At 35.7% G+C, this 72,089-nt stretch overlaps 3 protein-coding genes and 4 pseudogenes across 3 annotated transcripts; 3 read left to right on the plus strand and 4 right to left on the minus strand.

The window, feature by feature from the left end:
* The window catches only part of LOC130860840 (olfactory receptor 52R1-like), a 1,257-nt pseudogene extending 370 nt beyond the window's left edge, over positions 1-887 (plus strand).
* A 6,058-nt stretch (positions 888-6,945) lies between these two features.
* Positions 6,946-9,886, plus strand: LOC130860841 (olfactory receptor 52K2-like). Its single transcript, XM_057749389.1, has 2 exons — positions 6,946-7,871; positions 9,805-9,886. Exons 1-2 carry the CDS (start codon positions 6,946-6,948, stop codon positions 9,884-9,886), a joined length of 1,008 nt encoding a protein of 335 aa, XP_057605372.1.
* A 7,589-nt stretch (positions 9,887-17,475) lies between these two features.
* On the minus strand, positions 17,476-18,418 carry LOC130861421 (olfactory receptor 52E4-like; annotated as a pseudogene).
* A 10,252-nt stretch (positions 18,419-28,670) lies between these two features.
* On the plus strand, positions 28,671-29,618 carry LOC130860842 (olfactory receptor 52E2-like). Its single transcript, XM_057749390.1, has one exon. It carries the CDS (start codon positions 28,671-28,673, stop codon positions 29,616-29,618), a length of 948 nt encoding a protein of 315 aa, XP_057605373.1.
* A 9,143-nt stretch (positions 29,619-38,761) lies between these two features.
* On the minus strand, positions 38,762-39,706 carry LOC130861301 (olfactory receptor 52E4-like). Its single transcript, XM_057750056.1, has one exon. The coding sequence runs from the start codon at positions 39,698-39,700 to the stop codon at positions 38,762-38,764; it is 939 nt and encodes a 312-aa protein (XP_057606039.1). The 5' UTR covers positions 39,701-39,706.
* Positions 39,707-47,753: 8,047 nt separating this feature from the next.
* On the minus strand, positions 47,754-48,691 carry LOC130861545 (olfactory receptor 52E1-like; annotated as a pseudogene).
* A 7,852-nt stretch (positions 48,692-56,543) lies between these two features.
* On the minus strand, positions 56,544-57,479 carry LOC130861542 (olfactory receptor 52J3-like; annotated as a pseudogene).
* Positions 57,480-72,089: the final 14,610 nt, after the last annotated feature.

Consider the following 72,089-nt stretch of genomic DNA (forward strand, 5'->3'; position numbering starts at 1 on the left):
GTTATGTGGCCATTTGTCACCCACTGCGCCACACCACCATTCTCACCCACACTCGCATCACTATAATGGGTATTATTGTGGTGATTCGGGGAGTAGCCTTCTTTTCTCCACACCCCATTCTGCTCAAACAGCTCCCTTACTGCAGAACACAAATCATTGCCCACACCTACTGTGAGTTCATGGCTGTTGTGAAGCTGGCATGTATGGACACAGGGGCCACCAAGAGTTATAACCTCGGTATGGCTTCTATCATTGCCTCATGTGATGCAATGATATCCTATGCCTTCATCCTCCGCTCTGTATTCCACCTGCCATCCTGAGAAGCTAACTTTAAGGCTTTAGGAACATGTGGGTCCCACGTCTGTGGTATTCTTGTCTTCTACTCCACAGCTGGTTTTTCCATTTTCACTCACCGTTTTGGGAAAAATATACCTGCACATATCCATATTTTTATTGAAAATATATACCTTTTGGTGCCCCCCTTTCTCAACCCTATCATATATGGAGTAAGAACCAAGAAAACACGAGAACGTATTCTTAGGACACTAATGGTCAAAGTTATCTGATTGTAGTTGGATCAATAAAAGAGACAGTTCAAGAATAAGTGGAAGTAAAACAGATAATCTAAGAAAAACAGCTAACTGCTCCACTCCCACAAGCTGAATTGCATTTACCAGCTGAAACATCTTTTATTTACTAAATGTCTGTAAATTCCAAAAATTCTCATTCAACAAATAATTTTAGCTTTTTCATTAATAAAATTGGAGAACAGATGGATCTCTTCCCATGCCTTCTGGAGGATAATTACAAATAGAGAATGAACAGTACAAAAGAGTAAAAAGATAAGTAAACTATATATATATATATATATATACATATATATATAAGATTTTTCTAGAGAAGTAAATGATGGACAATATATAGCTGGCAATTTCAAACAATTTGATACATGTATGTGGCTATAATTTCATAGAATAGATATTGAATGTTGTACCTGTTTTCTAATAGAATCAAATAGAATTATTATTGTTTATCCAAGTAAAGGAATAGGACTACTACTATATAAAGATTAAAAATTAGAGTTAGAACTTCCTAGGTGGCGCAGTGGTAAAGAATCCGCCTGCCAATGCAGGGTACAAGGGTTTGAGCCCTGCCCTGGGAAGACTCCATGTGCCGCGGAGCAACTAAGCCCGTGCGCCACAACTATTGAGCCTGTGCTCTAGAGCCCGTGAGCCACAACTACTGAGCCCATGTGCCGCAACAATTGAAGCCCATGCACCTAGGTCCTGTGCTCTACAACAAGAGAAGCCACTACAATGAGGAGCCTGTGCACCACAATGAAGAGTAGGCCCCACTTGCAGCAACTAGAGAAAGCCCGTGTGCAGCAATAAAGACCCAACACAGCCAATAAATAAATTAAATAAATTAATTAATTTAAAAAATTAGTGTTAAGTGAATCTTTCAGAAAGCAAAGACACAAACATGAGTTAGTGTGAAGGCTCTCATTTTAATGTTATGGTTAATCCATTTTTAGAGAAGTTTTGATAGAGGTGTAGTGTATTTTTTTTTTTTAAAGGCAATGTCCTGGAGTCTATTGACTGCTAAAATTGAAGTCATAAATTCCCATTTTCACAGTTGGTAGTCAGTGCCACTAAGTCGTGTGAATTGAGTCAGCCGCGTTCATTAGGTGATATAGAAACCAGTATCAGGACATAAGATCTGAAATTTCTTATTAGCAACAATATTGAAATAATCCTATTTATTTGCCCCATTCTCTTCCTCTTTAGTTCATTGTCACTATTTTTCCAACCCTGATATCCATTCTTCCTTATTTAGGCAAATATAACCTAAGATCTGTGGAGCATTTTTATGCTTTGGATCTGTGAAGACTGTTTTTTGAAATTTATTCTCTGAAACATTTTCCTCCCCTTGCTTTTTAGCCTTAGGAACTCCCACCCATAATTAAACACATGAAGTTAAACATCTCTGGATTCACCAGTACTCAGTTTATAATTCCAACATGGGAGGAGTGTGAAGTTTTCCACTTTGGAGAAATGTAAATATTTGGTCATCTCTTTCTTGACTTCCTAATAGATACCCAAACTGAACATATACTCTTACTCTGGTAGAATTTAGATTTCATGACATTTTTCCTGGTGGTTAAGGATCAGGCTAACTCCAGGCTTTGGAGTTAGACTGCCAGGGTTCAAGTCTGATATCATGTGCCAGGCTATTTTTACTGCTCTTTAATTCCTCTTCACCTCAGTTTCCTGGTATTTAAAAATGAATAGTAATAGAACCTACCTCATATGGTTGTGTAACGATCAAATGAGACTTGTAAAGATCAGTGCAGTGGCACAGAGGAGAGATACGAAATGTTATTTTTATTCTTCCCCCGTGATTATAATTTCCTATGTCCTCCACCTTTTGTTTGTTTAAAATGTTTTAGGGGATACCCATTACATCTTATTTAACATCTCTGCAACTGTGTAATGTTTGTATTTTTGATATTTATATAATGAATGTATTTGATTCTGTTCCCTCTTACCCACATATTGGCTAAATCTAACAACAGCTAGAGAAAAAAAATGTATCTTTTTTATTTTCTGTAATGTATGTTGCTTATTATATTGTATATTGATGAGCTTATTAAAGCGCTGGAGAAGAATATAATGTTATTGGAGTGTAATAGAATAGTTATGAGAATATAGTAACCACCTTTCATTTCTTCTGTTGATATAATAATTGAATAATCCATTCATTTGTAATATGTGTTCAGTAAATGCCTTTTAAAATGGATTACATTTATATCGACTAATTTTAACAATACTCAGATTTATTCTTCCATCATTAATAAATAATTCTCTTCTTCCTCTGTTTTCCTTAAAGCAATTTGCATGAAGAAATCCATAATTAAGTTATTTAGAATCCTTTGTTACCAAATATATTTGGCAAACATTGGAAACTACCTCACTCATCTTCTGTGAGTACAAGTTTCCTGCAGCTTTCTATGATTGCTCAGGGCCTCTTTTCTCTTATTTTATCATATGAATTAAGGAGATGGGATCAAATTAGGGTGCTATAGACTAAAGTGTAAGGACAACAGGCTATATTATGTCTGATGGCACTTACATATTTTCGTGTATGCTATGTTTCCTTCCTCAAATACTTTTTCTGTCATATATCACTGTTATAACCTTCTCACTCCTATTTATGGAACAGCTGCCTGTCAATTGAAAGAAGCTTTCTGACGTTTCTCTTTGTTAATGTATATTTGTATATTAATAACAATCTTCATAAAGATTGATCGATCTCTCTCTCTTAATATCTGCACTCACGTTTTTAGCTCTAGGATGGAATGTAAATAAAGGGCATTTCACTGGTAGCTTCTGTGTATCTGTGTGTATGCGTGTGTGTATTATAATATACATAAAATAAGATTTATCATTTTTACTATTTTCAAGTGTAGAGTTCAAAGGCATTAGTACATCCATATTGCTGTGCATCCAGCACCACCATCCTTCTCCAGAGCTTTCTACCTTCCCCAGTTCAAAGTCCACATACATGAAATATTAGCTCCCCATTCCCTCTTCCCCACATTCTCTGACAACTATCATTCTACTACTGTCTCTATGAATTTGGCGACTCTAGGTTCCTCATATAAGTGGAACCATTCAGTATTTGTCCTTTTGTGACTGGCTATTTCACTTAATATACTATCTTTGAGGTTTACCCGTGTTCTAGCATGTATTTGAATTTCCTTCCTTTTTAATGTTACAATGCTGCTAGGACATTTATGTACAAATATCTGTTCTAGTTCTTGTTTTCACTTCTTTTGAGTATATACCCAAGAGGAATTGTAGCATTGCTGGAGCATATGGTAATTCTGCTGCAAGGCTTCTTCCCACAGCAGCTGCATCATTTTACATTCCTACTAGCTTGCACAAAGTTTCCGATTTTCCCACATCCACACCAACAGTTGTTATTTCCTTTTCTTTCTTTTCTTTCCTCTCTCCCTCCCCTTCTTCTTTCCCTCATTCCATCATTCCTTCCTTCCTTTCTTTTTTTCTTTCATTCTTCCTTTCTTTCTTTTTTATAATAGCCATCCTAATGGATGTGAAGTGATGTCTCATTATGGTTCTGATTTGCATTTCCCTAATGATTAGTGACGTTGAACATCTTTTCATGTGCTTATTGGCCATTTGAAAATATTCTTTGAACAAACCTCTATTCAAGTCCATTGCCCATATTTTGATACAATTATTTTTGCTGTTGAGTTTTAAGAGTTCTTTCTGTATTTTGGAAATTAATTGCTTATCAGATATAAGGTTTGTAGATATTTTATTTGATTTTCTGATTTCCTATTTACTCTGGTGATAGTGTTCTTTGATGCACAAAAGTTTTTATTTTGGTGAAGATCAGTTTCTTTATTTTTACTTTTGTTGCTTTTGTTTTGGTGTCATATCCAAGAAATCACTGTCAAATCCAGAGATATGAGTCTCCCAGTGGAAGGTAAGACATGGAAATCTCCTCCGACAGAATCTGGAGCCATAGAGTAGATGCAGTTGAAGAAAGTGAGAAATAGGGAGGAATATTTTGGCTTTTCCTTCCTCTTCCCTAATATTTTCTTGCCAGTGAACCCTTTGAACAAACTCTCATAAATATAGATGATCTGTGATCCTGGGAAATGTAGCCAGTAAAGTCCACCCCTCCTGAAATATGGAGCAGAAGAGAAGGATGCAGAGGAACATATCTGTAGGAAAGCATATCAAATCCTTGCATAACATCCCAACCAAAACTCAAATAATGATGCTCCTGTACATGGAGATAATGCGTATGCTTTACTTGATCAGACAAGTAAGTTCAGGGAGATGCAGGAATAGGAACATGACTAACTAATGTCCTGGAGCTTTAATTGGTTTTCAACAGTAACTCTGATGCAAGTGCGTTACTTAAGATTATCTGGAGGCATGTGGGGATATTAATGCTTTTACCCCGATTGATTCATAAAATGGTTCCTCTTATCCTCCACTTCTTCTAGCTCTCATCACATAGGTTGTAAAAAAGCATTTAGTTCACTGCACTTGTATGTGCTTTAGGTACAATAAATAAGTATCTCAGTAGACCTGTCGTAGAGAACATCTCCTATTGATTTCTAAGCTCAGAGCTCAGGTGCCATGGAGAACAGAAGACTGAGTCCCTGCAAGAGACCAAATTGTGCTTGGAGACACTTGGAAAGATTAGTGAATCTGCCTACAACATTCTCATGGCTGTATATAGGATATTCCTTGTAGGCCTCTGGTCCCCCAGGATAGGAAATATAAGGGCACCTGCTATAGATGTAGTCAATATTACGCTGAGACGCAGACTGAGAAGTGAGATCATCTGGTTGTAGAGGTAAGATAAAGAAGTTGTAGACAGGAGAGTTGTGACTGAGATGGGAAGGCAAATTCAGTGCTTCCACTAGAAGAGAATACTGGAACCTAGGATGAAGGTTCTAGATTCAGTCCTAAGTAGTGAAGACTTAGGCCATATGGTTGTCTGAAAGATGACTCAACTTCTTATTGACAAAAAAATAATATAGAAGTAGATTAACTTAAATAATTAATCTGATATAATTATTGTTAACCTAGCCTTAGAATTTAGGCCTGAGCTATATTGGTCAAAACTTTATTTTTTTAATGCAATGTTCCTTTATTCAGACTAAACAGATGTCTCATATTATATAAGCTTATCATACATTATTTGAACCAAGGTATTGATTTATTAATTTAAAAATTCAGTATTTTTAGAATACGTTTCCAAAATAATTGTTCAAGCTTCTGAGAGGCATGCTTTATGGTAAGTTGATATCTGGGCGCCAAAAGTTGCATTTAAAAGTTTAGTTGGTATATGTGGAATCTAAAAAAAGGGTACAAATGAACTTATCTGCAAATCAGCAATAGTTACAGATTTAGAAAATAAACTTATGGTTACCAGGGTGGAAAACAGGGGGTGGGATTATTTGGGAGATTGGGATTGACATATACATACTATTATATATAAAATAGATACCTAATAAGGACCTTCTGTATACCACAGGGAACTCTACTCAATACACTGTAAAGGCCTATGTGGGAAAAGAATATTAAAAAGAGTGGATATATGTATATGTATAACAGATTCACTTTGCTGTACACCTAAAACTAATGTAAAATTGTAAATCAACTATACTCCAATAAAATTTTTAAAAAACAAAAAAAATTAAAACATTTTCTGGGAAAGCAAACATCAGAATCAAGTGTATCATATGACTGAAGAATATATCATACACCTTCTGGAAGAGTTTGATTTGATCATTTACAGCAGAGCACAAATATCTAGTAATCTGAATACCCATGTATTCCAGAAACAGTCATTTTCTCTGTTGATTTATCTTTGCAAAATAATGATTTCTTACCATTCAGTTTGGATGATTTTATGAAATCATAAAATTTACTCATATTACCTCAATGACTTACCTTTCAATATAAGATCACTTTTATCCACACTTTTTCATTGCCCTAATTGTTCCTTAGTATTTCCTAAGTCTCCTTTTCCTTGTATCTATAACCCTATCACTGGGAGTGTGGTAAGAGTTGAATATATAAATGCCTGATCTCATCTTTGGTGGTTGGTTGTAATGCTATATGATATTACTAAAATGTATCTAGCCATCTGGACAACACTTCCTGAAAAAAAGGCAAGGAGAAATAGAGAGAAAAAGGGAAAGAAGAGAATACAGTTCCATGTATTTGATGAATTGAAAGATTATATTAGTAAAGAAATCATTCAACAGCTAGTTGTGTGTTATTGGATGTCAACATCTTTCCCAGTACATAATAATGACAAAAAATTGGTCTTCAGGTTTGTAATCTTTGTGATTTTTACTTTGGATAGGATCATGGAATACCCATTGTTTGAATAATGTTAGGATCCAACAGGACCAATCTTCAACTTACCACCTTCCTACTACTTGGCATTCCAGGACTGGAAGCTGCCCACATATGGATCTCCATTCCCTTCTGTCTGGTGTACCTACTGTCACTGATGGGAAATGTTGCCCTTTTATTAATTGTCAAGACAGATTGCAAGCTGCATGAACCTATGTACCTCTTTCTATGCATGCTCTCAGTCGCTGATCTGATACTTACTTCTTCTACCCTTCCCAAGATACTCAGTCTCTTCTGGTTCAATGACAGAGAGATCTACTTTGAAGCCTGCCTTACTCAAATGTATTTTATCCATTCTCTATCTACTATGGAATCTGGATTTATCTTGGCCATGGCTTTTGACCGCTATGTAGCCATCTGCCACCCACTAAGACATTCCACTATCTTAACACCTGCAGTGATTGTAGGCTTGGGTTTGCTCATTGTCTGCAGAGGAGCTGTACTCCTCAGTCCACACCCCTTCCTACTGCGGTGGCTTTCCTACTGCAAAACTAATGTCATCTCCCATACTTACTGTGAGTTTATGGCCCTGATAAAGCTGGTTTGCTCTGAGACCAAGATTCGTAGAGGCTACAGCCTAATTGTGGCATTCCTGACAGGAGGATTAGATTTCATACTGATCATCTGTTCCTATATCCTTATTCTTCTCACGGTCTTTAATCTGCCATCCAAAGCTGCCCGCGTCAAAACCTTAAATACCTGCATCTCTCATGTATGGGTCATCTTGGTGTTTTATACACCAGCTTTTTTCTCTTTTCTCACTCATAGGTTTGGTCACCACATTGCTCCACATATCCACATTTTTATAGCCAATATATACCTTCTTATTCCACCCATGATGAACCCTATTATTTATGGTGTTAAAACCAAAAGAATCAGGGAGAGATTCTTTAAATTCTTAACAATCAAATGTGCTTAACTTTGCAAGGTTTGTGATGCCCCAGATCATCAACAAAGATAAGGGTTTTATTAAACAGGAAATGTTGAAAATGAAACAGCATTACCTTGAAGTGGAAAACTTTTCAGCTAAATCTTGGATTCATAGGCTAGACAGCATGGTAAGTATATTGATTTCAGTGAGCATTATTAGCAAATACTGAAGATACATAGGAAGTAGAAAAAACTAGAGCAAAACTTTTAATTATTATTTATCTTTCCAAGCTAGTATTTAGTATAGTCTCTGGAACTTATTAAGCCAAAGTCAGTTTATATCAAAATAATTTTAACTTTAATCAAGTCCAATTTATCTTATTTTCTTGTATGGATCGGGTTTTTTGTGTCATATCTAAGAAATTTATTGCCTAACTTTTGGTTATGAAAATTTTCTCCTAAAGATTTTTCCAAAACTTTATGTTGTCTAAGGTGTGAGATTTAGGCTGAGGTGCATCTGTGATAGAGGGATAAAAATCCATTATTCATGATTGTGAATTTCAGCCTAAAATAAGATAATGTACATACCTTAATCCATTAATAATTTTGAACATAATTGAGTCTAAATTCTCCTTTATGTAAACAGTTTTCTAATGTGTACTTTATCCTCCTGAATCAAATATAGTTGAGTTTTTAAAAATAACAGAATACCCAAGTAGTTATATAAATGTAAAGCTAGCAACATATATACTTTGCATAACAACACTAGGTGACACAATAAAGTAATCAGGCCTTGCACCTATGCATAGAATAACTGTGAATATGAAAGTTACAGATACCAGTGAATCCTGGTGTATTCCACTAATTACTAAAATGCCATGAGAAATGTGATTGTTGCTGTTGGGAATGTAATTTTTACAAACGTTGAATAATTTCCGGTAATTATCTTAATAAAACAATATACAATATTCTCTTGAATAGTTACATTTCCAAAATATCAAGTGCATGTTTACTTGTTAAAACTATGCAAAAGTATGTTTTGATTATTAGTAAAGCAAAGTGAAAAATATACATTCAGAACAATAAATACAAGCAAGGTGAAATTCCATATTCTGAACATTATAGATTTTTTTTTAACTACACAATGTCCAGCTGTATATCTGAAATTCCTCTCACATACAGCACATTTTGTAAAGGTGGGAGCTTGGGAGGAATTATTCTATGTATTGCAGGAGGTTTCTTTCTAGTTTATAGTCACTAAATCCAGTAGTGCCTCCAAAATACTATGATAATAACAAAACACAACAAGAAATTTCCAAAATGCCCTCTAAAGATCAGCATCACCTCTGTTAGGAATCACTGATAGAATTATAGTGTTAATTATAGTATCCAAGTCATAGTAAGCACATCACAGATGTTGGCTACTTGTTGCTTTTATAAATGTTGAAAACAGAGTGGATGATATATAATGAGAATGCCCAATGACAGACATTTTTGCTATCTTACCTATTATTAGGCTTGAAATAAAACATATTTCGTTTTTAATAATGAGTAGAAAATCCACATCTTTGAAGGAGTTCTACTCAAGTAGCTAGTTTATGATACAATGGAAAACCCAACTGATTACATTCCAAAGTTGAGTCTGAATAATTCAGTACCAAACCCAAAACATAAACCCATGGAATTAGCTGAAGTAGTTGAAATGCCATGTTCTCTGGGCCCCCGGACATCTGACTTCTCTAAGTCCATATGCTAGTTTTTAACACTACAGTGGATAGCTGCTGGGCTTGAGAAGAGCAGTTCTAGAAATAGTTCTGAACTTTGTGCCCGAGTCTCAAAGGTTTTTGATTATGTTCAGAATGATGCAGTTGAGAAACTTACCTCTCAGTACACAAATAGGCAGGTATGATGTGTGAGGTCCCTTTTAGTCTAAGTCCGGTATGCTTTACCAAAAATCACACCACAAATTTTCTAAGCACACATTACCGCCTATTGTATTGACAAACATTGGTTTTGATTTTATTTTCTCCCATTACGCACCATGAAATTCAAGATGCAATTAAAGAATAGCTCTTAGGTGTAAATGATACAATGTTGTTATCTATCGTTATAAACTATATTTCCTGTTGATACTGTGGCTTTATGACATAGCCATCATAAAAGAGCTTAGTTATTACCAATTTTATTCCTAACTCTCAGAATTAAGGTGACATCTCTGAGGAACTATGTTCTAGGATAAGACTGTTGGAAATAATATGTACCTCTAGGTATATCATAGGGCATTCTGACATGATAATAACCTTTGGAGGAAGTCTGTAAGATATTTGTAAAACAACCTCTCTCAAGTCAAGATCACAGGAATGTTAGGTGGTTCCCTGTGTCTGTACAGAGCCAATACGCTCCACTCCAGAATTCTTAACATGGACAAACTGGAAATTATCCAGGAAATTGTTCGAGATGGTTAGGGATATAGACACCATATCTTAAAAAAAAAAAAAAAAAAATGAAAACAGCCTGCATGTCCTAAGTATGTTTATCTGAAAGAAGAGAGAAGACTAAGAGGAAGCCATTTAGATATCTTCAAATATCTAAAGGTCTAGGATAAGGAGAAACACACCTTTTTCTGTATGGCAGCCAAAGGAAGCCAGTGTATATTTAAGTAGATGTTAAAAGGGCAGAGTTCAAATTTTATAAAGAAAGAAAGGAAGGAAGGAAGGAAGGAAGGAAGAAAGGAAGAAAGAGAAAAAAGAAAGAAAGGAAAAAGTAATTTAACTCCTTTTTTTCCTTTCCTCTTCTTCCCCCCTTCTCCTCTCTCTCCCCTTTCTTCTTTTTCTTTTCTTTCTCCTTTCTTCCCTCCTTTCCTTCCTTCTTTCCTCCCTCCCTCCCTTCCCGCTCCCTTCCTTCCTTCCTTCTTTCTTTCCCTCTCATTAACTGACCAAAAATATCAACCTTCTCTAAGTCTTTGCTGCTTGTATTAGTCTGTGACTGGAACATAACAGTCACTCAAGTCTAGTAAAAAAACAAAGAAGAAATGGGGAGACCCTTCTGCTCTCAGGTTCAGAGATCTTTCCCCTGATCCTTCGATCAGAAAAAGGGTGTATCTTTCATTTTTGGTTGCCTGTACAATCTGCTATATCTATTCTGGGGACTTGATTTCTAATCAGTAGAAGGAAAGGACATAGGGGGAAAAAAATTAACACCTACATGATACAAATCAGTTCTTCAAATTTGACTCTGTTTCAACATACCTTGTTTGCTAATTTTATAATCCTAAGGAAACTGTTTTGTAATTTGCCCAGATTTTAAGTTTAGTCTGTGGGAGAGATTAGCTGTAGTGGGCTTATTGCATTTTGGAAAGACTAGCCTATCTTATTAATACCAGGGTGAGTCAAAAATTATCCACACTCCAGTTATATTAAAACTTCTATAAATTCTACAGCCAGAGTGTGGATAATTTTTGACTCTCCCGAGTATAAAGTTTTAAGTGTAAATATAGTGTAACAGTTGGAGATAAGTCCTATGGAAAAAATAAAGGAAGAGGAATGAAGTGGTGATTGTATTTGGAGAATGGTAAATTTCTACTTCAGGGTGTCAGGAAAAGTATCACTTGGCAAATGGTATGTGAGAAAGTTTTTGAAGACAAAAAAGGTTTAACAAAGCAATCTCTTAAAAAAGTATTTTAGGCAGAGGACATAGGAAGGCAAAAGCACTGAAATTTTCAATGTCCCTGAAGGCTGAAAGAAACAAGGAGGCCAATGTAGTAGAGTGTGATATGCAAAGCAGAACATAGTAGGAGAAAAGTTCAAGGTTATATAAGGTATCCAACACATAAAACACCCAGGTGACATTTTGGCTTTTTATTATGACTAAGAATGACAGTCATTGGGGATTTAAATTAAAATTTTAAAAAAACCTCTTTTTACAACTTTATTGATGTCTGAAATACAACACTGCAAACACATTTAAAGTGTACAATATAATATACTTTGCCATATGTGTTCAACGGTGAGACAGGTACCATAATCAAGATAATAAACATACCTTTTATTAAATTTCCTGCCTATGAAATACATACTACATACTCATAATTTTTCCATGAAATCCATCCTACTTTCCCAAGCAATGACTGCTTATGTCTATGGATTAGGTTGTTTTTGCTTTTTGGATTTTTTTTAGAATTGCTTGTAGATGTAATCATGCAGCATTCTTCCTTTCTTCTGTTATAGGTTTCTTTCACTAAGCATTTTATTTTAAGATTCATCTACATGTGGCATGTATCATCAGTTTATTCCTTTATAATGCTGAATAGAATTATATTATGTGGATATGCTTGAGTTTGTCTATCATCATTTTTTGATAGATATTATATTTTAGTTGGTTCCAATTTTTGAATATTGTCAATAAAGCAGCTCTGAATATCTGTGTACAACACTTTGTGCGACTATAGGCCTACATTTATGGTAGGTAAAATTATCTAGGAGTGATAACGATATTGGGTCATTTGCAGAGACGTGGATGGACCTAGAGTCTATAATACAGAGTAAAGAGAAAAACAAATATTTTATATTAATACATATATGTGAAATCTAGAAAAATGGTACAGATTAACCTATTTTCAGGGCAGGAATAGAAACACAGACATAGAGAATGAATGGATGGACATTGGGGGGTAGGGGGAGTGGGATGAATTGGGAGATCAGGATTGACATGTACACACTAGCATGTGTAAAATAGATAGCTAGTGGAAACCTGCAGTATAGCGCAGGGAGCTCAGCTTGGTGCTCTGTTGTGACCTAGATGGGTGGGATGGGGTGGTGGGAGGAAGGGCCAAGAGGGAGGGGATATATGTATGCAAAAACTGATTCACTTCGTTGTACAGCAGAAACTAACACAACATTATAAAGCAACTATACTCCAATTAAAAAAAAGAGAGAGATTATAGCAAAGTTGCATGATAAGAGACAAATATACAAAAGGTAATCCTTTTCCCATATAACAATGAAAAAGTAGAATTTGAAATGAAAAACAGAATGCAATTTATATTAGAAATTAAAATATATACTTAGGAATAATTCTTAAAATATAGTTATAATATTAATAACAGGAAACCTACAAAACTCTGAAGCAAAATATCAAAGAAACATACTAGTGGAGAAATATCACTTGTTCATAGGTAGGAAGACAATATTGCCCATATGTCAGCTATTCCCAATTTGATGTACAGATTCAATACAATATCAATCAATTTCTCAAGAAGTTACTTGGAGATACCTGAAAACTGATTTTACAGTTTATATAGAGAAGAAAAAATCCCAGAGTATCCAACACAATATTGAAAGAGAAGAACAAAGTTGGAAAACTGACACTACCCACCCTCAAGACTTACTATAAAACTGCAATAATTAAGACAGTCTAGTATTGGTGAAAGAATAGACAAATAGATCAATGGAACAGAGTAGAGAGCCCAGAAATAAATTCTCATTAATACAGGCAACTGATCTTTGATAAAGGAGCAAAAGCAGTAAAGTAAACCAATGGCAGTCTTTTCAATAATGGTGCCAGAACAATTGGACACCCACATGTGAAAAAATGAATCTGGAAGGATTTTACGTCCTTCACAAAAATTAATTCAAAATGGATTTACAGACCCAAATATAAAATGCAAAACTATAAAATTTCTAGAAGATAACATAGGAGAAAACCTTGGCTATGACCTAGATGACCATGGGTATGACAATGACTTTTTAGATCCAACACCTAGGCACAATTGTTAAAAGAATTAATAGATGAGTAGGACTTCATTAAAATTTAAAAATCATACTCTACAAATCATTGTCAAGAGAGAATGAGAGGAAAGCCAAAAACTTGGAGAAAATATTTACAGATAACATATTTATTAAATGACATCCAAAATATGTAAAGACTTCTTAAAACTCAACAGTAACATATACACACTACTGTATATAAAACAGATAACCAATAAGGACCTACTGTATAGCACAGGGAGCTCTACTTAATACTCTGCAATGCCCTATATGGGAAAGGAATCTAAAAAAAAGTGGACACATGTAGAGATATAATGGATTTACTTTGCTGTACACCTGAAACTAACACAGCGTTGTAAATCAACTATACCCCAATAAACATTTTTAGAAAAAGGAAAGATAAAAATGTTGTGATGTAATTTAAAAAGACAAGGAAAAGGAAAAAAAATCCTCAACAATAAAAAATAAACCATCCAACTAAAAATTGAACTGAAGACCTTAACAGACACTTCACCAAAGAAAACAAACACATGGCAAATAAGCATATGTAAAAATACTGCACATCACATGCTGTCAAAGCAATGCAAGTTAAAACAATAATAAGACACTATTACATACCTATTAGAGTATCTGAAATCTGTAATACTAACAACATTAAATCCTAGCAAGGATGTGGCACAACAGAAACTCTCATTTATTGTTGATAGATTGCAAAATTGTATAGCCATTTCAGAAGATATTTTGAAAATTTCTCACAAAACTAAACAAACCGTTTCAACATGATCCAGCAAGCATGCTCTTTGGTATTTAGCCAAAAGAGTTGAAAACTTATATCCACATAAAACCTGCACATAGATGTGTAAAGCAGCTTTATTCATAACTGCCAAAAATTGGAACCAACCAAGATGTCTCTGAGTGAGTGAATGGATAAGTAAACTGTGGTGCATCCAGACAGTGGAATATTATTCATCGTGAAAAAAGAAATGAACTATTAAATCATAAAGAGACTTGGAGGAATCTTAGATGCATATTACTAAGTGAAAAAAGCCTATCTGAAAAGACTACATACTGTGTGATTCCAACTATGTGATGTTCTGGCAAAGGCAAAACTATACAGGCAATAAACATATCAGTGGTTGATAGGGGTTGAGATGGAGGGCAGGGCACAGAGGACTTTTAGGGAAGTGAAAATACTCTGTAAAATACTATAATGATAGATGTATGTCATTATACACTTGTCCAAATTCATTAAATGTACAACATGAAGAGTGAATGCTAAGACAGACTGTGGATGTTAGGTGATTACTATGTCACTGTCAGTTCATCCATGTACCACTCTGATTGGAGCTGTTGACAACTGGGGATGCTGCATGTGTTAAGCAGGAAAGGGATGTATGGGAAATTGTTAAATCTTCCATTTAATTTTGCTGTGAATTCAAAACTACTCTTAAGAATAAAGTCTCTTAAAAAATAGTAGGGTTGACAGGGCTTTGTTATCTGCAGGTGTGAATTTAGAGGTAAGAAGTCATCATTTTCTTTTTCAAAATAATTGTAACACTTACATTTCAAACAGCAATATATGAGAGTACTAGTTACTCCACCTCATAACACATGTTATGATCTGCCTTTTAAATTTTTGGATCTCCTAATAGTGAGCTATTGTATCTCATTGGGACTTTAATTTACATTTTCAAATTACTAATGACATTAAGAATGGTTCATGTGCTTATTTTCAATCTATATATCTTTTGATGGAAAATTCATTAAAATATTTTCCCACTTGTATTCAATGGCTAGTTTTCTTTTTACCTAATTTTAAAACTTCTTTGTGTATACTAGATACAAATCCATTATCAGATATTTAATCTGCAGTCTTTTCTTGTAGTCTCAATTTGTGTTTTCATATTTTTAACTATGCTTTATAAGAGCAGAAACCCTTAAATTATATTAAGTCAGTACATGCATTTTGATTTTGATCTTTAACATAATTTCTCCTAGAGTTTTATAATTTTAGGTTGTATATTTAGGATTATGATCCAAATTTATTTTACTTTATTTTTGTAAAGGATGTAAGGTATAGGTTGAGGTCCATGCTTTTACTTGTACATCTATGCATTCTACATTGAGTAACCTTCGTGTTTTGTTGAAAATCAATTAACCATATATATATATATGTGTGTGTATATATATATATATATGGTCTATATTTGGGCTTCTTCTCCTGAGATATTGATCAATTTGTGTATTTTTATGCTGCTAGCAAACTCATTAATGTAATTACCCCAAATGTATTACATTTTTCTCAAATTTGTTTTGGGTTATTCTATTTACTTTACATATCATATAAATTTAGAATCAGCTTTCCAGTTTCTACAATAAAAAGCCTGTTGGGAATTTGATTGGAATATGATTAAATCTATATAAGTGTTTAGAAATATTCACAATATCAAGACTTTGTATACATGATAATTGTATATCTCTCCATTTATGTATGTCTTTTAAAATTTCTCTCAGCAATGATTATTATTTTTTATTTATGCAGGTCTTATCTATATACGTATTTTGTATAATATATTGATGAATATTTTATATTTAAGCATTTTAAAATGACCTTTTAATTGAATTTCTGATAGGATGTCATTGGTATAAGAAATCAAAGTATTTGAATCTGCTGACGTTGTATCTGCTAAAATTTCTAGACTCATATATTAGCTCTAAAAGCTTTTTTCAGGTTACATAAGGTTTTTCTGCAGGGACCAACCATGTCAGCAGTAAATAGAATTTAATTTTATTTTTAGTGTGTCAATGATTTTTATTTCCTTTTGCTTGCCTAAATGTATTGAGTAGAACCACCAGTACAATAGTGAATACATGATAAGAGCAGAGACCCTTTCTTTTTTTCTTCTTTTTTTTTTTGGCAATAGAGAAAAAATATTCAGTCTTTCATCATTAAGTATGATGTAACTTCTAGTTTTCTTTTTTTATAAACACATATATATGTGTGTATATATATTTTTTCTTCATGCTGTGGAAGAGCACCCTTCTCTTCCTAGTTTCTGAAATTTTTATCAGGAGTTCATAATGGATTTTCTAAAATGCTTTTCTGTATTTAACATGATCGTGTATTATTACTTTTCTTCAAAAGCATAGTGAAATAACATTGATTTTCAAATGCAAAAATTATCCTTGAATTTGTGAGATAAATGCAGCATGGTCATTATAATATATATCATTGAATTCAATTTGCATAATTTTTGTCAATAATTTTTGCAGCTGAGTTTGTGAAAGAATTTGATAACTAATTTTATTTTCATGAATGCATTTCTCTGGTTTTAGTATTATTGTAGAGCTGCCAGCATAGAATAAGTTTTATTGTTTTGGAGACAGAATTGAGGTATACATAACACAGAGACTGCAATAATCCTTTGAGTGAAACTAAGAACTATCATCTAGATGAAAGTAATAGTGACAAAAAAATAGGCAGTTGAAGGACAGATTCCAAAATATTGATGCATGAGTCAAAATATGATGAATTTCATGCAACCAGAATCTTCCTTTTTATCAAAACTGTACATAAATTTTACGGTTGACATGGAGAACATTGTCCTCACATATTTAGAAATTTCCTTACATTTTTTACCTAGTCCCACTCTTCTTCTCTACCTTCAATGACAAAAAGCAGTATAATCTATTAGAAGTTAAAATGGAAATTGTATAACGGAACCATTGAGTGTGAGCTTAAAGGACTCTAATAAAGGCTGAAGTAATGCATTAGTGGCCTTTATATTAATCTCAATTTTGGGCACCCTGAAAGATGTACAAACTAAAGGTTAGCCTGCAAGAATTTGTCAACTTCTGAATACATTGGGTTACTCTTTCTTGACAAATATTCTCACAACTCGATCCCAAATTTGCTTTGTCCTGACCCCATAACTGAGGATTTAAACAAGGAGGGAAAACCACATACAGGTTGGCCAGAAGGATGTGAATGTAGCAAAGAATATTTCTACCAAATCGGTGGGTCATAAAGGAGAAAAATGCTGGTGTGTGAAAGGCTAAGATGACACAGACATGTGAACCGCTTGTGCTAAGTGCTTTGAGTCTGGCATCCCTGGAAGGAAGGCAGAAAACAGCTCGCAGGATCTGAACATAGGAGAGGGCAATGAGGATCAAGTCAAAGATCAGGGCAGCAATGGTAAATAAGCCATAGATGATGTTGACTCTTATGTTAGCACAGGCAAGACGGGCAATTCCCATATGCTCACAGTAGGTATGAGGAATAATGTAGTGTCCACAGAAAGGCAATCTTTTGAGAAGAGGGCAAAAGGAGATGACAAGGAGGCCTGGCCTCCCCACTACAACAGAAGCCATGATGGCTACCACTTTGTTGGTGAGAATAGTGGAGTACCTCAGTGGATAACAGATGGCGACATAGCGGTCAATTGCTATGGCCAGGAGTACACCAGATTCCATACTGGTGTAGGTGTGAATAAAGAACATTTGGATGAGGCAGGCTTCAAAGCTTACCTTCCTATGGTTGAACCAGAAAATGGCCAGCATTTTGGGTATGGTAGATGTGGAGAGGCCTAGATTGATAAAGGAGAGGAGAGCCAGAAAGTAGAACATGGGTTGATGAAGACTCTGCTCCATCTTGATCACAAACAGGATTGTGACATTCCCCACGAGGGCTATCAAGTAAACAACAAAGAAAGGGAAAGCAATCCAGATGTGGAAAGCTTCCAGACCAGGTATACCCAGCAGAAGGAAGGCAGAAGGATGTGAGGCAGTGTCATTGACAGCGGACATTTTATTGAGGACTCTTGGAAGATGCTCTACTATCTTCTCCAGTATTTCTGGGGAGACGTGAGGGAATATATGGTGGTCGGATGTCACTATATATATATATATATATATATATAATATATTATATATATTAGAATACCAATAGAATTCTTAAGAACATAATGGAAGGGAATTTGAGCAGAATTATCTCTCAAGATGATCAAATTATTGCGTATTCCATTTAATAATCCATGGAGATTATGAAAGTTAGAAACAGACTTCCCTGATGTTACTGTGGTATACTGATTCATGATCATTGTTTAGCTCATTCTTGTTGAAATGCTCCTCTATGTATGCTAGTGTCAATTGAAAATGCTTCCATTAAACAGAACTTGTATAACATAATCAAGTTAACTTGGTTACTTTGTTGAGTATATACATAAGAGAAAACTCACCCAAATGTTATGTAAAAAACTGTAGTAATTAGTGTAGGGAAACTTTGAAAATGATGGTTAAGAAAATTTCCCCGTATGAGGCTTATCTGCCTGTCATAGTTTCCTCTCTCTTGGCTGCACTTTTCCCTTCATTTGCTTTAATGAGACTGTGTTTATGCCTATCCTTTAATAAAACTGTGGTTTTATACATGTTTAATGAATTGAGTATTAGTATTTTTCTAGTTTTACAGACAAAAATTTGTTATTCATCATATAAAAATAGTGCAAAAACATGATCATCTTAATGGAGGTAGAGAAAGTAGTGATAAATTCAGCATCCATGCATAAGAATTAAAAGAAAAAATTTTCAGCAAACTAGGCAAAAAATAAAACTTGTTCAATTAGGTGAAAGGAAACTATGAGAAAACTCCAGCTAATGCCATACTGAATGATGAAACACTGAAAGTTTTGTCCCTAGGATTTGGAGTGAGGCAAGAATGTCAACTAATATTGATTGTATTTAGTATTTTACTGGAGGTTCTAATGGCATCCATATGTCAAGAAAAAGAAGTCAGGCATTGATATTGGAATGAAAGAAGTAAACTTTCCTATTCATAAAAGACATGAAGATTCACAGAAAAATCAAAGTATTAGAGCCAGTCATTTAGCTCAGTAACTTCTCAGGTATAAGAATCAATACTTTTTGTATGTGCCATTAACAAACAATTGGAAATTAAAATTTTAAACTAAAATTTTGTAAAAACTTCCAGTACTACTTACAATGGCATTGGAAACACAGAGTACTTAGCAATAAGCACTTAAAATTATAAAATAGACAAGTATTTTTCCCCATTCAATAGTTTGGCTTTGCATTTTGTCAATGTTTTCCTTTTCTGTGCAAAAGTTTTTAAATGTCCCATTTGTTTATTTTTGCTTTCATTTCTTTTGCCTTAGGAGACATATCCAAGTAATTATTGCTATGATTTATGTCAAAGAGGGTTCTCTTCTAAGAGTTTTAGTCTTTTAGGTATTACAATTTGGTCTTTAATCCATTTTGCATTTACTTTTGTATATGGTGTGAGGAAATGTTCTTATTTCATGTGGGATCTTAGTTCCCTGACTAGGTAGGGATTGAACTCATGTCCCCTGCACTGGAAGGCAGATTCGTTACCACTGGATCACCAAGGAAGTCCCTAATTTCATTCTTTTACATGTAGCTGTCTAGTTAGAGAAATGCGAATCAAAACCATAGTGAAATATCACTTCACACTTGTCAGATTAGCTATCATCAAAAAGTCAACAAATAGCAAATGTTGGCTAGGATGTGGAGAAAATGGAACCCATGTAACACTGTTGGGGTGAATATAAGTTGGTGTAGCAACTATGGAAAACAGTATAGAAGTGCATTGAAAAACTAAAAATAGAACTACCATGTGATCCAGCAACTTCACTCCTAGGTATATACCAAAAAATAGGAGAAAAATTAAAACAGTCATGTGAAAAGATACATGCACCCCAATGTTCATAGCAGTGTTATATACAATAGCCATGAAATCAAAGCAACCCAAGTGCCCATTAGCAGATGAATGTATAAATAAAATGTGGTATATATACACAATGGAATATTACTCAGCCATAAAAACGAATGAAATTCTTCCATTTGCAACCATGTGCATGCCCCTAGAGTGTATTATGCTTAGTGAAATAAGTCAGAGAAAGACAAATGCTCTATGTTATCAACTAGTTGTGGAATATAAAAAAGAAATTAAACAAACAAATGTATGCAAAAAACAGAAACAGACTCACTCATAGATATAGAAAAGAAACTATTGTTACCAGTGGTCAGAGGGAAGCTGGGGTAGGCAAGAGAGGGATATGTAATTAAGGGATATATACTACTATGTGTAAAATAGAAAAGCAACAAGGATATATTGTACAGAACAGGGAAATATAGCCATAATTTTGTACAAACTCAATGTCGTATAATCTAAAAATATTGAATCATAGTGTTGTACACATGAAAGTAATATAATATTGTAAATCAACTATACTTAATTTTTAAAAATTGCTGGAAATTAAGGAGACTTAAAAATTTTAAAGTATAAAACATCCTCGATTAAAAAGACCAAACTGTGTTAAGATGTCAGTTCTTCCTATATTGGGCAATCAATTTAAAACAGTTTTAAATTCAAGCTTATTCTAAAATGATTATAAAAACACCCTAAGTTCCTTGGATAAAGAATAGCAAAACTAAGGGACTTATGTTATATAAAACTATTGTGATCAAGGCTTCACCATTTACACAATGATAGATAAACAGATAAATAGAAAGAAGAGAAATAGACACATTTTACATACTTGTTTACATTTTATAAACTGACTATATAGTAGTTCAATGAAAAGAGGAGAATTTTTTCTACTAATATTGCTGGTGCCTATGAATATTATTGTGAAAAAAACCTTGACTCCTCTTCACACCATATACAAATACTAATCATACTTCAAAAATCGACCTTGATATATTTTTAAAAGCTGAAATCATAACATCTATAGAATCAAGGGAAGGGGGAATAGATTTGCTACCCGGTGGAAAGTAATTGTTTCTAAGATAGGGAACAAAAAAGCAAAAATCATAAGTCATCTGTTACATGTTGTAAAATTTTTAAATTTACTGTTTAAAAGTGAATTTACAGGGCAAAATTTGGGAAATAATATTCACAATTATTATTTCCGAAAAATGAATGTGTCAAGAACATATAAAGGATCACTAGAAAAAGGAAAGAGACCTAAATTGACATGTGGCAATGGAAAATATACAAATGACTTTAAAATTTTCAAAATCTTTAGGCAATAGTAATTAGACATTAAAACTATAAAAATATATTAAAACACATCCACTAGAACAGCCAAAATAAAAAAACATCACAACACCAAATTTTGGCGATAATGTGGAGCTACAGATTCGCTTAGATTATCCACAACAGTTGACTCCCAGGTGCTTACTCAAGACAAAGGAAAGCATGTGTTTACACAAAAACTTGCTTCTTAGCAGCTTTATTCATAATTACCCCAAAGTGGAAAATCACAACTATTCATGTTTATATTATGGAATTCTATTAAGCAACAGAGAGGACTGACTACTTATGGATCTAACAGCATAGATGAATCTAAAAATTATCCTAGTTACCAATTAGTACTAGTTACTAAAGAGTACAAAGTAAATAATTTCATTTAGATGACGTTCTAGAGCATACAAAGACAATAGGTGCTGAAAATTTCTCTTCAGTGGCTGCACAGGGGTTGAGAGCTGTCAGAGACAGACTGGAAATGAACTCCATAAACAAACTGCCTTACATTTAAATATTCTGTTTTGTATGGGTTTTAGATTTTATTTCTGGTTCTCTTTTATTCATACTCATCAGTTTTTATTCACATGGTTACCATCATTGTTTGCAACAAGTTCATAGGTGAATGACATTACTGTGAATAATAAAAAATTTGACGGGAATACACAGTCTCACAGCATGCTAGTATTGTATCCTAGAATGTGCTCTTCCATTAACTCTGAGATTTCCTAAATTTAGTACTTATTTTTCAAATAGGACAGATTTTTATGCCCTACTGAGGATTTCTCAAACATGTTCCTCAACACATTCAACCAAATTTCTAATTACACTATTATTGAATTCAATACTATTTCAGGACACCAGAGGCCTAATCAATTGGGAAAGAACCCATTGAGATGGTCTGCAGGGTTTATTTTTTTCTCCAAATCATGTATGTAAAATGGCTTTTTTTCTCCTTTATTTGACTGATTCTTTATGCTAACAAAGGATCAACTAAATACACTATTCTCAGATTTCAAAACAGCTTTATAAGTTAGATGCGATTATCACACCAGATTTACATGCAAACAAAGCAAAGGTTTAGAGAGTCTAAGCAATTTGTCTCAGATAGCTTATAAACATAACTTTACAATCAGAATTTGAACATGTGTCTTTCTCTCCCAAATTTCCTTTGGGCAATAGTGCTTTTGCTAAGGTATATAAAAGAGTAGGTGGTAATTATAAGTTAGAATAAAAAAATTCTATTCAAAATTGGACAATTATTTAAATCCTATAGATTCATTAAAACTGTAGAAATAATTTTATGCTTTGTAAAACATTCTTGATTTTTACTTTTTTTCTGTCTTACCTTATTTCCAGTAGTGTTCATCACTTTAAAAAAAAGAAATATGTGGACTCTTCAAGGATAAGAAGAAAGACATTGAGAGTTTAGATCATTAATCATCTGGTCTACAATTGGTGGGGGTCTATGGGTGGTCCCAGACCCAGGAAAAGGTGAGGTTGGAAGAAGGAAAGAAAATTCTGAGGATCTGAGTGGAACTTGGCAGCTACAGTAATCAAAATATGCTGACTTTTCTGGGAGTACACAAAGTAAAGGCAACTGAATTTTAAAGAGCTGTTTTTAGCTGGGAAAATGTCTTGGAATTAAGATGTAGAAAATATAACCTGACATTTCCTAAGACCATATCTCAACTCCATTTCCTATTGTGCTGATGCCATCTGATAAGTAGATTTCCACTAAAAACTCACAGTCATTACATGAATGTTAAAGGAAATTACAATGATTTAAAGTTAAATCAAAGAGCATCGTAATTGTGGGAAAAGTATAGACTTTTGAGGTCACTTGGTCAAATCTTCTCTAAGGTCCAGAGGGAAAAGTCAGTCCTTTTATCTGTAATTCTGCCACCATTACGGGACAGTTTACCTGTTTCAACATATTCATTATAGTAGCTCTAATTCAGGGTTATAAATATGTTGCATATATAGCAATAGCAACTCGGTTTGGTGTTCATGGACACTCCCTTTAAATCCAGGCAAACGTAGCTTTATGTCTTCAAACTCCCACTTCTTAATGATCTTAGGAAAATCATTCCCTGAACCTCATTTTATTTATCCGTAGACACTGAGATAATCATAATATTAACTTCATATGGCTTTAGTGCTAATAAAATAAAGCATTGCATACGTAGTGCCTAAAAAATGCCTTGACATTGAGTCCTTTGTAACATTAGCTGGTATAACTTGGCATTATTATAATCCATGGATATGACTCAGTGCTAATTTTTGATTTTCTAATAAAACACAATAGCTTACAGATAGTATAAACATGGTCACTTCTGAGGGAGTATGTTAACTGAGCCCCATCGTTCATTTTAAGTTGAAAGTTAATTCTCTAGTCTAATTAGATTAGGATCTGTGTTTTAAAGCATCTTTATATTATTTCAGGCATACATTTCACTTAGGGAACAAATGACAAAACTTTTAGGACTCCTTTATTGACGTTCATTTTTTTTTAGAACTTTTATTGATACAATTGACATACAATAAACTGCATATATTTAAAGTGTACAATTTGATATTTTTTTTCTTATTAGTAATGTATATATGGCAATCCCAGTCTCCCAATTCATCCTACCCTAGCTCCCCCGCTTTCCCCACCTGGTGTCCATATGTTTGTTCTCTACATCTGTGTCTCTATTTCTGCCTTGCAAACCAGTTGATCTGTACCATTTTGCTATATTCCACATATATGCATTAATATATGATATGTTTTTCTCTTTCTGACTTACTTCACCCTGTATGACAGTCTCTAGGTCCATCCATGTCTCTACAAATGTCCCAATTTTGTTCCTTTTTACAGCTGTGTAATTAACACTCATTTCTGAGAGACTTTCTTCCTGGGATAAATTTACAAATACTTGATTTTCATTCTGAAACATGGAATATGTAAATTAGATTCAACTCCATTAGAACAAAATGGGACTCTATAACTTAATTTCTCATTTTAACACAGTGAAAAACACTGTCATCTTTACAGATTCTGGTTTGTGATCGCAGGTTAATAAACAGAGAGGAAGTATTAATATCCCTATTTTGCAGCTCAGAGTACTAAGGATCTCCCCAAGGCCTTACAACTGGTAAGATACATCAACTATTTCAAAGAGGTCACTCTACTGACTACCACTTAGGTTTCCATGGTTCTGGACTCTGGTCATTCACCCTGCCTCACATCTGTAGTGAAAGTGCACCGTGCAGAGTCTGGGTGTTCCCTCTCTGTAGGGGAGCACATGGCTGTGGTGAAACTGGCTTGTGCTGACATTTCCATCAGTAGTCTTTGGCAGTCATCTTAATTGTGGGACTACTGTGACATTCATTCATTTCTTTGTCTTATGTACGGATACTCCATACTGTCTTCTATCTCCCTTGTAAAGATGCCAGGTTGAAGAGCCTCAGCACTTGTGGGTCCCATGTGTGTGTCATCCTCACTTTCTACATCCCTGCTCTTTTCTCCTTCCTCACCCACCGCTTTAGTAAACACATACCACACAGGTTTATTCATGTAATAAAAATATAAAAACAGTTAACACATCAATTTTTATAAAAAATATAAATTCATAAATTTGTAATTATAATTGAAGTTTATAAAGGGCCTTTTTTTGTTTATTGAACAATATTGTTAAAAACCTCTTTATATGTATATATTTATATATGTGTGTGTGTATGTCTTTGTCAAAAGTCAACTCGTAAAAAGGGCTTTCTTTAATCAATTTAAGGTAATCACTCCAGTCACTCACTAAACTATTATCCTATCCTATTTAATTTCTCTGTAGCATATTATTGAAATGTTAATGATATGAATCCTCTCACTAGTGCATAAGATTCTTGAGAGAAGGCATGGTATTTGTTTTCTCCAATACTGTTTTTCAAAGCATTTAACACAGATACAGTACATAGTAGGCATGTAATAAATATTTACTGAATATCAAACTGTTAAAATCACACACAGAGACACACACAAATGCACATATGCTGTATATGTATTTTGTTTGGAATATATAATATCCCCATACTTTTTATAGGTGTAGGAATTTTTATAAATATGCATGTGTGTGTCTGAATATGTATATATACATATATGTGATTCTGTGTACATATGTATATATTCAGGAAAACATATACATGAATATGTGTGTCTATTTTATGCATACACACACAGAGAGACACACACACATATGGAGAGAGAGACAGAGAGACAGAGAGAACCACATGTGTTAAGACTGACAGTATTTCATGAATCCAGCTTTCTACTTTATTTCTGTGTTGCCTGCTCAGCTAAGTCCGCTATATAACTACATCCTTAATTTTAACTAAACTAGTGTTATCAGAGGCACAGAACGTGAGTAAATACATTGTTTATTTTGTTAATTAATTTTCATTGGCATATAGCTGCTTTACAATGTTGTGTTAATTTCTGCTGTATAGCAAAGTGAATCAGTCATACGTATACATATATTCACTTTTTTTTTTTCATTTCCTTCCCATTTAGGTCACCACAAATCATTGAGTAGAGTTCCCTGTGCTATACAGTAGGTTCTCATTAGTTATCTATTTTATACATAGTGGTGTATATATGTCAATTGCAATCTCCCAGTTCATACCACCCCCCTTCCGCCCTTGGTAAATAAATTTGTCCTCTACAACTCTGACTGTATTTCTGCTTTGCTGTTTCTTTAAAAAAGCTCCTTCAGGGACTTCCCTCGTGGTCCAGTGGTTAAGACTTCACCTTCAATGCAGGGGGTAAGTGTTCAATCCCTGGTTAGGGAGCTAAGATCCTACATGTCTTGGGGCCAAAAAAACAAACAAAAAAAAACATAAAACAGAAGCAATATTGTAACAAACTCAATAAAGATATTAAAAATGGTCCACATCAAAAAATCTTTAAAAAATAAAATTAAAAAAAAAGACAAGATGTTTTTAAAAAAAAAAAAGCTCTTTCAGTCTCACTCAAATCAAATCCTGTTATTAATTCACATCACATGATAGAGAAAATGTGTACTCCCTCAGGCATCATTTACATTTCCCGGAAGGTGAAGAAACATCTGTTGCAAAATCTGAGCCCCTGGGACTGCCCCCAAGTGAGGCTATAAAGCATGCAATCAGCCTTCCACACAGGGGATGATTCAAATCTCCAAGTTCCAAGCTTTGATTCAACACAACACAATTAATGTGGAGGACAGACAACTCATCCATGTTTGCTCAAACCTAATAACTGAGAGAGGCAATGACCAGGGGCCTATAGCAAACTCGTGTGAAGAAGAGCTTCCTAAAGCTGAGGAATAAACATTTTAAATTTCTCTGGATTCTTGAGACTCATTTGTCCTGAAAGTAGACTGAGAGCATGCAGCAGAGGAAGACGGTGCGGTCCCTCTGAAGATAAGTGAGAGACTTCTCTGGACTGCCTCGTTATTGACAAGGTAAATCAGTGTAGCCCCACCATATGAAACTAGCCACTTGTAAGATTAGACCAGGGTGCTCTTGAGGTTTTCCTCAACCATCCTTGAGACGTTTTTGTCTGCAAGTCAACTGGTGCCAACTTTGGAAACAGAAGTGTGTGCAGGTATATTCTCTGGGCTTAAGAATATTTTAAAAGAAGTAATACACTGACCACCAGTTTCACAATGAACATCACTGAGGTGTTGGAATAAACAATTTATGATTTCTTTATGGATTTGCTATCAGTCATGTTAATCTATCCATCAATCCTCATTTGTAAAGCAAAAGTAAATAAGAACATCTGTCCTTATTGCTTCTGAGTTCTCTGTGAGACTCCTTCATGATAAGAGCTGTGGAAAACCTTAAGTATGAGTTTTTCCTTTATTTTGATTTTTTCTTAAAGTAGAACAAAGATGAAGTTTTGAAGTGAAATCAGGGTATATTTTTCTCCTTCTGAAACATGCTGATTGTGTGACTTTGGAGGAATGTTTAGCTTCTATAAAGTATAAGCTTCTTTTTTTATGAATTGAGGATGATAATGAAGACCCCACAAGACTGCATACCAGCTAGCAATCGAGCACCGGCTAATAACTCTTAGCCTTTTCTGTGGTACATGTGTGACCCCAAAATGTAGCAACTGTTATCTATTTTCAAATCATGAGGATTGTTTGATTGATTTAGGGCTCATCAGTCCTTCTTTCCCAAAGTGTAATCTAATTCTCAGGTGTGGTAAGAAGTTTATGTGCCCTATTATCATTTCAATATAAATTTGATGAAAAGGAAGAACAATTTAACGGTTACTCCTTTGGGGACATATTTATATATCACTAGGAAAATATGGACCAATCTGCCTGAGTCACATTTTTCCAGGGATACTAGAAAATCCAGGGAGCATAGATTTTTTGGATGTAGGTGTCATGTTTTTGTTGCTATCTTAGAGCTATTATGCATTTAAGTAATTAGATCCTGTTTCTTTTATGACCAAAAATTCACTTGGGAGACAAATTTCAGAAAGTATTATCATTCAAAGTATGGGAAAGCTTATTATCCCTTCATGGATTGCTTTCACACATATCTATTGAGATTTTACCTCATTGAATTTATCCTAAGACTAATTATTTTGGAGGGGTAGTTTTTAGTGATAGCAATGCTGTACATGTTGCCTCCATTGCTTTGTTAGGATGTGAGGAAACTGCATTATTTATTAGGACTTTTGCTCAGCTTGGCTATCACAGAAAGAGAACACTTAGTATCAGGCAGAATACTCTGGACATTCTGAACCTAAGAAGATAGTCTCTACTCCTAGTAGTCCTTGATGAGATTATTAGCTGACTGTGAGGAATGCAATGTTTCTAATTTCAGAGGCGGTCCATCAAGGAGGATTCAAAATATGAATAAATTTGCTTGGTTGTATTTTTACACTGAGCATTTTATATTTATCAGAGTATACTGCATTTCACAAAGGAGAGAAAGAGAGCAAGAGTATATCTTCATGTGGCCAGAATCACTATGCTTGACTTTAACTCCACTGCATTCACTAATCCCAATACCTTCATCCTGATGGGCATACCTAGTCTAGAAGACTTGCATATTTGGATATCCATCCCTTTCTGCTCAATGTATGTTGTTGCCCTCATGGGAAACATACTCATCCTTTTCATCATCAAAATTGAGACTGTTCTGCATGAACCCATGTTTTATTTTCTCTCCATGTTGGCCATCACAGACCTCATCTTGTCAACCTCCACTCTTCCCAAGATGTTAAGTGTGTTCTGGTTCAACTATCATGAAATCAGCTTCCATGCCTGCCTCACTCAGATGGTTTTCATCCATGCTTTCTCTGGGGTGGAGTCAGGGCTTCTTGTGGCCATGGCGCTTGACCGGTATGTGGCAATCTGCAATCCTCTGAGACACTCATCCACTCTTACCAGTTCTGTGGTGGCTAAGGCTGGCATAGTAGTGCTTCTATGTGGACTAGTGCTAGTGATACCACATCCCTTCCTGGTGAGGATGTGGCCATATTGCCGGAGCAATGTAGTCCCTCACACATACTGTGAGCACATGGCTGTGGTGAAATTGGCTTGTGCTGACATTTCCATCAATAGCCTTTATAGTTTGGCAGTCATTATCTTAATTGTTGGGACAGATGCAACATTCATATCTTTGTCTTATGTACAGATACTCCATACTGTCTTCAGTCTCCCTTCCAAAGATGCCAGGTTGAAGACCCTGAGCACTTGTGGGTCCCATGTTTGTGTCATCCTCATTTTCTACATTCCTGCTCTTTTCTCCTTCCTCAGCCACCGCTTTAGTAAACATACACCATGCCACACACACATCCTGCTGGCCAACATATACTTGTTGGTACCCCCCATGCTGAACCCTATCATTTATGGAGTAAGGACCAAACAGATTCAAGATTGTGTTCTACAATTATTCATGACTAAAATCAGCTGAGAATTCTGGGCCTTTTTGTATTTATCCCCATCCTTCTAAAATTCTTTGCTATAAATTTATTGGATTCCAGCTTCAGCAAGACTAGGAATTAGACTCAATTCTTCCACTTACTCTTTCTGTAAGTGGAAGTTATATACAATTTATCTAACCCAAGCATCTGAAAAACAGATATAACTACTATGTGTATTTAGATGTTCCTGTGTTTGGTACATATATATATATATATATATTTGCAACTGTTATATCTTCTTGGATTGATCCCTTAATTATTATTTTTGCCTCTTGCTATAGTCTTTGTTTTAAAGTCTATTTTTTTCTAAGTATTGCTACCCTGGCATTATTTTGATTTCCATTTGCATGGCATAACTTTTTCATTCTGTGTTTGTCTTTAGATTTGAAGTGAGTCTCTTTCAGGTGGCTATATACAGGTCTTGTTTTTATATCCACTCAGCCACTCTATGTCCTTTGACACATGAGATATATATATATATCGAGAGAGAGAGAGAGATTATTTTCAGTTGCTGATCTCTTAATTTCAAATGAATTATAACAACCCTGCATTTTTACTGTCCTCTCCAACAGTTACTTTTTTTGACATCATATTTTACTACTTCCTATTGGTTTCTGGCATTGGGTCATGAGTCACCTGCCTGCAGAAACCCAGCGGGTCCTGGGCCTAGTGCTGACTTGCTGGTAGGCAGAAGCAGGTTTTGAGGTGGGTGGTTGCAGGGCCTAGTATCAGCCCTGGATCTAGTATCAGTCCTCTGGTGAGTGGTGCTCGATCCTGGGGCAGTTGACTGAGGAGACAGGTATCTCAGAGCTGATGTTGGCCTGCTAGTGGATGAGGCCAGAGCCCAGGGCACCCCAAGGCTAATACTAGCTCACTAGTGGGCAGAGTTGTGTCCCAGGGTTTCTGGCTACAGGGCCCTGGTTGGGGGTGGGGGAATCCTGAAGCTGATATTAGCCAGTTGGTTGGTGGGGCTAGATCCCAGGGCTGCTGCTGAGGGGTCCAAGGTGTCCCAGAGCTGGTGTTGTCCTGCTAGTACGCAAGGCCAGAGCTGGGGGTGTTCCAAGCCTGGGGCTAGCCTGCTGGTAGTTTGGCTGGGTCCTGATAAGGAAAGCTATGGGGCTGCAGTTTTCCTGGGACTGGTGTCTGCCCATTGATAGGCAGAGTCAGGGCCCAAGGGATCTCGGGATTGGTGCTCATATACTAGTGGGTAATGCCAGGTCTTGGTGTTAGTGCTAATCATCTGATAGGTGGAACTGAGGCCAGAGGGTCATGGGGTTAGCGTGGCTTCACTACTGGGCAGAACTGAATCCCAGGGTCTCTGTTGCAGGGCCCTAATGGTCTTGGTGTAATATTGGGCCTGATAGTAGGCGGGACTTGGGCCCAGGGATTCCTAGAGCTGGTACCTGTCCACTCCTTGGCAGACCTGGGTCCCAGGGGTCCTAGAGCTGGTATCAGCCCACCGGTGGGTGGGGCCGAGACCTAGTGCTGGCTAACTGATAGGTGGAACCAGGTCTCAGGGTCTCTGGCTGTAGGGTCCTGGATGTCTCAGGGTTGGTTTGTTGTCCCACTGGTGTGCAGGGCTGGAGCCCTGGGGATTCAAGGGCTAGTGTTTACGAACCAGGTATGGGGGGCCAGGTCCTGTGCCCGCTGGTGGACAGGGCTGCATCCCAGGGCACTTGTGGGCTCAAGAGGTCTGAAGGCAGCCTGCCTGCTGGTGGGAGGGACTGTGTCCCCACCAGGCAAGTTGCTTGGCCTGAGGCCTTCCAGTACTGGTGCCTATGAGCTGTGGATGGGCCTGGGTTTTGTTGCTAATAAGCTAGAGGGAAGAATCCAAAATGGTTCTTGCCAGTGCCCATGTGGTAGAACAAGCTCTGCAAAATGACTAACGCCAGTGTCTGTGCCCCCAGGATGAGCTCCATTTGCTACATGCATCTCCTACCCATCTCTTTGTGGTTCCTTCTGGATATTTTTAGCTGGAGAAGATATTTTATGCTATATTCTGGTCTTTTTCATCAGTAGCTGCTCTGTAAATAGTTACAATGTGCCTATAAGAGGAGGTAAGCTAAGGGTCTTACCACTCTGCCATCTTGGCCTGAACCACTCTTGCCCCCCCACCCCTACCCCACTGCCTACTTTTGGATTTGAGCAGTTTTAATACTGAATTTTAATTTATCTATTGGCTTTTGGTAATATCTATTTTATTTTTTTAGGGATTGTCTAGAGCATGGTTTCCCACCTTCAGCACTATTGCTATTTTTGGCCAGATAGTACTTTGATGTGACGGTTGTCCTGTGTGCAGCAGGATGTTTAGCAGCATCTCTGGTCTATGCCTGCTAGGTGCCAGTAATAATCAACAGTAGTATCTAGAAATTGCCAGTGTCTTATTGAGAACAAAATTGCTCTTGACTGAAAGCCACTGACTTAGAGATTGCAATATACGTATCTAACCTTTCACAGTCTACTTAGAGTTTATATTTTACCACTTCAAGTAAAATGTAAAGAACCTTTCCATTGATTTCAAGAGTTTTTCATATTTTAAATAATTGGATGAAATGTTTTACCTGGCAATCAGGTTGGTCAGATTCAGATCACAAGATCTATCTTGCTTCCTGTGGCAATTGAGTCTAATGGATCTCTGAATCTAATGGTTACTCTGAGTCTGTTCAATGTTTGTGGCACTCATTCTGAGACTTGGAGATAGTTTACATCGCAGTTCGGTTCTTAATGGCTTTGCTGTGTTTTGTTGGGTCTTTCCTATGCATGTGACGCTCAGGAGTAAGCTCATGGCTTGTATTAATCCGTATACAGAATTAAAGGGTTCACTTATCCAGTTCTTTCCATTAGTCTTCTCATATTCTCTAGTTATCAAGAGCCACCTTTCATATCTCAATGATCACAAAGACAAGGTTTCTGGCAGAATTTTAGCTGCATGTATCACCATGTCATCTGAAATTTCATAACTTGGAACTGCTGTTGGAGAAAGGCCAGGTAGGAAGAAAGGAAGGAAAGAAAGAAAGAAAGAAAGAAAGAAAGAAAGAAAGAAAGAAAGAAAGAAAGAAAGAGAGAGGAAGGAAGGAGGGGAGGAAGGAAGGCAGGAGGGACAGGTATGAAGGGAGGGAAGGAGGGAGGAAGAGAGAAGAAAAGGAGGAAGAAAGGAGGGAAGGAGGAAGGAGAGTGAGAGGGAAAGCAAGAGACGCATAAAAAAATGAGTCCCAGCTTCCTCTTCCTCCCTCCCTTCTTCCTTCCTCCCTTCCTCCTTCCTCCCTTCCTTCCTCCCTTGCTTTCCTTCCCTTGAAGCCTTCCCTTCCCTTCCCATCCCATTAACTTGCCACAAAGATCAACCTTCTCTTGCAGTTTTAGCTGCCTGTGTTATTCTGTGACTGGGACATAACAGCCAGTAAGGTCCAGTAGAAAGACAAAGAACAAAAGAGAAAGAGGAGGATCCTCCTCCTGCCTCCACAGCTCAGAGACCTTTCTCCTGATCCTCTGGGCAAGAAAGATAGGATATATCTTGTAGGTTTTGTTGCCTGTACAACCTGCTGTCTCTCTACTGGATGCTTGTCCTCTAATCAATAGAAGGAAAACATAGGAGGATTTTTCTTTTTTTGAAATCTGCATGATACAAGTCACTTCTTCAGATTTTGACTGTGTGTTTCGACTTGCCTGGCTTGCTAACGTTATAGAATCCCAAGGTAAATGTTTTCATACTTTATCCAGATTTTAGTTTTAATCTGTGGGAAATGTTGGATGTAGTGGGCTCATTATATTTGGGCAAGATGGGACTATCTTATTAATATAAAGTTTTAAGTGTAAATATAGTATAACAGCTGGAAATAATTACTATAGAAATAATAAAGGAAGAGAATGGGGGTGGGGATGTTGAGAATGGGGGTGGGGATGTTGTGTATATGGTGAATGGTGTATTTCTCTTTTGGGTTGTCAGGAAAAGAATCACTTAGTAGATGGTATGTGAGGAAATATTTGAAGACAACAAAGCGTTTAAAAAAGCAATTTCTGATAAAAGAGAATTTTAGGCAAAGGAAAAGGAAGGCAGAATCATTCAATTTTTCACTGTCCATGAAATCTGAAAGAAATAAGGAAGCCAATGTAGTTGAGATTAATATGCAAAGTAAAAAACAGTAGGACAAAAAAGCTCGAGGATATTTCAGTTACCCAACATATAGAACATCCAAGTAATACTAATGTCTTTGGCTTATATCATGAGTAAAAATGGCAATCATTGGTGATTTTATTTTTTAATGTTTTAAAATATATATTGATGTCTGACATACAACAAAGTGAGCACATTTAAAATGTACAATCTAATATACTTTGCCATATGTACTGTGAAATAAATGTCAAAATGAAGATAATAAATCTTTTATACCCTTAAATTTCCTACTGTATCTATGAAATACATACCTATTGCCCTTCCCTGAAATCCATCCTGCTTTCCCAAGCAATGACTGCTCATGTTTGTAAATTAGGTGTTTTTCATTTTTGTTTTTTCAGAAGTTTTTGTAGATCTAATCATGCAGTATTCTTCCTTTCTTCTGAAATAGGCTTCTTTTAAAAGCATACTATTTTAAGATTTGTCTACATGTGATATATATCATCAGTTTATTCCTTTGTAATGCTAAACAGAATTCTATTATGTGGATCTGCCCGAGTTTGTCTAACGAATCATTATTGATAGATATTTCAGATGGTTCAAGTTTTTGGATATTGTGAATAAAGCAGCTCTGAATATCTCTGTATAAGGTTTTGTGTGAATATAGGCCTATATTTATTGTAGATAAAATTACCTAGGAGTAGTAAGTGGTTACAGAAAAGTTGCAGGATACAAGATTAATATGCATAAAAGTATTTTCTATTATAATAAGAATAAAAATTGGAATTTGAAATTAAAATACATTAGTAACTAAAAAGTAAGAAATTATGCATAAATATTAAAAGTATATATAATATCTATATGAGGAAAATTACAGTACTATGTAGAAAAACATCAAAGAACAAACAAATGGAGAAACATCACATATTTGTAGGTAGGAAGACTATATTGGCAATATGTCAGCTCTCCCCCAAGGTGCTGTATAGATTCAGTACAATCCTAATTAAAACCCCAGTAAATTAGTTGTGGATGTGAAAAAGTCAATTTTACAGTTTATATGGAGATGCAAAAAACCCAAAGTCCCTAACAAAATATTGAAGGAGAAAAATAAAGTTGAAAAAATAGCACTACTCAGCTTCAAGATTTACTGTAAAACTATGGTAAGACAGTGTAGTATTGGTGAAAGAACAAACAAAAGATCAATGGAGCAGTATGGAGAGCCCAGTAGGCTCACATAAATAGTCAACTAATCTTTGATAAAGGAGCAAAGGCAATACAGTGGAGGAAAGACAGACTTTTCAACAAATGGTGCTGGAACAATTGGGCATCCACATTAAAAAAAATGAATTTAGACACAGATTTTTACCTGCTTCACAAAAATGAACTCAAAATGTACCACAGACCTAAATATAAAATGGAAAACTATAAAATTCCTAGAATATAATATGGGAGAAAACCTAGCTGACCTTGGATATGACAATGACTTTTTAAATACAACACATAGACACAATTCATAAAACATAATTGATGAGCAGGACTTAATTACAGTTAAAACCTTACACTCTGCAAAAGGCAATGTCAAGCGAATGAGAAATAAAGCCACAGACTGAGAAAAAAATATTTGCATAAGTCATATCTGAGAAAGGATTATTATCCAAAATATACAAAGAATTGTTAACACTCAACGATAATAAAACACACAACTCGATTAAAAAAAAAAAAAGAAGTGGGCCAAAGAGCTTAAGAGACATTTCACCAAAGAAGATATACAGATGACAAACAAACATATATAAAGATGCTCCACATCATATGTCATCAGTACAATGCAAATTAAAATAATGAGATACTACTGAACGCCTATCAGAAAAGCCCAAATCTGGACACTGACAATACTAAATTCTGTCAAGGATGTGGAGCAAAAGGAACCCTCATTTACTGCTGGTGGGAACACAGCCACTTTGGAAGGCAGTTTGGTGGTTTCTTATAAACTAAACATACTCTTACGACACATTCCAGCAGTTATGCTCTATGGTATTTAGCCAAAAGAGCTGAAAACTTATGTCCACAGAAAAACCTGCATGTGGATGCAAATATCAGCTTTATTCATAATTGCCAAAATTTGGAAGTAACCAATATGTCCCTGAGTAAGTGAATGGATAAGTAAACTTTGGCACATACAGACAGTGGAATATTATTCAGTATGAGAAATAAGTGAACTGTCAAATCATGAAAAGCCTTGGAGGAACTTTAGATGCATACTGCTAAGTGAAATAAGCCTATATGAAAAGGCTACATACTTTGTGATTTCACATATGTAATATTCTGGAAAAGGCAAAACTATGGAGGCAATAATCATATCAGTGGCTGTCAGGGGTTGAGGTGGAGGGTAGGGGTGAATAGGGCAGAGGATTTTTAAGGCAGTGAAAATACTCTGTATGATACTATAATGATGAGTTTATGCCATTATACATTTTCCAAATTCACTGAATGTACAACACCAAGAGTGAATGCTAAGACAGACTAAGGACATTAGGTGATTATAATGTGTCAATGTAGATTCATCCATTGTAACAAATGTACCACTCTGATGGCAGTTGTTGATGCAGGAAGCTATGTTTGTGGGGGAGGCAAGGAGTATGTGGAAAATTTTTATACCTTTCATTTAATTTTACTGTAAACCTAAAACTGCTTTATAAAAATAAATTAAAAAAAACTTTTAAAAAAGTTATTAGGAGTGAAAATTTAGAGTTAAGTAATTGTCATTTTCTTTTCCAAAGTGTTTGTGATGTTTACGTTCCCAAGAGTGTATACGTGTACCTGTTGCTTCACCTTCTTTCTCACACTTATTACAGTCAGTCTCTTTTTTTTTTTCTTAGATTTTGGATGACACAATAGTGTGGCGTTGTATCATGAGATTTTAATTTACATTTCCTACTATGACAATGATAATGATTAATGTGTTTGTTTTCAATCTGTATATATCTTTTGGTGAAAAATTCATTAAAATATTAAGCCCACTTCTATTGAAAGTTTTGATTTCCTTTGACCCTTATTTATACTAGATGTAAGTCTATTATCAGATATTTAATATACAGCATTTTCTTTATGAAATCAGTTTGTTTTTAAAAATACATTTGGACTTTGATCTTTAACATAATTTCTCCTAGAAGTTTTATAATTTTATAATTTTACACTACATCTGGATATTGATCTTTCATATAATTTTTCTAGAAGCTTTATAATTTAGGCTTATTCCATTTGTTATGTAGAATGCAAGGTATAGATTGAGGTGTGTGCATTTGTATATCATTACATGATTGTTTCAAATGTATACATTCTACATTGAACTACCTTATACCTTAGCATTTTTTTGAAAATCAATTAACTATATGTACATGTGGATCTATATTTGGGCTTCTTCCCCGGGGATATTGATCAATCATATTTTTATGCCACCAGCACTCTGTTTATAGATGTATATTCTTCAACTTTGTTACACTATTTTTCAAAGTTGTTTTGGTTATTTTAGCTTTTTATATTTCCATATAAATTTTAGAATCAGATTTTCAATTACTACCCAAAAAAAGCCTCCTGGAAATTTAATTGGAATATGATTAAATCTACATATCAGCTTGGAGAGGATAGAAATATTCACAATGTTAAGACTTTGGGCATTTGACAATTGTATATTTCTCCATTTACATATGTCTTTGTTAATCTCTCTTAGCAATGATTATGTTTTCTCTATGCAGGTCATATATATGGGTTTTTTTTTTCCTACAATGTGTCTCTGTTTTATTTTTAACTACTTAAAATAATATTTTATTTCATTTCTAATGGGATGTCATTAAAATAAGAAATCCAAATGTTTATCTAGTGACCTTGTATCCTCTAAACTTGCTAAACTCACATATTAGTTCTAGTAGTTTTGTAGGTTACATAAGATTTTTCTACCTGAACAAATCAGCTCACAAGTAAATAGAGTTTATTTTTTCTTTCCAAAATAAGTGATTTTTTTTAATTACATTTGTTTGCCTTAATGCATTGGCTAGAACCACCAGTACAGTAGTGAATAGATGTGGTAAGAGCAGATAGCCTTGCATTTTTTCTGGCAGTATAGACAAAATATTCAGTTTTTCATCATTAAGTGTAATTTAATCTCTCATTTTTTCTTAATAGATTTCCTTTATCTGTTGGAGAAGTTTCCTTCTCTTCCTAGTTTTCTGAAATGTTTTTCATAATAGGTTTTGTGAAATGCTTTTTCTGCATTTATTAACATGATCGTATGTTATTACTTTTGTTTGAAAACATAGTGAAATACATTTATTGTCTTTCAAATGCAAAAACTATTTTTCATTTGTGAAATAAGTGCTACTTGGTCATGATATATGTTCATGTTATGTATCACTGAATTTAATTTATATAATTTTTGTTAACTTTTGCAACTTAATTTATGAAGAAATTTGATAACTAATTTTATTTTCATGAATGCCTTTCTCTGGTTTTGGCACTGAAGAGCTTGCAAAACAAAATGAGTTTGACTCTTTCAGAGGTAGAATTGCGGGATAAATAACACACAGATTGCAAAAACCATTGGAGTGAAATTAAGTATTGGTAGTTGAAGACAAGGAGGTAGTTGAAGGACATATTGCAAAATATTGATTTATCAGTCAAAAGTTGAAGGATGTTATGCCACCAGAATCTTCCTTTTTATCAAACCTGTACATAAATTTTACTGCTGACATGAACATCATTGTCCCCAAATATTCAATAAATTTCATTACATCCTTTACTTGGCCCCATCATCTTCTCTCACCTTCAGTGAGAAAAAGCAGTATAATCTGCTGAAAGTCAAAGTGGAAATTATATAACAGAAACATTTAATATGAAGTTAGAGGACTCGGATAAAGGCTGAAGGAATGCATCAGTGGCCTTTACATTAATGTCAATTTTGGGCACCCTGAGAGATGCACAAAGTAAAGGTTAGCCTGCAAGAATTTATCAACTTCTGAATACATTGGCTCACTCTTTCTTGGCAAATATTCTCACAACTTGATCCCGAATTTGCTTTGTCCTGACCCCATATATGACTGGATTTAAACAAGGAGGAACAACCACATACAGATTGGCCAGGAGGATGTGAATGTAGCGAGGAACATTTCTACCAAATCGGTGGGTCATAAAGGAGAAAAATGCTGATGTGTAAAAGGTTAAGATGACACAGACATGTGAACCGCATGTGCTAAGTGCTTTAAGTCTGGCATCCCTGGAAGGAAGGCGGAAAACAGCTCGCAGGATCTGAACATAGGAGAGGGCAATGAGGATCAAGTCAAAGATCAGGGCAGCAATGGTAAATAAGCCATAGATGATGCTGACTCTTATGTTAGCACAGGCAAGACGGGGAATTCCCATATGCTCACAGTAGGTATGAGGAATGATGTAGTGTCCACAGAAAGGCAATCTTTTGAGAAGAGGACAAAAGGGGATGACAAGGAGGCCTGGCCTCCCCACTACAACAGAGGCCATGATGGCTACCACTTTGTTGGTGAGAATAGTGGTATACCTCAGTGGATAACAGATGGCGACAAAGCGGTCAATTGCCATGGCCAGGAGTACAACAGATTCCATACCAGTGTAGACGTGAATAAAGGACACTTGGGTGAGGCAGGCTTCAAAGCTCATCTTCCTATGGTTGAACCAGAAAATGGCCAGCATTTTGGGTATGGTAGACGTGGAGAGGCCTAGATCGATAAAGGAGAGGAGAGCCAGAAAGTAGAACATGGGTTGATGAAGACTCTGCTCTGTCTTGATCACAAACAGGATTGTGACATTCCCCACGAGGGCTATCAAGTAAACAACAAAGAAAGGGAAAGCAATCCAGATGTGGAAAGCTTCCAGACCAGGTATACCCAGCAGAAGGAAGGCAGAAGGATGTGAGGCAGTGTCATTGACAGCGGACATTTTATTGAGGACTCTTGGAAGATGCTCTACTATCTTCTCCAGTATTTCTGGGGAAACGTGAAGGAATAAATGGTGGTTGGATGTCACTATATCTAATGTATTAGAATGCCAATAAAATTCTTTAGAATATAATAGAAGGAAATTTGTGCACAATTATCTCTCAGAGATATTCAAATTATTACCTCTCCTGCTTAATATTCTATATGGCTTATGGGAGTAAGACTTCTCTGATGTTCGTGTGGATCATCTTTGCGCTCACTCTTTTGTGAAATGCTCATCTATGTATGCTAATGTCAACGGAAAACCCTTCTAATTACCAGAACTTGTATAACATTTTCAAGTTAACTTAGTTACTTAGTTGAGCATATACGTAAATGAAAACTCCCTATATGTTATTCTTTTAAAAGTATGAAGATTGGAATGGGAAACTTTCTATATAATGGTCAATAAAATATCCACTTATGAGGCTTATCTGCCTGTCATAGTCCCCTCTCTCAAGGTGTTACATTTTCCTTTATTTGCTTTAATAAGACTGTGTTTAAATCTATCTTTCAATGAAACTCTGCTTGTATGCTGTGGATGAAGAATTACTAGTATTTTTCTACTTTTACAGTAAAAATATGATTTTATATATTTACAAATGTGATAATCTTAATAAAGGTAGAAAATGTGGTCATTTAATTCAACATCTGTGTATGATATTAAAAGAAAAACTTTCAATAAAATAAGCAAAAATAAAACTTGTTCAACTTATTGAAGCTATGAAAATTCTCCAGCTAATATCATAATGAATGGTGAAACACTGAAAGATTTGTCCCTAGGATTTGGAATAAGGCAAGAACATCAACTAACATCAATTATAATGTTTTACTGGAAGTAACAAGGTCAAATAAGTCAAAAAAAAGTATATAAACTCAATTTAGAACCAGTGATTTAGTGTATCAATTACTCAAGTTTAAAATAAATAATTTTTATATTTGTTATTAACAAAAAATTGGAAATTAAAAATTTAAATTACACTTTTGTAAAAGTCCACATCATCACCTGCAATGACATCAGAAACATGGAGTACTTAGCAATAAATACTTAAAATTATAAAACAGTGGAAATTAAAAAGACAAATTGTTTTTCAGTGTATAACATACCCATAGTTTAAAAAACTGAAGTTTATCAAGATGTCAATTATTCCTAAATTGGTCAATAAATCTAAAACAGCTTCAGTGAATACCAAAAAATTTAAGCTTATTCTTAATTAATTATAGTAATATCTTTAATTCTCTTGGAAAAGAATAACAACTATATGAGGCATACTATAGAACTTCAATTTATAAAACTGTAGTAATCAAAGCTTATAGCACTTGCACAATGCTAGACAAATAGATAAGTAGAACATAATAAAAAAAAACAGATATAAACACATTTTACATGTTCAGTTATATTTTATAAAGTGACCAGTGTAGTAATTCACTGAAAAGAGGGGGATTTTTTCTTCCAATAATACTGGTACAGTTGAATATACTTATGAGGGGAAAAAAAAAAAAGAAGCCTTGCTTTCAACTTCACAATGTATGCAATTTTTAATTATACTTCTAAAATAGACCTAGGTATTTAAACAAATAAAAATTAAATTCTACATTTTGCTTTGCTTACTTAAGGCAAATGAAAGGAGAATATCTTTGCTACCCAGGGGAATGTAATGGTTTCTAAGACAGAACACGAAAAGCAATAACAGAAGAAATAGGCTATTACGTGTTACATGAAATTTTAAAATTTAGTGTTAGAAAAAGGAATTTAGAGAGTAAGGCTGGAATAAAATATTCACAGTCTCTTCTTTCTGAAAAGAAATCTGTGTCAAGAACATATAAGTTACAACTAATAAATAAGAAAAACAAGCAATGGAAAAATAAAGAGACCTAAACTGACACTTGGCAAAGGAAAATATACAGATGATATTAAAATTCTCAAAATCATTAGGCATCAGGAATTGTACATTAAAACTATAATGACATATTACTACACAAGTACTAGAATGGTCAAAACTCAAAACCGTGACAACACCAAATTTTGGCAATTATGTGGAGCAACAGATTCTTCTAAATTACCTACAGCAATTAAACTCCTAGGTGCTTACTCAAGGCAAATGAAAGCTTATGTTTACACAAAGACTTGAAAAAGAATGTACTTGGCAGCTTTATTCATAATTACCCCAAAGAGGAAACATCACAACTCCTCATCACCAAGTGAATAGACAGCAGCTTTGGAATGGTTACATAATGCAATTCTATTCAGCAACAAAGATGGATTGACTACTTAAATGTATAATAGCATAGATGAATCTAAAGTCATCATACTGAGTTACCAAATACTACTAAAGAGTACTAATTAAATAATTTTATTTCTAAGAAGTTCTAGAGCATACAGAGAAAATAAGTGCTGAAAATATCTGTTCAGTGGTTTCATGGGATTGAGAAGAGTCAGGGACAGACTGGGAACACAATAAAATTTTTGAGGTGATAGAAAAATTCTATGTCTTTATAAGGATGTAAGATATAAATGTATATACAGTTATTAAAAATATACAGATAAAGTTTGTGCATGTAAATGTGTATAAATTTTACTTTAAAACAAATTCAGGTGTGGAGAAAATAAAATGTGTATAGTTCTTGAAGTTGGTGATAAGAGCAATATGCCTGTCTACTGTTTGCATGTGTTTAAAATGACTCATAATTAAAGGGTATTAAATATAAATCTAGTAATTTTATAATACAAACTACAATATAACTTGATTTAATAAAATATTCAATTTTGGAGCTTGTTTTAAAGATAGAATCATGTACCACAATTACTTCTGAGTGCTAAAAATTCTAAAATCTAACAATAATATTTCACAATCACAGTCAAAGCACATATAATAAAATAACCAACCTATGTTAAGTCTAAATATTCTGTAATGATTTCTGTTTTGAATGAGATTTAACCTTTATTTCTGATATTTTCTTTCTTTTTCATATTCATCAGCTATAAGTCACAGGCTAACCATAGTATAGACTTCATGATTCTTTGCAACAAGTTTATTGATGATTGAAATTACTCTCAATAATGACAAATTTGATGGGAATTACAGTCACAGTACATCCTAACATGATGTCCTAGGATGTGCTCTACTATTCCCTCTGAGATTTCTTACATTTATAATTTATTTTTCAAGTAGGTACAGTATTTTTATGCCCTACTAAAATTTCTAAAACATATTCCTCAATACATTCAACCAAATTTTATATTATTCTATTATTAAAATTTAACACTTATTTTGGGAAGCCAGGGGCCTAGTCAACTAAGAAAGAACCTATTGAGATGGCCTTCAGGATGTACATGTTTCTCCAATCCATGCATGTAATGACTATTTTTCTCCTTTATTTGACTGACTGTGCCGGGTGAAGGGTCATTCGAAGAAAATAATATTTACCAAACACTGTACTAAATGCTTTACATATATTGTCATTCAAATTTCAAAACAACTCTAAGAGGTACATGCTGTTGTCACACCAGATTTACATGCAAACAAAGGCGAGGTTAAGAGAGTCTAAGGAATTCGTCTTAGATAACTCATAAATATAAGTTGTACAGTTAGATTAGATAAAAAGGTATATGTGTGCTCTTCAAGAATAATAAGGAAAACTTTTATAGTTTAGATAATAAATCATCTGATCTAGATTGGTGGGGGTCTATGGGTGGTCAGGAACCCAAGAAAAGGTGAGATTGGAAGAAGAAAAGAAAACCCTGAGGATTTGAGTGGATTTTGTCAACTAATGCAATGAAAACATGCTGACTTTTGGAGAGTACACAAAGTAAAGGCAAGTGAATTTCCGGGAGCTAATTTGGCTAGGAAAATATCCCGGAATTAAAATGTAGGAAATATAACCTGATATTCTCTAAGACCATATCTCAACTCCATTTCCTATTGTGCTGAGGATACTATATAAGTATAACCCCATTAGAAACTCACAGTTATTACATGCATGTAAAAGGAAATTTCAATGATTTTATCAGAGTGGCATAAATGTGGAAAAGCATAGATTTTTGAGGCTATTGGTCAAAGCTTCTCTCTTAACATCTAGAGGGAAAGTGAGTTTTCTCCTTTGTATCTGTGGTTCTGCCACCATTAGGGGACAGTAACCTGTTTCAGTACTTTCATTATAGTAACTCTAATTCAGAGTTATAAACATGTGGCATTTACAGCAACAACAACTTCCTAGATCAAATGTTTAAAGCAGACACTAGTAATATATCATTATATTATTTGTATTATATATATATATATATATATATATATATATAATTTTTTGATAAGTTTATTGCCAAAGCTTCTCAGCAAGGTACTCCTGACATTGACTGTCCATTGAAAGACAGCCTTACAGATGAACCAGTCACCCCTACACCTACCTATTCTCAAAAGGTGTGAAAGTATGGATTTATTGACGGCCTCATGATTTACATGGCTTCAGACCTGGACTAGCATGTATACCCTCTTACTGGTCTGTTCTTTCCAACTGATGTCCACTTGGTATCAAACTCACACATGGACTCTTTCTATCCACATAAGTACCATCTGCCTATTGTGGCTGATTAAGAATCAGTTTGCTTGTCGTTTGGGGACACTCCTTTTTAACCAAACAATAAATAGTTTTATGTCTTTACTCTCCCATACTCTAGTGACCTTATGTAAATCATTCCCTGAGCTTTATTTATTTATCTGTAGAGCCTGAGATAATCATCGTATCAACTTCATATGGCTCTAGTGCTAATAAAATAAGCTGTTGCATACGTGATACCTCAACAGGCCTTAAAACTGGCTGCTTAGTAACATTAGCTGGAATGATTTGGCATTATTATTATCCACGGATATGACTCTTAGTGCTACTGTCTGATTTTCTAATTTTCTAATAAAACACAATGGCTCACAAATAATATAAACATGGTCCCTTCTGAGGGAATATGTTAACTGAGCCCCACCATTCATTTTAAGTTGAAAGTTAATTCTATAATCTAATTAGATTAGGAACTGTGTTTTGTAGGACTCCTTTATTGACACTCATTTTTGAAAGACTTTCTTCCTAGGATAAATTTACAAATACTTGATTTTCATTCTGAATCATGGAATATATAAGTCAGATTCAATTCAGAACAAAATGGGATGATATAACTCAACTTCTCACTTTTTATCACTCAAACTGTGAAAAAAACTGTCATCTTTACAAAATCTGATTCTTGAATGCAGGTTAATACACAGGGAAAGCAAGTATTACTTGCTTAATTGTATTACTTGCTACAAAACATCCCTGTTTTGTAGCTCAGAATACTGAGGTCATCCCCAAGGCCTTACAACCCATAAGATACAGCAACTATTTCAGAGGTCACTCTATTGATTACTACTTTGATTTCCACAGTTCTGGACTCTGATCACTTACCCAAGCTCATATCCACAGTGAAAGTACCCCATATAGCGTCTGGGTACTCACTCTCTGTAGGGGTAGCCACCTGCAAGTGATACTACCTGACGTGACTTCCAGAAACTCTCCTCAGTGTCCACTATGCTGAGCTGTCCCACCTGCCTGAGCCTTTTTTGTGGAAGACCCGCCCCCCAAAGTATAAAATATGACCTGGGCTACCTTCCCAAGGACAACGTTCTGCCTCTTCTTGTGTGTCAGGCTGGCCTTCCTGCCCAGGATCCCTAAGAGCAACACTTTATGCAAAGGTTGTATCTCCCCTGAGAAGGACAGCCTGGATCAGTCTCTTCAGGGAATGAGAGCATCTGAGTGTTGACCCAAACAATGACCCTGAAGCATCTTGGTTCAAACTTGCATCTAGGGAGCCAGGACCCCGTTTTGCATTTTGTCTCCTAGCCACAACATTTTTTAATGTAGTTTATCTTCATTTCCATCTTTTACCTTCATTAATATCATCTATTTTAATCATGGTCTCTTTATATTTATACACACACACACACCCCACACACATATGAGGGTGAGTCAAAAATTAACTGCACTCTGTCTGTAGAATTTATAAAAGTTTTAATATAACTGGAGTGTGGATATTTTTTGACTCACCCTTGTATATAATATTCCCTTATTTCATTTACATTTCAGAATTAATAGCTGTGTTCATTGTTTTATAATATTCCATTTTCAGTTGTACAACATGTTGACATCTAAATCTTTTCTTAACCTTTGCTGCCTGTTGTCATAGTCTGTTTCTATATTAAATCACAACAGAGAGGCTAAAGAAACTGAGCTGAAACTAATTCATTTAAAATTCTGTTACACAATAGTTACGTGACTGTATGTAACTCACTTCACTTGAGTCTCTACTTACTTGTAAAATTTGAACTACCTAAAGAACCAAATGTAGTTCCTATAATATTGCAAGGGTTCAAGAAATGTTAAATTCCATTATTAGTAGTCGTATTACCTCTTGTTTCATAGTGTTTATATGATTCTTTTATCATATTGACTTGTGCGTTGCTTTTTCCCATCTGTACCCTATATAAGGAGTCAATTTTTCTCACTAGTGGTATCTTGTACCTATTTACATGTAAAATCTATTTACTTATGTTTGTTCCACAGTTTTTGAATGTGTCCATGTTATGTTTTTGTTTACTCAGCTGAGAAATAAGACAGTTTCTATTCCAACTTTGAATATTCTACTTTCCTAATATAATATTAGTATCAATGTTTAATATTATTATTGCATATGTTCTTTTCCTGGATACTTGTTGAAGTAATTGTTCATAGACTAATTCTACCAATTTATAGATCTACCATATTGTGTGGTTGCTTTCATTTTTACAGGCTCATTGAATTTTTTTTTAATTAAAAAATATTATTTTTTGGCTGTGTTGAGCTTTCCTTGCTGTGCGTGGGCTTTCTCTAGCTGTGGCGAGCAGGAACTACTCTTTATTGGCGTGTGTGGGCTTCTCATTGTGTTGATTTCTCTTGAGCACAGGTTCTAGGCATGTGGGCTTCAGCAGCTGTGGCATGCGGGCTCACTAGGTATGGCTCACATGCTCTAAAGCCCAGGCTCAGTAGTTGTGGCACACGGCCATAGTTGCTGCACAGCATTTAGGATCTTCCCAGACCAGGCATTGAACCCGCGTCCCCTGCATTGGCAGGCAGTTTCTTAAACACTGCATCACCAGGAAGTCCACGTTGAATATTTTGATGAAATGATTGGTAAAGAAAAGTCTGAGGGTATATGTGCTTTTTGTTTGATGAGTACATAAATATTTTGCTTAATATATTTATGTTATGTTTCACTATTTGTAAAAACTAGCTTTATGAAGTTACTATTCATCTCCCCTTCCACTGCCCATTCTCACTTTCAGACTTTGTCACTTTAAGCCAACCCATGAGGGCATGATCTTGTCCTGATGTGAGTCAGAAAAAAACAAATAAGAAAATAATAACAAAAAAAGTTGCCTTTGCACTTCTTCCTCAGACTCTACCTTTGTTAGTTTGGAATAATATTTTTCTCTGATAGAAAAGCAAGTTGAATTTATGTCCCATTTGAAACACAGCTACCTTGCCCTCCTTAAAGCTTATGTCTCTTCAGATGGATGCATTTCTCTGGTTACCTCCTCTATATATACTCTTTTTCATGCCATATTATTACCTCACTTTCCTGAGCTATAGAAAGGGAATAATTAGTAGTTACAGTTGTAAGAATGCAAAGAGTTAATACTTAAAAAAGTCTTCAAAACTATCTGGCTCATATGTGTATATAAGTGAGTTTTATTATATTAGTCAATTTTTGTCAACCTCTTGTTTTTTTCATGTAAATGTTATTTTATTTATCATATAATTGCTAACATTTGCATGGGGTTCTATCTATACTTATATTAAATATTTTTTGTTGTTTCTTTTGGTTTACTTATTCTAAAATGAATGAAAGAACTTATAACTCTGCACTCAGAATATCATCTTCCCCAGACATTGTAATATTTCAATCATCAGAGGAGAGGTTCCATTTTCTCCTCTTCACATCTGAAGACCAAATTTCATAATTTATTTCTGAAAGTCCTAATTACCCTTTCTCTTATCTGCTTGGTTCTGACCCCATAAATAAGAGGATTTAGAGTAGGTGGGATGACAACATAAAAGTTAGCAAGAAAAATGTGGATGTATTGAGAAACATTTCGGCCGAAACAGTGGGTCATGAAGGAGCAGAATGCTGGAGTAGAGAAGGCCAATATGACACAGATATGGGAGCCACACGTGCTGAGTGCTTTAGTCGCGCACCCCTGGAAGGTAGGCAGAAGACAGCGCAGAGGATATGGATATAGGAGATGACAATGGCTATGATGTCAAACACCAAGATAGAGATGTCACATAAGCCATAGATGATGTTGACCTTTATGCTGGCACAGGACAGGTGGGCAATGCCCATGTGCTCACAGTATGTGTGGGGGATGCTTTGGTGCCCACAGAAGGGTAACCTTAGGGAGAGCAGAACAAAGGGGATTGCGATAGCTAAGGGTCTCAGGAGGATAAGTGATGCTATAACTGATACCACCTTGTTTGTCAGCACCCATGTGTAGCGAAGAGGGTTACAGATGGCCACATAGCGATCATAGGCCATGGCCACGAGCACAGCTGACTCCATGCCAGTGCATCGGTGGATGAAGGACATCTGGATGAGGCAGCCCTCAAAGGAGATTTCTCTCAGGTTGAACCAGAAGATGCCAGGCATCTTGGGGATGGTGGATGTGGACAGGCCCAGGTCAATAGATGCCAGAATGGCCAGGAAGTAGAACATGGGCTGATGGAGACTATGTTCAGTCTGAATCACATAAAGAGTTGTAATATTTCCCAGTAGGGCAGTCATGTGCACAATACAAAATGGAAAAGCAATCCACATATGCAGATCTTCTAGCCCTGGAATTCCCAGGAGGAGAAAAAAGTAGGGATGGAACTGTGTGCCATTAGGAGGGACCATGCTTCTGCAGCACTTTTACAGCTGCACATATCATAGACCAGATGTCTCATTCACTGAGAGGCTCCAGCTCTTCTTTTCCAGTTTTATGGATTTCCTACAGAATTATACAAAAATATGTGTAGTCTTTTCTAATCACCAAGCCCATCATGACATAACTGTGTGATTTTTATGAAAACTGAAATATGTCATTCCTGTTTTATTTCAATCAAGCTCAACAGACATATTACATTTATTTTCATTTATCCCTTTAATATAATTAAATAAAACTTTTATCAAGGATCAGCAGATTATCAGACGAATGGCCAGGTATTTGCTGTGCAGAGGTAAATCAAGCATTATTAGGTTTTGTAGTGCTTTATCCCCTCCCTCAACTGAAGTTACTTGTGGGAAATCTTTTGCTTTACTACATACATTACCTTCCAAGCATTTAAAAAATACATATTAGCATCTCTCAAAAGAAATATGTCAAAGCAAAATGTCTGATATGTGTAAATATAATCCTCAGCTACTAAAGTTTTTCTCAGGATTTCCCTTTCCCGTGCTCGCCTATTAGATGGGAAAGGATTAGAAAAAACATAAATAGAATTGACCTAGACAAGACATTTTCTGACTTTTGGAGACTCTTGAAGTTCAGAAATTCTTGGAGCCCTACTTATTCTCCAGCACTCATGCAGAAAACTTCCATAATTTCACAATCATTGTGTAAAACTACCAACTGATGTGGGGAGGAATGTGTTTTTTATTGTTGACTATTCATAGGAAGAATAGTAGGTTAGGAGGTCAAAGCTTTTTAGTTGACTATATTCTGATTGTTTCGTCTCTTTATCTTGAGAGCTGAATAGAGGACAAAGAGATATACAAAGTTAAGTTCTGCAAGATAGATAACAGAATGGTGACAGCTAAGAGAAAGCAAGGGAGACAAGATTGAAGGTTAAGATACAACCACAATAGGCAACAGAAAAAGTGACCTAAATGATGAAGACTTAGAGAAAGACAATACAGGTAGCTGTAAAGGTATTTGCATATGCACACACACACATCACTTATCCAGATATTTAGGAACGAGTTTTCATAAAGTGTTGGAGTACACTCCTGAATCTTGTTAACAAATTATCATCTTGTAACAAATTATAATCGTTACACTCTGATCTCACTGATACCTTCTATATTCAGTTAGCCTTCCTTTTTTCCACATTTCTGTCTTTTATTTTATCTCTTCAACCTACAGCTCAATGAAATGGCCACAGTAAAATGGTTCTTGTCTTGGTGGATCCTTTCTGGCCTCAAGGCCAGATTTACCAGCAAATCTTTCTGAATCAGCTAGTTCAACTGCTCCAGAAGGTTTCCATTTCATACACTCTGACTGAAAGAGGAAATTTATACTGTAAACACTACCCTTAAAATGAAGTCTCTCCAAACATTGGTGTTCTCTGGAGAACAGAAGTGTCCAGAGGCACAGAGCTAGATGCTTCATAAATATGAAGCATAACATCATTGGTGATTAAAAAGAAAAAAAAGTCCTGATTCTGGGTGTTGATTCCCAGACTTGGTGTGACTACTGATGAATTGTCTTATCTCTAAGTAGGAGAGGCTGTGAGGAGGGCTTAGCTTCCACTCTGTCTCTTCAAGATTCCTCTAGTTCTAGATTCCTTTGCATGGGCCCCACATATAAGTCCAGGTCACAGATAACCTGGGGTGATTTTATATAAGGGTTTGGCAAGTCATTCTGGCTTTATTTTCTCATTTTCGTTACCATGCTATTCACCTTGCTTTAATTAAATTAATTTATTTACTGGCTGTGCTATGCAGCATGTGGGATCTTAGTTCCCCAACCAGGGATCAAACCTGTGCCCCCTCAATGGAAGTGCACAGTCTTAACCACTGGACCACAAGGGAAGTCCCTACCTTGCTTTTATCTTTGGTCAGTTTCTCTAAAACTACCTTGTTTTGGTCAATTTCTCTAAAACTTATCTGTCTCTCACGCCCCAGTCCTAAACACAATTCAACCTTAAACAGTATCTTGAAAAAATAGAAGCCCAACTAGGAACCACCACTTCATGGGGTGGAGTATTTAACAGAAGTTAAATGGGAGAGATAATATAAAAAGAGTGACGAGTTGTTTTGAACATAACTCCTCTCTTCTTTATGGTTCTTATTAACAGTGAATAAGACAGGGTTAAATTTAAGGGTAGAAAAACAAATGTCTAGGTAAAGAACTATGTTATATAGGAAATTGGCTAAGTGGCTAAGTAGATGGACTTTGAGACAGATTGCATGAATTTGAATCCCATGTCCCCTACTTAATGGACATATGAATTTGGGCAAGAAATTTAAACTCTGTGTCTTCATTTTCTCCTCTATAATGAGCAGAATAATACCAAATACAAAATACTGTTGTGAAGAATAAAAAAGCTAATATTTTCATAACACTTAAAACATTTCCTGATATATAGTAGAAATTTGTAACTATTTGTTGATAATAATCTGAGCTACTTAACTAATACTTAATATTCTCAGGCTATGATATTCTGTGGAAGCTCATACTGATTCGAATTGCCATGGAGATGTCTCCTAGAATTCACTCCTGGAATTATAGGGGAGTCAATAAATGACATCATCTTCCTCGCCTAGACATAATGTCAATAATGAACAGAATATTGGATCAAACAAATGGTTTTTGGAACATAAGCATTAATACCAAGTAAAAGCTGTGCATTGTTTCTTGGCTTAGTTATGCATCTAAACTGGTAAACTGGGCTTTCTAACAATCTTTGCTTCCATACACTTAGCTTACCTCAGAACCTCAGGTTTTTGGTTGCAGGAGCAGAGAATTGTCAGGAAATTTATTGGAATTCATGGATTTTGGAGAGTGACACTCAGATCTGCAATGTCAGCACCGTTATATGACAAATAAATCTGTGTGTTTCTAGATCCCCAATTCAGGATATTCATCTTTTTTGTGTGTATTCCTTTGTCAGTTGTTTTCTTTGATAATTCCAACAGTATATTACAATTCTTAGTCTCTCATAGAGCATGTCCTGTTTCTTCTAGGTCTGTAAGGTAATTTCTGACTGATTTTCTATACACTGTTTTAAAAAGTTTTAAATAAACTTAAAAATAGGACACTGGTAGAGCAAAGAAAAATGAAAACGTAGTAAAGAGAGTTCTCATGTGACCCATTCATAATTTCCCCCGTCATTAACCTTGTACATTAATATGGTCTTTTGTTACACTTAATGAGCCAGTATTAACCAAAGTTCCTATATTGTTAAAGTTCATATATTATTTAGATTCCCTTAGTTTTACCTAATATTCTTTTCCCTTACAGGATCCCATCCAGGACACCAAATCACATTTACTAGTGTTGTCTGGTTAGATCTCTTAGGGTTCTCTTGGCTGTGACAGCTTCTCAGGCCTTTCTTGGTTTTGGTGACTTGATAGGTTCTAGGAGTACTGGTCAGGTTTTTGTAAAATGATCCGCAGTTGAGACTAGTCTGATTATTGTCCCCATGATTAGACTAGCTTTATGTGATTTGGGGTGGAAGATCAGCCAGGTAAAATACCATTATATCAAAACACGTCCAGGGCTCCTACCACCACCACGGCTTCCTCACCTGGCTAGGTCATGTTTGTCAGGGTCCTCTTTCTCCTTTGTTTCCAAGTTTACTCTCTGGGAGAAACTTACTCTCTGGAGGTAAGTAAGTGATGTGCAGCCCCCAGTTAAAGAGTGAGATGTTATGCTCCACTTCCTTCAGGGTGGTGTATCCTCATAAATTGTTTGGAACTTTTTTCCATGAGAGAGATATCTATTTCTCCCATTTGTTTATGTATTCAGTCATTTATTTATATCAATATGGACTCATCAGTGTTTATTTTATACTGTAGGTTGTAATCCATTACTAGTTTATTTTGTCACATTTTTCAGCTGTGGCTATTGGGAGCTCTTTCAGTTGACTCCTATGTCCCCTTGACACACCCCCATAATTGTATCTTCTTACTTTTTGGGGGGAGGGGTAAACTTCCTCATTGTCTGACACAACCAGGTGCTATAGGCTTACTTGTTTATCCCTTGCCCCAGGCTTAGAATGTGGTATTTCTCCAAGTATCACTGGTTTCTTTACTTGGATGACGGTATTAGAAACAAAGTTTTGGGTGCTGGGTGTACTTTACTACTGGGGTGTCATTGCTTTAAGTCCTTCTCGGCTGATAGAGCAAGGAAACATATATGTGTATATTAACCTATCTATGTTATGCATATACTGTATATAAAGATATATCCATCTATCATCTATTTAAAGATATCATTGTGATGTCTCTAGCCCCAATCCATTATCAAATAAATTATTCTAGTATCCTCTCATGCTTATCTGTAAAATACCACTCCAACAATGAGAAGCCTGGCCCCCACCATAGGCCACCCATTTAAATAGGTGCGTAACAGCAGTATATACATGTAGCAGTATTGGCATTGTTAACCTATAACCTTGTGCACAAAAACGTATCTGCTAGAGTCCAGTGCTTATCTATATAGTTCTTTTTGCTTTTAGTCTCACAAACTCCACTCATGTGCAAAGTTACTTAGGTTGACATACTTTCCTCCACCAACTTTACTGAGGTTTTATCCTACATTTGTAATACATTGTATTTGTCAGATTTTGCATTTCATCCTGGGATCTCCTGAACTCCTAAATGGTTTTTTAAACTCGCATACATTTAAGTCATCTTTTATGTTATAAAATTTTATGGGTTTTGTCAAGTGTGTAGTATTATACATCTGTTATTATCATATAGCATAGTTTCACTAACTTGAAAATTCCTATGTTCTTCACATATTCAACTCCCACTCCTCCTCCCGCTCACAGCCATGGATATGCTTGTTATCTCTATAGTTATGCTTTTTCCAGAATATTACTTCCCTGGAGTCACACAATATGAAGCCTTTTCAGATTGGCTTCTTTCATTTAGCAATATACATTTAAGATTCATCTTTGTCTTTTTATGTCTTGACATCTCATTTCTTATCAATTCTATATAATATCAATTGTATTATGTACAATGGACGTATCACAGTGTGGATATTCATTTATCTTTTGAAGAGCATCATGATTGCTCCAGTTATTGGCAATTATGAATAAAGTTGGTATAAATATCCATATGTAGGGTTTTTTTGGACATAGTCTTCAAAACAGTTGGGTAAATTCCTTGGGGTTTAATTGATGAATCATATGGTAAAACTGTATTTAGCTTTGTAAGAAACTTCCAAATTTTTTTCCGATTGACTATTTTTTCATTCCCACCAAAAATGAATGAAAGTGCCCATCAGTGGATGAATAGATAAAGAAGATGTGGTGTATATATACAAGGGAATCCTATTTACCCATTAAAAGGGTACAATCTTGCAATTTGTGACAGCATAGACGGACATTGAGGGTATTATGTTAAGCGAAATGAGTAAGATGGAGAAGGACAACACCATATGATTTCACTTGAATGTGGAATATAAAAAAACAAAAAACAAACAGAAAATGTGATAAATTAAGAAACCAAACAAAATAAATTAACAAACCAAACCCCTAGTGGTTCTGGGTGGTGTGGGATTGTAAAATGGGTGAACATGAATCAATTACATGGTGATGGATAGAAAATAAATATTTGGTGGTAAGCACATTGTAGTGGATACAGAAGTAGAAATATAATGTTGTACACATGAGGAAAAATGAATGAAAGGTATTTGATTTGTATCCTCACCTACCCTTGGTATTGCTCTTTTTATTTATTAATTTTAGCAATTTTTTGATTTGTGTGGTAGAATCTTACTCCATTTTTAAATTTGAAGTTCCATAATGGAAAAATATGTTGTTCATCTTTTCATATATTTATTTTCCATCTGTGGGCACTATATATAAAAGAGAGAGAAGTTGAGCAAGTGAGAGAGAGCTGAGGGGAAACCTGGGCTTAAAGAGATATTTCCAGTGCTTTTGCCACGAAACCACTAAACCCTACTGGCCTTTTTATATGCAGAGCATGGAAGCATAAAGCAAAGTTGATGGTTGAATACAGTGAACATTATGACTATAAAAGACATTCTTAGAACATGAATGTAAAGCTGCCCTTTAAAGTTTTAATAGAGAACATCATTACTTACAGATGAACACATCTGAATCCTGTCAATCAGACCAACTGGAAATATGTATGAATATTCCCTCTAAAGGGAGGAGACTATGAATTTAGTTTCTTTGAGGAATGGTGTTGGTAATTCTATCTGACATTGAAAGTAGGGGGTCATATATTGGATGGAGTTTTAAAATCAGTTTTAAAATTAAATAATTTATTAATGTGAAAAATTAATCTTTATTTTGTGTGTTTTATTCTTTAATATTATTAAGTTTGGGTTGTATTTAAAATGACACACAATGTCCAAATTAAGAAAAACATTGGAAAGGATGCTGTTGGATGCACTTTTAAAAATGCACTATGTACATCTTCCTGTTGTTAGGAGACAACAGCATTTAACGTGCTCGAAGTGTTAGCAGGAAAAAAATTCTGCAGAAAATCATATTTACAGGTCCCTTGTGTGACCCTACATTAATTCCTTTCAGAAGTTTTTACTGAAGTCTCTAGTTCATGCTCTTTGCTTGCAGGATAATCTATTTTTCATCCTCCCAAACCCTGAAGATCTGTGGTCTGGCACATTTAGTCATGTTGCAGTCATTTTTATAACATCAGACAGTGAAACTGCCATCAAGTAATTAGTTTTTAGCCTCCTGACCAGTCACTCGCTCTTGTGTTCTATTTCACTATTTTTCTGTGTGCATCAGTTTCCGCTAACATCAAATTCAGGAAGTATAATTTAAAAAAACATATTTGATGACCAGGAGTCATGGTGAAGATACGTACTTATAAGATTACACAAAATATAATATTTTTCTAAGAATATCCAGGAAATCCTGTGAAAGTTGCTGACATTGAAGATGTATTTTCTACCTGAACTTGTCTGAGATTCATCTACTTTGGCAAAGCATCAAGTCCCAAAGGATGTATGTTTATTGCATTTCACAAATAAAGAGGTCTTTGAAGAGGAAGGAATGGCCTACATATATAGAAGCTTGCCTAAATATATTTAACCTGTGACAATACACACATACTCAGGGAAAAAAAAAATGATTAAACATGACTCAAAATCCCACACTTAGAATTCTGTACATTCAAGTATTTTTTATAAACAAGATTTTCATTCTTTCACACAAGCATTTATTTTAGGTACTTTCACTCCATACTTCCCCAGACGGGGAGGTAGTTGCACAGTGAGGGCACACCGTGTCTATACGTTTTCATGAAGAATAAGGATAAATGTATTAAAATAAAAGAGGAGGACTGGAAACAGTTTAAAAACTGCACTCAATAGCCTAGTGATGTCTCCAGAGAATCAGGTACATTACAATTTATAACTGAGAAATTGACCAAGATATTTGTTATTTTAAAGTCAAATTTAGTTCTCTTTTCAGAAAAAAACATGGCAATTGACATAGCCTAATTATTCCCAATTGGAATATTATCATATTTTCAAATGAAGGGACATGGGGGATCACTGAATCTCCATAGTTTAAAGTGAAAGGGCTTCCAGCGGGATGTTTTCCCTACTGTAATGAAACCCTACATTCAACAAAAATAAACAACACCAATATAGAGAGGAGATATTGGGATTTAAGACCAGCAAGCATTCTTCAAAGTTTGTTCCTTTAGGAGCTGCAGGATCTTTTGACATGAGAAACATTTAAAGAGCTGACCAAGAGTAGAGTTAAGGTTAACTATTTTACCACATCCTCAAGAACTAAAGAAAAAAAAAAAGAGCCTACTTTGAGGTCAAAATATGGATCACATGCTCACGAATCTGCTTTGTCCTCACACCATAGATGATGGGGTTAAGGGCAGGTGGGATGACAACATAGAGGTTGGCAACAAGGATGTGGACATAATGGGGAATTTTGTGGCCAAATCAGTGGGTGAGGAAGGAGAATAGGGAGGGTGTACAGAAAACACACATGACCCCTACATGGGACCGACATGTGCTCAGGGCTTTGTGACGAGCATCTTGAGATGGGAGGTGGAAAACTGCATGGAGGATGTAGGCATAAGAAATTCCAACCAGTGCTACATCCAAAATGAGAAAAGAAGGCACAAAAAGCCCATAAATGGCATTAATTCGAATGCTGGCACAGGCCAACTTGGCAATACCCATGTGCTCACAGTAGGAATGAGCAATAATTCGAGCCCCACAGAAGGGCAGACGATGGGTTAGGTAGAGAATGGGCAACATGGTCAGGACTGGACTCATTGTAATCCCAGCACCAATGCTTGCTAGTACTCGGGGTGTCAGGATGGTTGTGTAGTGCAACAGTGCACAGATAGCCACATAGCGGTCAAAAGCCATTGCCAGCAGAACTGCAGACTCCATTCCTGTGAAGGTGTGTATCAGGAACATCTGAGCCACACAGGCTGAGAAACCAATTTCATGTGCATCAAACCAGAATATCCCCAGCATCCGGGGCACTGAGGATGTGGAGAGGGCCAGATCTATGGCTGATAAGATGGCTAGAAAGTAGAACATGAGATCCCGCAGAGTGTGGTCAGACCAGATAATCAGCAAAATGGTAGCATTGCCCAGCAGAGCCATTAAGTAAATGGAGCAAAAAGGCAGGGAGATCCAGACATGGGCATCCTCAAGCCCTGGGATGCCTATGAGGAAAAATGTGTCTGGGTGAAAAGTGGAAGTATTCATGTGGAACATCTTGCCATTGATGAGAAGACAAGTAAATGACCACCTCTAGGAGGGAAAATAAGAGTGATAAAAATGTGTAGTTCAAACCTTCTCCAATAGGCTTAATTTTTATCTGTATTTTTCTTATTATGAAAGCTAATGCTAAAACTTGAGTTCAAATGCAGAGGTAGACACAGACTGAGCACTATTCAAATGCAAGGAAAATTAACTTTAGGAAAAGCCTCTCTCTGAAATATTGGGCAGTAATATCTTATACTCATTTGCACAAACCCCATACAAAACACAGAATGAATTAAAGGAACATGAAGGGTTTTATATTTATATTGATATCTCAGTCTTTTTTTGAAGACAAAGTACACTTTAATTAAACATATCAACACAAAATCACAGAGCATCATATACAGACACCTGCACACAGAACATAAATATAAATGTGTGTGTGTGTATGTGTATTTTTTATAAGAACAGAGTTGTACCTAGATATACAGAGGGATGGAAATTAAGCTGGATTTCTTAAACCGGTTTGTTCAGTATTAGTTTTTACAATGAATACCAGATCCAAAATGAAGAGGTATACTTCACCACCACAGACACACTGTACTGTATCTTAGATATAAAAAGATGTAGACAAAGATAGACAAAATGTACTGTACACTGGGTATGAAAATAGTTAAACAAAATGGGAAAACGCTATATCCTGAAATAATCTCCAGGAGACAAATGATATTGATTTGATATCGATAGTCTGATGGGATATATATGAATAAAGAATCTCCAAGATTTATACCAGCTGCCAAATTCCCAAGAATATCTCAAGATATCTAAAAACTCTACCCATCCTTGTATGTATGTTGGGGAGAATTTGGGGGCAAACATTGAAAAGATTTGTTGAAAGGAGACTTTTTCAGAGAGTAAAGACATGTTTCTAATGACAATGATGAGGGTCAAACTCAGGCTGATGAAATCTGTGCCTCTGATTTATCACACTGCAGTTATTGTTTTTCTTACTTTCTTTCTTCCTCACCTTGTCTCTCTCTTGTTCTCTTTCTCTTCCTTCATTTCTTTCTTCCTTCATTCCTTCCATCTTTTTTCTTCCTTTTTTCTTCTTTCTTTCAGAAAAAAACAAGGAGAAATTATACATCACTAATAAAAAAAGAAAGGGGCAGAGGAGAGTGGGAAGAAAGTTAAAAGGAAAAGAAATGAGAAAAGAGAAGATTAAAGGAGGGAAAGAGAGAAGAAAACATAAAGAAGGAAAGAGAAAAGAAGGGATGAAGACAGGGAGGAAGGAAGGCAGGCAGGCAGGCAAGGAGGGAGGGAGGAGGGAAGGGGAGTCTCAGCCCTAATTGACTCTCGATTAAAGTGAGAGACAAAAGTCTAAATTTTGGGAAGTATTTTAATAATGATATTAATACAATAGAGATTCCCCAGCCAGTATATCTTTCTAGACTATAATTAATCTCCAACTTCAGGTTTCTTACTTCTCTACTTCCCTCTTGGTAATCAGCTTTATAACCTAGCACTTAACTCTGGGTCTATGGTGACCTTAGTTTTAAATTATTATTATGGAAGTCCATACCCAAATACACAATTATCACTGGGAGTGGAGATCATTGTTTATACCATAACTTAAGTTCCCTTTATAGGTGGTTATTTAAAAATTTAAATTGTTTCAGCACAATCCAGTGAAACCTCTTTTGGTCAGAAAATCTTTTAACAGTGGTAATATAGAATATATTAGCTTAATAATTTCAACTGTAGCCTGTTCCTTAACTGCTGAACAATAGTCTCTCATGACTATCCATCTCCATCACACATTTAATAGGAAACACCTCCAGCAGGAATAGGGCTAGAGAGCTCTAATATATCTACTAAATTATACTACCTTACTTAGTATCTTTCAGATCCTGTCTGAAAATAAAGTCAACTCAAATCCCCTACATAAACCAGGATTAATACCTCAGAGTCTCCTGAGGAAAATCCCATTATCTGCGCCTGGGGCTGAGGGACTGATGTGGAAGCAGACATAGTCTTTACTTCACTCCTTTCTCCCAACACAAACACATATTGTTAATAGGAAGTCAGAGATAGAAATCTAATACCACCAAAACCTACCTATATGAAGCAAACAGAGTGAAGTGAACAGAATCTCTGATTGGCTGAATTTTGCATCCTGCATCCCATTTTATTAGCTATAAAAATGCAATTTAGGACACCACTTACTGATGCGTGTACCTTTCCTTCCCACATCCATGTGTTAGCACTCAACAATAATTGATTGATATATCATGATTATCATATAAGACAAAGTCTTTGATTTTTTCTCCCTGTGCAGGGCTAATCTTGCTGGCTGTAGGTATAAGATAATAAAAATTAAATAAACATAAAAATTAAATAAAAAGTATATTTAGATACATGAAATAAATGGAAGACAACGAAAAGAAAGATGTGTTATCCTAATGTTTCAAAGTCACAAGTCAAAATGTATTTTTAACACAATAAATAAAACATAAAAGTAAAATTATAATATTTGATCATAGAAAAATTCAGGAGCACAGCTAGACATTCAGTCATGAAAGGAAGACTTCAATATTCCTGTTGAGGGAATTTTTTTAGCTCCTAAAAGGCTGCAGAAAAACTGAAACCTTGATTACATTTTGGGCAACTGAAACAATCAACTTTGGATCCTGTCTTTCTACTGAGCTTATTGGTTTTGTTGTTGTTGTTGTTTGTTTTTTGTTTTTAGCTCTTTATTGGAATATAATTGCTTTATACTCTTGTACCAGCTTTTGAGGTACACCAAAGTAAATCAGCTGTATTTATACATATATCCCCATATCCCCTCCCTCCTGCGACTCCCTCCCACCCTCCCTGTCCTGGCCCTCTTAGGCATCACCCATCATCGAGCTGATCTCCGTTTGTTATACAGCAACTTCCCACTAGCTATCTATTTTTCAGTTGGTAGTATATATATGTCTATGCTACTCTCTTACTTCGTCCCAGCTTCCCCTTCGCCCCCCGCCCCCCAACCCTAATAGCTTATTGTTATATGAAATAGTATATTTCATTACACTGAAGTAAATTTATACTATGATTTTCTTTTATTTACAACCTGAGACATCTTAACCAGGATGGCAGTTGCAAAAATATTTAAGACAATTATTATATAATGGCAAAATCACTTGTCATAAATAATTTGCCAATTTATATTCCATTTTGCATGAATAAATTAATTGGGTTAGAAAGTTGTTCTTGCTCACTTACTCACTCACTCACTCACTACTTTTAGAATTCAATCAATTACTCTCTTCTTCTCAATACAATATATCCTTTTTCCAGCCTGTTTCAATATGATTTTTTGGCATAATAACTTAAACCGATACATACATTTAATGTCAACTTTTTTGTATTATACTATGACTGATAATAAGCACATGAGCTCTTTCATCCTTTCTTAGATTGATTCATTCAGCAGACATTTATTGAGTAGCTTTGTGAGGCACATTGTGAGTCACTTAACAGATAAATAAGTAACATCAAATTCCTTATGGTCTGGGAGGAGAGGGGATGATAGTCATTGCAAGTTGTTATAATAATAAGTTGTTAGTAAGATAACTGTGAATAAATTAACAATAAAGAAAAGTAAGCATTGTTCTACTTTCAATGGTGTGAGGAAAATTGCCCTAGAGTTTGCTAACATATAGAAATTCACTCCCATGTGAATCAGTGTTTTTCATTTTCTGAAATAAGATTTGAGTAGTGGATTTTAAAATGCAAATGCCAGAAAATTCGTGTGACATTAGTATTTAGTTGCTGGGGAAGGGAGGGCAAGGCAGTAAGTCTTATAAAGCAGGCATATTTGGATTGTTTATTAGGGAAAAGGCATATCTCTACAAAATGAAGACTAAGAAAAATGTTAAATGTAACCACAAAACTGAAGTTGGGAGAGATTTTTGGCATGAAAAATGTAGCATAAGTACAAATATCATACAGTGGTCACTAGAAACACTAAGTAAGATGGTAGCATCAGAGACACAAATAAAAATACTTAAGAGATATGAAATAAAATCAGCTGATCTAGAAGACTAAAAGTGCCTGGTGATAAATGTACTTCAGTGAGAGAGTTATCACATAGTTGATGCAAGAAATTATGATACAGGAAGTTAGAAAGAGGAACATATGATTAAAAGTAAGGGAATATAAGTGAGATGACAAAAGATTGTGGTGATAACTTTTCTCATATTACATGTGGAGGAAGAGAAGAATAAATTATGTTAGTTATTTCCAAATGAGAAATTTGTATTTTAAAGGCTAAGAGGTAATGCTAAACATAAATATTAAAAAAAATGTAATTTGTGGTGGACTTAGGCAAAATGAACATTTTTTTCCCAATTTCCCTTAAATCAGAACTTCAGGATAATAACAACATTTTTTGTTTCTTTCTTTTGCATTTCAATTGCTTTTTTTTTTTAAGCTCTTTATTGGAGTATAATTGTTTTATACTGCTCTGCCAGTTTTTGCTGTACGACAAAGTGAATCAGCTGTATTTATACATATATCCCATATCCCCTCCCTCCTGGGACTCCTTCCCACCTTCCCTATCCCAGCCCTCTAAGTCATCACCCGTCATCGAGTTGATCTCCCTGTGTTATGCAGCAGCTTCCCACTAGCTATCTATTTTACATTTGATAGTGTATATATGTCAATGCTACTTTCTCACTTTGTCCCAGCTTCCCCTTTGCCCCCTCAACCCCATGTCCACAAGTCCATTCTCTACATCTGCATCTTTATTATTGCCCTGTCACTGGGTTCATCAGTACCATTTTTTTAGATTCCATATATATGAGTTAGCATACAGTATTTGTTTTTCTCTTTCTGGCTTACTTTGCTCTGTTTGACAGACTCTAGGTCCACCCACCTCACTAGAAATAACTCAGTCTCATTCCCTTTTTATGGCTGAGTAATATTCCATTTTATATATGTGCCACATCTTCTTTATCCATTCATCTGTTGATGGGCATTTAGGTTGCTTCCATGTCTTGGCTATTGTAAATAGTGCTCCAATGAATATTGTGGTACATGTTTCTTTTTGGATTATGATTTTCTCAGGGTATATACCCAGTAGTGGGATTGCTGGGTCATATGAATAACAATGTTTTTATAAAATCTCAACAAATTAGTTGCACATTATTTTTGTGTATGTGTATATAATATGCATATATTATGTATAATACATACTTGACATTTATTTAGTTGTGTCATTTCAGCTTCAGGGAATTTTATATGAAGCTGATATTAAAATAAAAACCCATAAACATCTCTAATAGAAACATTGTTGTCAAGGGTGAGAATAAATATTAAAACATGGCAACACAAAGAATAATGATGATAGTATTAATGGCTAACAATTATTTTGTATTTATTATAAAGAACATAGAGGGCACTATATTGATTACTTTATAAACATTATATAATTAAGTCTTCATGCTTAATCTCTGAAATAAATCTATAACTATGACTATGATTCTGCAGAATCATCTTGGAAATATAAAACTGATTTCAGTGTCAGCATTGAGGCAGGAATTCTTGACATAAAGGAAATAGACCTGCAGTAGTACGAAACTATCAGGAAACCCAAGTAAAGCAAGTCACTTCTTTTCCCCCAATTAAGACTCAGGAAACCCAGAAATGGGAACACCTTGACTTTTATCTTTTAAAAATTAACTGTTATGATATGACTACCTATCTGCATTGTTGCACATACTAGCAATTTGGACCCTTTAAAACTATCAGAAGACTGTATCAGTTTTACAGAATTAGGATGTTTAGGTGACTTGTGAATCTGCTCCAATTTCAGTAATTTAAATGATACATGGAGACAATGACCAAGAAAATAAGCCCTGCATATATTCTAGAGCCAGTGGAGTTTTCTACGACTAATGGTTAGAAGGAGCATTTCTACAACAAGTGGTTCCCAAACGAACAATGGGAACTCTCCCTTTCTTGACTCTCTGGTCTGTTTTACAACCCTCTTTGCACTGAATCTATGAGTCTCAAATTCCATTTAATACCTTTAATCCACTTGCCAAAATGACTGGATTTCTTTGAGCCTATATAAATGCAGTGTGAATGGTAGAAACTATTAGGCAATAACAATGATCCTGAATCTGAAGATTAAATAAAACCTGAAGTTTATCTAGTTCAGTCTTCACCCAACACTGAAATCACCACTCCAATATTATCGATGATTTTTTACCAGCCTGCCTATACTTATTTTCAGTGTAGAGGTAGCAGGGCCTACCACACCACTCCAGGCATTCTTAGTAACTCATGATAGCTTTCTTCTGTGAGGCTACCCTAGGTGGTGCTGAAATCATCCCGAGTGTAAATAAACCTGACAAGAAGGAGGTAGTTTGAGCTGAATCAGTCTCCTTTCTGCCCTCCTTCCTTAATTGTGAAAAACTAATTCCTCATGTTTAATCCCTCTCTCAGTAAACGTCTCTTATAATGCATATTTGTTAGTTGTCTCTTCAACAGCCATTTTGGCCTTCACTCTTCCTAATACTACTCCAGATTTCCTTGTCTTGGGATTTGAACAGGATTGACCACACTTTCTGTCTAGGTTCTGATTGTCTTCATATTGTTGCTGAGAAAACCCTGGCCTCTGTTCACCGATGCTGAATAGAAATATGGAGACAGATTTTTGGAGGAGTAGAAAGGAATAGCTTTATTACTTTGCCAGGCAAAGGGGGAACACAGTAGGCCAGCACCTCAAGAACTGTGCCCCCCTCTCTGGGGAATAGGGAGAGGTCTTATAGTCAGGCCTTGTGGTCAGGGGTAGGTGATAAGGATCAAGGCAGTAACAGTCTTGCAATCTTCTGATGGGTTGGTGGTGAGGTAAGGAGTCAGCATCATCAACCTTCAGGTCCAACTGGTCTGGGGTCTACATGCTTGTGGGCAGCGTACCATCATTGAACATTAACTTCTCCCACCTGGAGGGGGTTTCAACTTCTACAAAAAGGCTCAAAGACATTGTTGTGTGTATTGTTGCTGGGGAAACAGGACCTGCCCCAAGGCTGCTTTTGACTGTTTCTCCCAGGTCTTGGGCATCCCCTTCCTTCCCTAATTAACAACTGATTGAATCTGCCTATTGGAACTCAGGGAAGGTCATGGAGGCTGAATGAAGGCTGTTTCCTATAATCAAAGAAATAGGGCACAGAAAGGCTTTGTGCCCAGGACCCCCACAGGACCCTGCTCCGTAACAATATCAGCATATGCATTTCACGTAGGCGCATTTATTCATTCAAGAAACACATAACTCAAGTGAGAATTACACTCCTGTAAAACACAACCAGAAAACAGGGCAATAAAATACAAGAAACAAATATATTCAGATATTGGAAGATGGGCAGCACAGGATTGCAATTTCTGAGACAAGAAACACAAGCAAGGAGAACCCAACAGTCACCCAAGCTTTCCGCCCCAGGAAGTAACCTCTGGACTTGGAAACAGACGGGAACACTGGAATAAGGTCCAGTCATCTTGCTGAGCTGAGGAAACAGAGAGGAAAGTTTGAGGAAGCCAGGACAGCTAAAACCTTTGGTTTCTACAAAGATCTCTTCAGTCTTTGGCTGAACTCCAACCTGTTCATATAGAGAGAGAAATCTTACTCTGTACTTTTTTCTATTCCAGCTGCAGTAGAAAGATCTTGTTGAATACATGGGACTTTCAACAGAGACCCCAGAATGACCTTATAAGTGTGGCTCAAATAGCTCCAGAATAAAAGTGAATCTTGACCTACCCCAAAAGCTTAAAAGCAAAACTCAAAAAAGATCAAATAAATCCACAAGTAACTCAACTTCCTGTCAGTAAAAATCCAATCCTCTTTAAAGGAATGCAATGGAATGCTTCACAATATAAAATATGTAATGCCTATACATCCAATTAAAAGTTACTAGACTGTAAAAGAATTAGGAAAACAGAAACCAGAACGCAGAGATGATGGAATTTGCAGAAAACAGCTATAATAAATATGCCACATGTGCTCAAGCGTATAATGGAAAACATGAATATGATGAGGAGAAAATGGAAGGCATTTAAAATATACCTAAGTGTAACCTCTAAAGAAGGGAAATAATATTTTTAACACCAATAACCACTATTATAATTTGTTATTTGTTATTTTCCACAATTCATCCAGAAGGATGTTAAGAAGCTGGGCTCTGGAATCAGATATCTAAGTTTGGGTACTGTACCCACCACGCAGTGATTTTGTGACCTTGAGCAAAAAACTTAGTATCTCTGTTTTCAAACCCTTCACATGTAAATTAGAAATAAAACAGTCTCTGTGCCATTAAAAAAGAAAGAAAGAAAGAAAAAGAAACACATAACTCAATTCAGGTCAATCAGTGTCAGTGGAATTCACCTCTCAGATTTTATTTAAAATGCTGTACTGAGTTTCTCTTTCCTCTTGGATATAAGGAAGGATACACCTTTAAGAATTGCCTTCTTGTAACCATGAAAAGAATGTCTACTAATAGTGGAACCAACAAGTATAGGAGCAAAACTGAGAAGTGGAATAGAAAGAGAAAGATTGGGTCCATGATATGTTCAAATAATTCACTCAAACATGTTTTAAATAAACCTACCTCTTGATTTTACAGTTACATGAGCCAGGAAATTACTTTTTTTAAAACGTAAATAACTAATTGGAGTTGTTATCCTGTTGTCTGCAGCCAAAAAAAAATTTTTTTTACTAATACAACAATTCCTGTCCCCTCAAGTAGCTATGTAATAACAATAAAGGTGCTCAAACTGGGTTTCAAGTGTTCTGCGTTTTGTGGTAGCAAGACAAAGCTGCCCCTGCCAGGCTCTAGCAACCAAACTGCTTTGAGATGTCAAGTGAGTAGAAAGTCAAGGTTTAGCTGAGGTTGGATATAGAAATAAGATCAAAGATCATTGGGACAAATATCTGAATAGTTCAACTCTAGCATGTACTACAAAAAGCAACAAATATCTGTTTATGACCTTGCCTCTCTCAAAGGCAAGCATGAGTTGTTTTGGAGAATGGTACTGACTTGACTTGAAATGAACTTTTATACAAATTCCAAGAACAGAGAAGAAGAGGGTATCTGATTCTATAGAATTAGAATCATTGACCAACCTCATCCCTGAACACTAATACACCCTGAAACCAGATAAAGTAGATTCAGAGAATGTCAAGAGGCTATAGATGGGAATGGTACCATGTATAGAATTAGTACAATTTGTTCATTTTGAATGATATTGCAGTGGGTCCCTTGGACTCTTTTTTATTTTTTTATCCGAATAGAAAAAGCTCCAGTTAATATATCCTGATCATGCTTCTCAGGTTGATTCTAATTATCTCAGTTATTGCCATATAAAATGTATGATTTTAGGTGTATAGAATTAAAAATATTTTGGATTCATATTTTGATAAATTAAATAGGGCAATTAAAAAAGCAGTGACCAGTAGACAGATGTGTATACTTCTTCCCCTCCTTACCTGGACAACAAACGTTAACACTTGAGGAGGAGGGAGTATTTGATTCTACAGGACTCTCCTTTGGGTAAAGGAGTAGATTCAGAGAACATCTGAATGAGCCATTTCAGCCAACATCTTACATGCAATTAAAACAAACAAAAAACCTCAAGTATTCCTAGAACAGGTATCCTTGGGAACAAATGAGCTGTGGTAACACTGATCACAAAGCCTCCTATCCCTGATAAGTGTGTTTCACTTGAGAATTTATTTATCAGACTGTTCTCAATCTCCTATGATACAAGCAGAGCAATATCTGTTTGGAGAGTTGTTATATCACAACAACCTAGTTCAGATAGAGATTATTCATATTAATTGCATAAGTAAATGTATGAGCAGTAAAAACAAATGGCCAATGCATAATCCATACAATGCATTCAGTATTACCTATTGATTATAAATGAGTAACTTGTGTACAACAACTCTAAAGACCTCACTAACTAAATAAATTCAAGGTTTCTATGTCTATAATATTTGCTAGAGGACATAAATATTATTCTGAGGCTTATAAAAGTTTTATTCACATTGCTAACAATTTTCTATGCCTCATTATAATATCACATTTTTTTTTCCCTTTATTTGCAATTTAAGCAAAAATATGTACCAGTATGCTACAACAACAAATGAATAACCTGTCTCAGGGTGGAACAAGATAGGAGAAGCACCTGGGATAACATACAACTCCAAGCTCAGTCAAAAGCATGACTCTTAAGATTTCCATTTAAATACAAATATACTGCTTAATAGAAATTGAATAGGTCAGATTTAATAAAGTGAATTAAGTTAAGATATGTCTTATTTTTACCCTGTGAGTGAAGGCATAAGATACTTAGATTTTTGTCAAGGGAGACACTGGCGAGTCAAACTGATATTTATAAAATAATGTGAAGCAACACTAAATCAACACTTTTTTATTCTAAAAAGATAAGAAAGTAGGAATAGTTCATTATATTATTTTTTCTCATCTGTGCCTTTTGATTTCTCAGCTATAGTTCTTTTACAACTTAGCCATGAAAATTTCCCTTGTGAAAATTACTATGAATAGTCTGGGAAGCTGTTTAAAAATATATAGTGTGGGGGACATGAAGCCACATGGCAGAGTAGGAGGAGGTGTGCTCACTTCCTCTTGCAAGAACACAGGAATTACAACTAACTACTGAACAATCATCAACAGAAAGACACTGTAACTCACCAAAAAGGACACCCCGCATCCAGAGACAAAGGGGAAGCTGTAATGAGATGGTAGGAGGGGCACAATCGCATTAAAATCAAATCCCATAAATGCTGGGTGGGTGAATCACAAGCTGGAGAACAGTTACACCACAGAAGTCCACCCACTAAAGTGAAGGTTCTGAGCCCCACATCAGGCTTCCCAACCTGGGGGTCCAGCAACGGGAGGAGGAATACTCAGACAATCAGACTTTGAAAGCCAGCAGGATTTGACTGCAGGACCTCCATAGGACTAGAGAAAACAAAGACTCCACTCTTGGAGGGCACACAAAAATAGTGTGCTCACCAGGACCCAGGGGGAAGGAGCAGTGACCCCAGAGGAGACTGAACCAGACATACCTCCTGGTGTTGGAGGGTTGCCTACAGAGGTGGGGGGCAGCTGTGGCTCACTGAGGAGACAGGGGCACTGTGACAGGGGTTCTGGGAAGTGCTTATTGCCATGAGCCCTCCCAGAGTCCACCATCAGCCCCACCAGAGACCCTGTAAGCTCCAGTGCTGGGTAGCCTCAGGCCAAACAACCAACAAGGTGGGAATACAGCCCAACCCATTGGCAGACAAGCACATTAGTTTTACTGAGCTCCACTGATCTGCCCAACCCACCATCAGTCCCTCCCATCAGGAAGCACCCACGAGCCTCCTAGATAGCTTCCTCCGCAAGAGGGCAGACAGCAATATCAAGCAGTGAAAGCAGTATTTCGTCTTGTGGAACTGAAAACCACAGCCACAGAAAGATAGAGAAAATGAAAAGGCAGAAGACTTTCTACGAGATGAAGGGACATGATAAAGCCCTAGAAAAACAACTAAATGAAGAGGAGATAGGCACCATTCCAGAAAAAGAATTCAGAATAATGATAGTGAAGATGATCCAGGACTTTGAAAAAAGACTGGATGCAAAGATCGAAAAGCTGCAAGAAAAGTTTACCAAAGAGCTAGAAGAATTAAAGAGCAAACAAACAGAGATATGCAACACAATAACTGAAATGAAAAATACACTAGAAGGAACCAAGAGCAGATTAACTAAGGCAGAAGGGCAAATAAGTGACCTGGAAGACAGAATGGTGATAATCACTGATGTGGAAAAAATAAAGAAAAAAGAATGAAAAGAACTGAAGACAGCCTAAGAGACCTCTGGGACAATGCTAAACACACCAACGTTCACGTTATAGGAGTCCCAGAAGGAGATGAGAGAGAGAAAGGACCTGAGAAAATACTGGAAGAGATTATAGTTGAAAACTTCCCTACCATAGGAAAGGAAATAGCTCCCCAAGTCCAGGAAGCGCAGAGACTCGCAGGCAGCATAAACCCAAGGAGAAACATGTCAAGACATATAGTAGTCAAGTTGACAAAAGTGAAAGACAGAGAAAAGTTATTAAAAGCAACAAGGGAAAAACGACAAATAACATACAAGGGAATTCCCATAAGGTTAAAGCTGATTTCTCAGCAGAAACTCTGCAAGCCAGGAGGGAGTGACACGATATATTTAAAGTGATGAAAGGGAAAGACCTACAACCAGGAATACTCTACCCTTACAGCTGATTCACTTTGGTGGACCTCATAAGCTGATAGAAGAGTGTAAAGCAATTATATTCCAATGAAGAGCTTTAAAAAAAAAAAAGAATACTCTACCCAGCAAGGATCTCATTCAGATTCGAGGGAGAAATCAAAAGCTTTACAGACAAGCAACAGCTAAGAGAATTCAGCACCACCAAATGCTAAAGGAACTTCTCTAAGTGGGAAACATGAAAGAAGAAAAGGAACTACAACAACAACAACAAAACAATTAAGAAAATGGTAATAGGAACATACATATCAATAATTACCTTGAATGCAAATGGACTAAATGCACCAACCAAAAGACACAGACTGGCTGAATGGATACAAAAACAAGACCCATATATATGCTGTCTACAAGAGACCCACTTCAGGGCTAGGGACACATACAGACTGAAAGTGAAGGGATGGAAAAAGATATTCCATGCAAATGGAAATCAAAAGAAAGCTGGAGTGGCAATAGTCACATCAGATAAAATAGACTTTAAAATAAAAAATGTTACAAGAGACAAGAAAGGACATTACATAAAGATCAAGGGATACATCCAAGGAGAGGCTATAACAATTGTAAATATATATACACCCAATATAGGAGCACCTCAATACATAAGGCAAATGCTATCAACTATGAAAGAGGAAATGCAAGTCAGAAATAGAGACACAGATGTAGAGAACAAACACATGGACACCAAGTGGGGAAAGCGGGGAGGGTTGGGGGGGATGACTGGGAGATTGGGATACCAAATTGTACACTCTAAATATATGCTGTTTATTGTCTGTTAACTGTATCTCAATAAAAGTTCTTAAAAAAAATTAGTACAGATGCGAGGAAAAATATATTCATAATCTTAACACTCAAAGTCATATATTTTTAATCTTTTGGCACTCTGCTCTTTAGTAGTTTTCATTGGTTATTTTAATAAGTTATAGTAAATGCATTATTAATTTATAGCATGCTTATCTTAACAATTTATGAAAATATTCCAAATATTTTTATCAATATTTTTGCGATAATATTTTGTGAAAGAGAAAAACCTTAATTAGTGTAACACAGGAATGTTGGACACCCTGTTCTTTTCATTTAATTTAAAATTTAAGTTTAAAAAATGCTACAAAGTTGATGTTTATGCATAGAATGTACTCTTTAGTGTATCTTTACAGTCATTTTCTTATCCCAAATTCAAATAATAATTTGAATAACTGACAGTTATTCAGATTATTCAAAACAGAGAATAATCTTCACATTTGTTAAAGAAATTACAGTACATTAGTGGGTAATCTAATCCTGAATATAAAGGCACTGTATATCCTATATGAAACTATCTTTGTTGTCAAACCCAAAGTCTTGTGTCCAAAGCACAGTGAGAACCAACAAACTGAGAAGTTGGAGTTTGAAGCAGAAAAAGGTTTACTGCAAGGGCCAAGAAAGGAATAGGAGCAGCTTATGCTCAAAAGACCCAAACTCCCCATGGGCTTCAGGGAAGAGTTTCTAAACTCTGATCTGAGGGGAGGGTTACAGGGTGTGTGACTTTCTTCTGACTGATTGATGGGAAGGTAACAGGAGGTTATTCTGGGAATCTCAGTCATCAGCCTTCTGGTCCTGAGCAGTCTGGGTCCATGTGCTTGTGCTCATCTGGAAGTTACCACCCGCCACCTGGCTGGGGGCCTTAATTCCTGTAGTAGAACTCAGAGATATGTGTCACATTGCTATATACATTCCTTGAGGGGCAACTAGGGGTCTGCTTTATCACTGCAGTATTGTTTCTTGACTGCTTTTCCTTTATTTCTTCATCCCCCCCACTTCCCTAATTAAAAACTGTTTGAATCTGCCCTTTGGTACTCAGATAAGGTGTAAGAGGCTGAAGGCTTTTTCTTGCAAACAAGAAACAGGGGACAAAGGAAGGCTTTTGTATCTAGAAGAGCCCCTCAGAGTCTTGCTCTGTTTCAACTTGTTTACCAAGTACTACATCAAGAATACATACACATATCTTATTTTCTTTCTCAAAAGTATTACATAATAAAAGATATACAAAAAGGAAATTAAGCATGGGAAATGAAAACCTGTATTACATGGCAGTTGTTTACTCAGACAAGTATCAATATATTTGATTCACCCTTCACACCATCTCCACAGCATTTCCCATGCTCTTTTCAGAGGTCATAGATATTCTGTACCTGATGATTATTATTTCCAATGTGTTTTCTTGCATTTTTAAGAGTTCACTCTCTCTCATTCTGATTTTGACAATACTTTAACATGAGGTACATCAAATCTGTTG

This window comes from Hippopotamus amphibius, chromosome 9, assembly GCF_030028045.1.
Source record: "Hippopotamus amphibius kiboko isolate mHipAmp2 chromosome 9, mHipAmp2.hap2, whole genome shotgun sequence".
NCBI classification, from domain to species: domain Eukaryota; kingdom Metazoa; phylum Chordata; class Mammalia; order Artiodactyla; family Hippopotamidae; genus Hippopotamus; species Hippopotamus amphibius.

Coding starts and splice junctions, on each gene's coding strand:
- LOC130861301 (XM_057750056.1), bottom strand. CDS start 39,700: ATGTCCGCTGTCAATGACACTGCCTCACATCCTTCTGCCTTCCTTCTG.
- LOC130860842 (XM_057749390.1), top strand. CDS start 28,671: ATGCTTGACTTTAACTCCACTGCATTCACTAATCCCAATACCTTCATC.
- LOC130860841 (XM_057749389.1), top strand. CDS start 6,946: ATGTTAGGATCCAACAGGACCAATCTTCAACTTACCACCTTCCTACTA. Junction 7,872..9,804: donor GAGAGATTCTTTAAATTCTT/AACAATCAAATG, acceptor AAAATCACACCA/CAAATTTTCTAAGCACACAT.